Genomic DNA, 67,092 nt, shown 5'->3' on the forward strand with positions numbered 1-67,092 from the left:
TTTAAATTATCAATGTATCTTTAATATCTATTCTCAAATTTTGCAAAACCAATAAATTGTTTTACTGAAAATCTTACAAAATTAAAATACATGTATTCGTAGTGGCATCTGCCATAATAAATAGAGATATTTGCTGCGTAAAACTTGTGTGTTTACTTTATTTTTTATTTTTTGCTCGGAACTTATTCATAAAATGGTAGGCCTATTAATCATTTCCTTAAAAAAAAATAATTGTTTTTATGTTCAAACCTTCTCCGATCTTCAACTGTCACCTTCTTCTATATTGATCGTTTATTCAATTGTCAACTATATTCCTGATACAAACGTTTACTGTATTTATCCCCCCTCCCAAATAATGTTGAAAATAGTTAAATGAAATATCTTTACATCATTAAAATGTTCACCGCAGGAAACCATTTTACTTGTTCTATTTGTTGTAAGTTTTGATTTCTTATATATTTAAAATTGATGTTGGCGAAAGAAAAGGTGAATTTAAAAGAGCTGTAAAATTTAGCTATTAACCTGATCTCTTAACAATTTCTACCACATAACACTGTATCATAGCACGTGTCATTGGTAACCCGTGTCGTGCCATGTAAAGCAGATAGTTGACAATACTTGTCTCTTCCTCTTGTGTTAGTTGTCTAGCTGGCCCTCGCTGGTTAGACTTATAAACACCCCTCACATGATCATACAAAGTTGTCACTGATACACTGTACTCATGGCAGCCTGGTCGGACTTTCAGCCTATTCTGCCACACAGCTGACAGTGCATTTTGAAATGCTTCTTTTGTGTATTTTCTAGATTGCATTTTATAGCTAAAATTTTAAAATGGAATATATTGGGCACTAAAATAATAAACTAAATAGCAGTTTGCAATTCAAGCGGTACCTTACAATGCAAGTGGTGGTAATTGAGGGGAAGAGAAAAGGGCACTTGTCTACCACAGTTAAGTCCCTTGGATTAAAAAAATTGACGATAATCTCCCCCTTATCTATATTTTAAAGTTTTCTGCATTTTTCATTTTCCTACTGCAATAATTTACATTTAAAAGTAATAACTTTATTTATACTTCGATTACAAATGACATTTTTTTAAAATATTAAACAAGATTTTATTGAGTCGTCTGCTTGTGTATTCCCGGCAGATATTATTGGAGAACCATATTACGGGCCTCATGAGGCGGTTTTTCTGCGCATGCGCATAAAATCGGAAGCCCCTATGTTTACAACATTACTAGGCTGACGTCATACCCTTTGCGGCGTGCACGTCGCTCGGAAGGCATAGGTCACACCAGATGGGTGACCTAGTTAGGTCACTCAGCTGGTGTGACCTAGTCAACGGCGAGGGGTGTGGCCCTAAAGAGAGCTGCTGCTCCCAGAAGAGGTGCCTTTCCTCTATTGTCAACCATTGTTCTGGAAGCGAGGAACTGGGTCCTAGAGAAGATCTACGACGAAAGACGGCATGAAAAGATCTACGATCGACGACGTTGCAGGCGAATTAAGTCCTCCGTTGCAGGCTCTACGACCAGCAATCGTAACAGAGGCCGATAGTTTGGGACATATGGGTTAACCGGCGCCCATTATAAATAAAACTTAAAACACACACACACACACACACACGCACGCACGCACGCACGCACGCACGCACACACACACACACACACACACACACGTCATACCAATACTAGAACCACTCCATCACGTACCTTTATATAGCCATTTCACAAATTTTTGTTAAGGACGCTTTCGGGAGTTTCAAAATTAAAACTTTTCAGTAGAATTTTTTAAACTTGGCATGTTGTTAGAATATGAGGATAGAAACATTTTAAGTGAAACAAATTTGGAGGTCACCGTTCTCACTTCAGATTTATCTGCCCTTGAACCAGAACCTTTTGCTTATTTGAGGTAATTTCAAGGGCTTATACGTATGTTTATAAAATCCTGTTTTTACTTCTGGATTATGTTTTTCCTTTTATTGTTGATAACAATACATAATTACAGGTAATTCATATCTTATTTCTGTTACAAATTTGTCAGTTTGAATACAGGGACTTAAAGTTCTTTAAGAAAGGCCATTTTTTTAGGAAAAAGGTCACAGGTTTAGAAAAGAAGGGGGGGGGGAAGCCCATCCACCCTTTATTCTTTATTGAAATTTGCACATTGACTCAAACAGAAGTAAACTACATAACATAAACCAGAATTGGTATTGTTTACCTTCATTTCTGCCTTTGCTTTTAGCAAAAAAGACAATTCAGGGGGAGATAACTCAATAACGAGGTCGATGACCCCCATTTTTCCGCCTAAAATATTTCTTCTATTACCATATTCACACAGCATGCTAAGTTTTTTACGAAAATCTATATGTAACATTTTTTTCTGTATGAAACTTTAAAGATCCTATATGTTGTAATTAAGGATGTAACAACACTTATATACATGTATATATAATTTATTCTTCTAAAACAATTTTCAAACATCCAAGAATATGTTAAATACATAAAATATATGCATTCATTTCTTATTGAAAAATTTGGCTTAGACTTTATCGATAATGAATTTCTAATAACATCCCTTTATTTACATGAAATGTCAATTCGTTAATATCTTTACAAGTTATGCTTTTTGGAACTTACAATTTTGATAAGTCTTCATTTGAGAATCACATTTATGATATAAACCATAAAAAGTTGAGTTTAAGGATCCTTAAGTTAGAAGCAATGTGTAATTAAGCAATAACACACATGTAGTTGTAATAATGATTCCGTTGAATATACAGAAATGTGCAATAAAGAAACAGCGTATATCATACATGAATTTAAAGAAAAAAAGAGCAATTGATGTGTAATGAAGTCTCTTGTACAGTGAAACAATATCATGTATTCGCATCTTTTAAATTTAGATAAGCAGCAATGTGCAATAAAGCAGGAGTACACACGCAGCTTGAAATAAATATTCACATTACAGTAAGCAAATCAATGAATAAGAATGCAATCAACATACTTATATAAGAACATTCAAATATAAACAACATGTCATCAAGATGAATATTTAATTTTGTTCGGATATTCCCTTCCATACTTAACACGTTCAATCAATTATCTTAGTGACTCAAATATCTTTGGGTATTTATCTATAATATTTAACTAATATTATTCTTTCATTTTCAATAGACTAGTTTTTTCCCTTTACCACCGACACGTTGCAACAGTGACTAAAATTGTCATTTTCAAATCTAGATTCTTATTTTCACATAATATTATATTGTTTGCTACATAAAACTGAAATCTACCTTATTTTGAAGCATGTATGTAAACGAGATTATAATGAAAATTCATTCTGATATTTGTATATTTGTCCGGTTACATCACATGCATAATTTTTATTGGCTAGACGTGTTAAATCTTAAAAACTAGTTTCAATGTTTATTCAGACTCACGTCAAACTTGTCATCAACTATAACTTCCTTGCATAATGATTTGAATACATTTTAAGTTGTTCACGTGTGGTTAAATGCGTCATGAATGCGCCTTGCAAAGGTTGTAAGTTTTGAATCTGAAGCATTTCCAATTCATGAACAGGTGAATGATTCCACGTTACACAATTATCATGATTTAATTGAATTCTACTCTAGCCGTTTTAAGCGTCGTGGAAGGTAGGAGTCTATCAATAGGCAAATCAAACCCAGTTCGCAAATCGTTCTATTTGGCCGTGGTGAATGGCATCTTGAATTGTTTCTCTTTAGATTAGTTTTTATATATCTTACAATCTGATTTATAGGTTTGTAATAACCCTCATGACAAAACTAAATTAAACCAAGCCTGTGACATTTCGCCGTCCTGTTGGGCCGTCCAGCTTTTCTGTTATTATAACACGTGTTAAACATATACACATTATTATCTATTGTACCGAACGATGAGTTTAAGTAACAAGTTTTAGGAAGTGCGAAATCTTGCACTACAAAAAGTTTCTATGGTACAATGTTAGGCAAGTTTAACAAACGTTGCATTTTATCGTTTAAGGGAACAGAGTCTTCAAGTCCTCGGCAGTTTTGATGCACTTCGTTGCGGCTTCTATTATTTCTTGATCTGACATTGAAATTAAGAGATCGAAGAAACCGTGCGGATTTGTTTGTCGAATAGTTGGAACGACACCTTTCAACAGAATATGTAACATCTCAAAAGGTGAATTTGCAGCATGCAGCTCCTTCTCAACGTAGTCGCATTGATGCGGTGGTATCGCAAGGATTCCAGAAAGTAGCTGTCCAAGTACGTATAGCCATCTCTTTCTATCTGAGTGAGCTTCTTTTTCGTATATCAAAGGACACTCAAATACTGCTTTTCTGACATCTTGCATTACTTCATCCAGACGGCTAAGCAAACAAATTCTCTCACTTTTCGATATTTTATCCTCTAGCAAATTCCTTTCAGGCGTCATGTAATTGGGTAGAGCTTCTTCTTCTAAGCACGTTTTTAGTCTGCAAAGCATTTCTAACAGTAATTTGCAGAAAATTTCTTTTGTAAAATAGTCATTGCTTTTCTCCTCAATCACCCAGAATATTACATTTTTGATCATGTAGGAAGAAATGTTTTCACAGACAGGTTTGAGGTGGCGTTTTGTCAACAATTTCATCACCGCGTACAACTTGATTTGCACGTCGTTAAAAGAACGAACCAGTTCCCGTTCAGCTAAGGTGAAAGGACAATCTCCATTGCAGCCGGTCGATGTCTGTATTGGGAATTGCCAGCGGGAACCACAAAGACATTCAAACTTTTTGATAGCGTCGATTTAAATCCTTACTAGGCCAGCCAAACGATCTCTTTCTAGTACACCACAGCTCTATTGAAGGAAATGAACAAGGAAAAGCTGTCACGTAATCTATAGACAACTCAGTTTTTTTGGTCAAAGGTAGCGGAATATTAAAAGGCTTTGCCGGCCCAGAGGGAGTTTCCATCTGGAACTGTCGTCCTAACCATCCAGAGTTTTTCCCTAGATGCATTAAATGCTATTGCACCTACGAAATCGCGATTCATTTCTTAAGTATTGTTTTCCATAATGATGGGTAATGGCCTCTTTCAGAAATCCTAAGGCCATGGAATTTCCTTCCCTTTCCTGTAGTGAAACTTTTTCTAACCATGTATTATCCCGGTGGGGCATATTCTGTATCAAGTTTAAAGACTGCATCATATTTGTTGTATCTTCATCAAACGTTGTCTTTTTTCAAAACATTTTTTATTGCAAACGATCTACAAAATATTGCGTCGATATCTGATTCAAAGGCAACTGCAAGCCCTTCTCCCGCGACTCCCAGCAATAATAACATCTATATTTGTACGCCAATTTCTGTTTGTAATTATAGTCCCACTTTTTTCAGCATTATCGCTGATTTCCCACCGTTTCACTGTCAAATCTTTCGAAAATCCCAAGTTTTCCAATGCATTATATATACTCATATCATCAGAAATTGTTTCTTCTTTCACTTTTCCTTCCTTTGCAGCTGCCATTTTATTATATCACAATCTTTTAATGTCTGTCAGATATGGAATTGTTCTGCAACGTTAAAATTTATATATAAAATTTCTTTGCTTATGTTTCAATCGCATCCTTGCAAGCAGTATGAACTGTCTGAATGAAATCTCGTCGCCGTGAGCGCCGCTTTACTCGGCTGATATTTTTGATAAGACATATATACGGTGTCCTATTACGTCCACTTGTAATTTCGCTATCAGTGACATGCTTTTTTGTACGTTATTTCGTAATTTTGCATGCAGCGTGCGATGTTACTGTCAAGTTTCATTATAGAAAAGTTTATAAACAATTAGCAATCATAATTTAAATCGCCTTGGTACATACATGATACACATTGAACAGTGCAGCGAATATTTACTCAAAATTGACAGATTGATATCTTTAGTATTTATACATTTGAATTAAAAAGGAAAGAGTGCAGAATATTCGAATATATAGCCCTTTATGTCCCACCAGAACAGATATATGTTAAGATTCGCAGTAACCTGCTATGATATCTTTTAAAGTTAAAACAATATTTAAATCATGTATAGCAAGAATACTTATTGTAAATTTATTATATCACTATGGTGTGATATGTATATCAATAAGTACAATTACTCATACATGTATGTTAAATTTATTATTAGATTTTCAGATTTTAACCCCCAAAAAGTATAAATTTTAAGGTGTTTTATGTGAACTGGAATTTATTCCTTAAATAAGGTTTTGTATCTTGAGCAAGTATAACCTTTAAGCTGTTTCTCCTTGTATCATTTTGTATAACTACACACTTCTTTTACGGGTTTCGTTTAACAATTAGTTAGATCAATTATTCTTTTTGCCCACTAAGGGTGGCATATATTAATCGCACTGTCCGTTTGTCCGATAATCTTATCCGGGCTCCATCTCCAAAATCGCATGGTGGATTTCAGTTATACTTCACGGGATTGTATGTCTCCATGCCTAGTTTAGCATCTTGATTTTCCTCTTGATTTTTAGGGCACAGTTATGGTCCCTTAATGGTCAATTTTCGAGTAAAATACGCTTGTCCTTGTTTCATAACCAAATCCGTTGGGGGGGGGGGGGATAATAAAACTTCACAGGATTTTTTTGTCACCAAGCCTTGTTGTGCATATTCACTTGATTTTTTTGGCACAGTTATGGCCCCTTCATAGTCTATTTTCGAATAAAATAAGCTTGTCCGCACTTCAACACCAAAACCACTGGGTGTTTTCAGTGAAACTTCCCAGGATTGTTTGTCACCAAGACTAATTGTGCATACTCTCTTGATATTCTGCTTGAATTCATTAGCTCGGTTATGGTCCCCTAAAGGTCTCTTTAAAAAAAGCTTGTCCGCGCTACATCACCAAAACCGCTGAAAGATCACGGGATTGTATGCCTAGTTGTGCATACTCTTTTGGTATTCTGCTTGATTTTTTGGGCACAGTTATGGCCCCTTAATGGTCTCTTTAAAAATAAGCTTGTCCGCGCTACATCACCAAAACCGCTGGGGGATTTCAGCGAAAGATCACGGGATTGTTTGCCTAGTTGTGCATACTCTCTTGGTATTCTGCTTGATTTTTTGGGCACAGTTATGGCCCCTTAATGGTCTCTTTAAAAATAAGCTTGTCCACGCTACATCATCAAAACCGCTGGGGGATTTCAGTGAAAGATCACGGGATTGTATGCCTAGTTGAGCATACTCTCTTGATATTCTGCTTGATTCTTTTGGCACAGTTATGACCCCTTAATGTTCAATTTTCTAGTGAAATAAGCTTGTCCGCACTTTATCACCAAAATCGATGGGGGAACTTCAGTGAAACTTCACATGAGTTTTTTGTCACCATGCCTACTTGTACATAGTTTTTCGCTTGAATATTTTTAACACAATGTCAAAGCTGCCTTTCCGAGGCATAAGTCACTTTTCAGTGACAGCTTTTGTTTATCACAAGATGTACCGGATTTAAGAAAAGTGCAGGCAGTATGCAGTTTCATTTTCTTAATATTTGTATGCTATATTTGGATAGCTTATTTGTACACAAATCAAACAAGACCCAAAGAATTTTATTTTATTTCAATTTATGTCTCGCATCTAAATATAAACTCATCCACTAATCATTCAAACAAGTAAATTAACATTCACCAACAATAATAATATCTAATTTTAAATCTGGCATGTGTAAACCAATTACCATGACCATGTACAGATAAACGCACGGATGTCTTATAATTTCTCATTGAAAATCATTCAAGTAGGGTGTCTACTTTATGCAAGACCATGCAGAGAATATGATGTTTGCATATTCAAGACTTGATTGTGCATAATCAGACGCGCCCTAATAAGACACTGATATCACCGATTTGATACAAAATATGTGTCCGGCTAGTGTGATAGTGTTGTTATTTTTTATTATTTTCTTTAAATTCATACGCCATTTGAAATACGGGTAGTATTATAGTTCCCCCCTCTGGCGGGCGGTCGGGCGGGCGACGGGCGGCATCCAATTTTTGTCCGGAGCATATCTCCTGCACGCATGGAGGAATTATAATGAAACTTTATAGAAATGTTCACCACTATGGTCATTGAAAAACTCTTGTCCGGATCAAAACTTCTACATGCTTAGAGGGATTTCAATTTAACTTGACACAAATGTTTACCATTGTTAGACAGATTTTGTCCAGAGCATATCTCCAACACATATGTAGGGATTCTAATGAAACTTAATACAAATATTTACCACTATAAGAAGCAGTGTCATGCGCAAAACCAGGTCTCTAGGTCAAAGGTCAAGGTCATACATAGAGGTCATTGAAAAATGCTTCTACATGCATAAAGGGATTTCAATAATTCTTGGCACAAATGTTAACCATTTTAAGGCGGAGTGTCGGGTGCAAAATTTAGAACCCTGCAGCCCAGGTCAAGGTCAAACATAGGGGTCAAATTCAGATAAAAGATATGAAAATGTGTATCCGGACCATTAAGTAATCATTTATTGAGGGATTGAAACACAAATGTTCATTATCATAAATCATGTGTGAAACAGGTAATTTATGTTAATACAAGCAAGGTCAAGGTCACTTAATATGATAAAATATAGAAATTTTGTCCAGAGCATATCTTCTCAATGCATGGTGGGATTCAAATGAAACTTTATAGAAATGTTCACCAGTGTGAGAAGCAGTGTCACGTACACGAACCAGGGGGCCGTTTTATCAACGTGTCGTAGTCTACGACAATTTTTTGTCGGTGTCATACGTCTGCGACAATGTCGTACGACCGTTTTATGAAACGTGTCGCAGACGTTGTGTTTCTGCGACGTCGCAGCCTTTGTCGTAGACAAAATTTACGCGAGACACAGTCTAGCCAGTGCGCGCTTTGACGTCACATATGAAATCAAAGTACTAAAAGTATTGATGTAATTTACATGACTATTATCAAACGGATAAATTGACATGATTATTATAAAACGGATAAATATTTTAATGTCATTCAAAGAACATTTTAGTGAGAAATACAGCATATTATATTTTCTGCACTCGATTCACCCCTTAAAATATTATGTCACGCTACGGTTCCACCCTAAATGTCGGGTCTGTACTGAATGCTAAAGGCACATTATGTCTCAGAAGCGAGTTACCTTTTACCAGAGCGAACACGGGTTTTATAACGTTTAATTAACTGTCTCAAAGCATGCAGCCGCTTATGACTTGAAGCGGTGAATGTAAAATTACTAACCAAAAATGTCAACAAAGTTGTATTTGACTTTTAAACAAAATACTAATTTAAAATAACTATCACAACTTAATAAAAAAATTAACATACGCAAAAGACGGTACGACCGATCAGCCACTTTTAGAAATTAAAATAGAAAACTAAAAAATCAAAAGCATTTTTAAGAAACGCCAAAAAGTATGTTAATAGTACTTTAATAGTTAATTAAAAGCTAACTGTCAATTTTTAAATAGCACCGGACTTTCCAAGTATATCGTGTGGCGATAAATCGGAACGTCACGGCTATTATCTATAATAACCTCGGAGTTAATACGGATTGAAAGTAGTTATACCACGTAAGGAACACGCACATTTTTTCAAACTTTGCTGTTTCTCAACTGATTTTAACGAGATAAGGTGCAGAGTACCCGTGACTATACAAGCTACCCACAGTATATAAAAAATTAAAAAAAAAACACAAAAAAAACCTGAATTATTATTGTCGAAAGCATTCGAGTATAGCCATTTTTCATAGTATTTTCCGAGAAGTACGGTACACACTCGAATATAAGAACAAGCGACTAACTGTAACTAGTCCCTTGTCTTTCTCATTGTTTGAAACAAAAACATATAATATACATGTATATTATAGATATACCATTGCCAAGGCATCGAAATAATTAATTGCTGTTTTGGTTTTTTTGTTGTTGTTTATTTTGCTTTTTTAATTGAAACGGAACACGCTGTTTTGCATTCTGTTCCAATTTGTAATCTTAATGAAATATTTCACTTTAAAGTGTCATGTATATTTGTTTGTTAGTGTTTTTTTTCGGAATGATATTAATTATTTATAGGTATTTATACATATATTTCATGTAGTATTCTAAATAATCCCCTACTCCCGGCTTTGTAAATACAGTTCGGATACTATATTTTTTCAAGTCTTAAAAAGAATTGAAATACATAATTATTATATCATGCAGTTTGTGCAGACTTACATTTTTGTTTTGCCTATATTTCTAAAGAAAGTAGTGGTGAATGTGAAAGTATTAAAATTGTTATTGTAGCAAAATTTTGACTTTCATACAAATTACTAAATCATTAACACCGTACTCGATTGGCAAAAATTAACAGAAGCAAACGATAGTTAAGGTTAATGATAATGGAAATAAAAATAAAAAAAGTAAAAATATATATATAAATAAAAAGCTTTAAAAGATAAAAGCATTTCTATGGCTTTATGGGCCTTTATGAAAGAATTTTTGCGCGTTAGAAACAATTGTAGCTGCTTTTTTAAGAAACGCCAAAATTATGTTTAACGTATTAGCTATCATGATAAAACCAATGATTTGTACATATAAATTACTTAAATGACACCCAATGTTTCTAGTATAACGTGTGGCGCACACTTTTACCCATTTTACGAGGAATTCAATACACACAAGATTTCTAACTAGTTCTTTTCATTCTCGTTGTTTGAAATAAATATATATAATTAATCTTATAGATTTACTATTGCTAAAGAATCGAAATAATGAATTGCTGTTTTGACATATTTTCGTAAAGGTATATTAAGCGCACTGCTTTTTAATTGAAACGTAACACGCTGTTTTTTTTATGCCCTTATATAAGCGCTTGACATTAAAAGGAAACAAAAACAATTGAAATATGTTTTCTTTTTATTCTGAAAAAGTAAATTAATAATAATAATGTGCTGAGCATGTATACATGTAAACAGTGATCGCCAGTCTTGACGTCACAGAAACGTCGTACGACAGCCCCAACCCTGTCGTAGAGCTGCGACATTTTCTACGACGTCGTAGGCTACGACAAACGTTCATAAAACGGTTTTAACGTTCTGCGACATGTCTGCGACAAAAAACTAGCCTACGACATGTCGTAGAGCGTTGATAAAACGGCCCCCTGGGAACGCTCTACGACACGTCGTAGGCTAGTTTTTTGCGCAGACATGTCGCAGACCGGGCCGTTTTATTAACGATTGCCGAAGCGTACGACGTCGTAGAAAATGTCGCAACTCTACGACATTGGCAATAGTAAATCTATATTATACATGTTTATTATAGATTTTTGTTTCAAACAACGAGAGAGACATGGGACTAGTATGTCGTTTAAATTGTACTTATCTTCGAGTGTGTACCGTATTCCTCGGACTATACTACGAAAGCTGACTATACTCGATGCTTTCGACAATAATTCAGTTTTTTTTTTTTTTTAGTTTTTATATACCGTGAGTAGCTTGTACAATTACTGGTACTCTGAAGCTTATATCGTTAAAAAATCTCCACACCAATCGCAACTTTTCGGCCCTTTCCGTCAGTCTTCGGATAAGGACCTCGAAGGAAACGGTAATTTTGTCGCTTTGTGGGGCCACTCCCCTCGGCATTAGTCAGGACACCGGCAGCTGTTCCGCAGCACAAGTTCCGATTTTTTTTCGCCGTCCCCAGTCTTTAAATCTTCTGCCGATGCCCTGTGCCTTCTCAGCGACGTGCACGCTCCGAGGGGAAGTGAGAAGACCCGCTACGCCCTTTGCTACTACTGAAATAAAAAGATCTAAGACGCATGTTGGTAAGCAGGTCATTACTGAACAGGGGCCGTTTTTTCGCGTTAAATTAACGTGTGCATTATGTTTGTAATCATGTAAAACGTTAAACTTTTTCGTCATTTCGATAGATATACGTTTCCATTCATTATTTCAAACAAAGTACAACAGCAAAGGACTTAAGTTTACACGTAAATGTGCTTTTGTTGAGAAAGCAAAGCCCTAAAGGGGCATAATAACGACTGTTCGATGTTTTGATAGTCGAGATAATCTTGTTTCTTTCTGAACTGTTGTAACTGAAGAAAAGTATAATATTTTCGAAACTTTACGATTATACTTTACCAAAACCATTAAGATACGCTAAAGACGATTAAATGCTATGAATACATCCGCAAGATATCCACAAATAGCCTGAAAATGATGTTATATAAGGGTAGCCAACCAAATTCTTTTGCAAAATGACTTCCAAGAGGATTACCCCCATTTCATTGAAATTTTCTGCTGATTACAGGACTGACATGCACGTTTAATAAATGCAAATATTCAAGTCAAAAATTATCATAGAGACTCATGAATTATTTCATTTTCTTCAGAAAACAATGTAGTGTTATTTTCTTAATTAGTTTTCATACTTAGAAATGCCCCATTTTCATCTAATCACCTCATGTCAAATTGAATTATTCGGTTTTCCCTGCACTTTTTTCAGCCAATCGCTGGCCATGTTACAATGCGAAAGTATGACGTGGTGCTAGGCTATATCGTCAGACGAAGCGTAATTTCTCTGTAACTTTTTATCTCGGACATAAGATTCTTTGGTAATTTTTCTCTCAATACTGATTCAGAAATCATATAAGAGGAGATATTAGTGATTACTGCTTAATTATCTAGGAAAAGTTAGGTGGATCAGTCCCCGAGATATGACCAAACCATGTGTTGAATTAGGCGAAAAAACTAGAAAAGGAAACAAACCAAAAAAATGTATTTTTAGTAGCAATGCTTAAAAACATCACTCAACATAATGTCTTTTTTAAAAGAAAACACATTCGTTTTATGAGGTTTATTTTTCAAGTATGTAAAAATATGTGTATAAAATCTGATTACACATAGACAACTAAAAAAGTACTATGTAAAATATGTGCATAAAATCTGATTACATATATACAACTAAAAAAGACTATAATGTCACAGTGAAATGTCCAAGTACATATGTAGCACGTTTACAAAAACAGTTCTTTTTTTTAAAAAAGGACTTTAGGAAAAACTGTTACTGGTTGAAAAAATACAATAATAATTAAAAATAAAAAGCTTGATCAGTCTATATGTAGTTGCTATAGTTACCACTAAAACAAAAACAAAAAACTTTACTTGTAAATGGTCAAAGAGAATATTAACTATAGTACGGCCAAAATCATATAATTTATTGCCTAATAAGAATAGCACCACCCCTGTGATTGTCAACAAACATACCATATGTATTTGATAGCAGGATCCTAGATACTAAAATGCACGCATAAACAAGGCACTTATATAACTGTTTTAGGCGTAAAAATGTGCATATTCTTTCTTCCCTTCACGTGAACAGCAATGCTTAATCAAAAGGGAGTGGGGACCAATTTCGTATGAAACTCTGAGTATGAATTAATTTCCTTTGGATAAGAAATAACACTACCATTAAAAATAAGATAGTGCAAAACTGCCGTTTTTTGTTATCCCTTGTTGCGCATAAAGTCACCAATATCAAATATACATGTATTTGAAGTTAACGAAATATTGATTTTTTGCTTTTTAAAAATGCATTACATTGTATTAGATCTAAACAAATACTAATACTACAATATACTTGGAACTAAACTAATTCATAGTCAATGGGTATATGAACAGTTCTATAAAATGCACACACATTTTTTTTATTTAGAACACCTGTTTTTATTTGCAGACGAGAACTGGCACGTGCGCGTGATGTAATACGTCACTACTAACGGATCCAATAAGCGTTCTCCGTACTTTCCCAAGACCACGTGACCCTATAACGATAAGTGTGGCGCCCTCATCTTGCGCCATTTTGCAAAGAGCATCTCCTGGTTTTCCTCTGTCTGTTTTGAATTTTCCTGAAAGCTATAAGATACGAGAATAAAAAACATGCATGATTTAAGTTAGTGATACTTTTCTAAAAAAAGCTCTATCTACCGACAGAGTAAATAAGTATTTATAATGAAGTATTGTTTTACATATAATGACAAATAACCCTACAAATGAGTTGCAGTAAATATAACGTAAACTTATAACCATTTCCAGGAGACCTTAATTTTTTTTTAAATCATTCGACAAGCCTCGTTACCGCCCAATGGACGAGTCCCCTCTGGACTGATATTCCGATCCGAACCACAACATATGACAGGACATTATTATTACAACTTTTGATAGACATTTTAATGCATTTAAATCTCCGTTCTTAAGTTTTTCTTCTTAATTGTCTTGATACTTAAAAAGGACTTAATTATTTAAATCTTTTTTATCTGCACGTGGTTACATAGGGAGGTGGGTAGGGCATTACTCTTAAAGTTGATAACACCGGCCCTAACCTAAACTCGCCCACAATATTTTCGAAAAAAAAACAACAAAAAAACACACACAAAAAACCCAACAAAAAAACCAACAACAACACAAAAACAACAAAAAAGAACAACAACAAAAACAACAAAAAAAACAACATAGTGCTTATTAGCACAAGTTTCGATCGTGACTCGAACTTTTCACAATTTAAGTCATTCACCAGACGAACAAAACAGGAGTGAATGGAAATTTATGCTTAAGAGCCGAGTTAATATACTTATTAATGTTAAAACGAGGAAGGGGAATTCGATTATTTCTAGAACTACATTATATGCGATTAATCTAATGCGTAATTCTTGATTTGTATGTGTATATAGTACTGAATATCAAATTAATTGGATTCATTAAAAAATATACATATTAATGTATATTCCTTACTTCCAATTGTCTAACGTGTACAGATAAATTATGTCAGCGGGGTAAGTGAGACTAGTGTTTACAATTCGCCTATCACCGCACTGTGCCTTGGCCAATCGGTTGGTTTTATTAGTGCCGGGGCTTTCAGCGTTTTTTTTTAAATGACTCTTCGCAGAACGGAACTTAAACCAAGGTTTTGCTAATCTAAACAAAAGTCCCTGCTAATCCACGAAGCTGTGTGGATGGGGCGTTGTTATAACTGACTAGTATTTGAAATTCAATATTTGCAAATTTTTGATAAGATAAGTCGAGTGCAATAATACTTACATTGTGTTCAGTCATTTTCTGTTTGTACTTTTCTTCAACCTTATTGCATTTGTCCGATTCTTCCTTTAATAATTGCTCAATTACTCTCGGACCTTTAATGTAATATAATATCTGTAAACAGCTTTTGCTTGAAATTAATTATTTATCATAATTATTATGATTTATAAGTACGATAATAATTGGGGCGTCAGGAAGGTCCAATAATCAATTTTGTCAGGGAGTCCGGATTCATTTTGTTTGCCAGGTGATAATTTTAACACAAACTGAACTAAAATGAACACTTTTGGTGTCCGTTGTCCTAAAAGAAACTCAACTGAGGTCCAAAAGCCTAAGTTCTTAAAACAGACAGATGTACAAAAGACAGTAAAGAAATATATTCAGAAATAAATTGAAAATCGTATTTTTGTGCTGTAATGCAAAACTATGTTATTTTAATAAACAAAAGTTAAAGATGTGCCAAAACATCTTAAAACTATGGTAGCTGATTTGGTACGCTTTTGTGCGTCTAGTTGGCGCTAGCGACAACAAGACAAAGCGACAAACGGCGTTGCGGACTTTCGTCAAACGGCGCGTTATCGTGCGGCGTGTTGTCGCGATGTCACATTGTCGCCCGGTTCAAATCGAAAGATTTGCTTATAAGCCAAGCCATAGGGCGACATCGCGACAACGCGCCGCACGACAACGCGCCGTTTGTCGTGTTGTCGCTAGCGACATGACGACAAGACGAAAGTCCGACAACGCGCCGTTTGGCGCTTTGTCGTGTTGTCGCTAGCGCCAACTACATGCACAAAAGCGTACCAAATCAGCCACCATATAAAAACTTATATGTACATTGGTGATCATTACTTACTTGCAAACTCAAAATTGTAAAATTCTGGTATATAACCCAAGATCACATTGTCACCCTGTCTCCAAACATTTTGTACATAATCTGAAATCATAGAATAACTAGTGATCATTGATCATTTCAATATATAACAGCTTCTGAAAGTTATAATCATACAACAGCTAGTGACAGTTATAATAATACAACAGCTATTGACAGTTATAATCATGCAACAGCTACTGATAGTTATAATAATACAACAGCTATTGACAGTTATAATCATGCAACAGCTACTGATAGTTATAATAATACAACAGCTATTGACAGTTATAATCATGCAACAGCTACTGAAAGTTATATTCATACAACAGCTATTGACAGTTATAATCATGCAACAGCTACTGATAGTTATAATAATACAACAGCTATTGACAGTTATAATCATGCAACAGCAAGTGAAAGTTATAATCATACAAGAGCTAGTGAAGTTACAATAATACAACAGCTAGTGAAGGTACAATCATACTGGAGCTGGTGACAGTTATAATCATACAACAGCTACTGAAAGTTATAATCATACAACAGCTATTGACAGTTATAATAATACAACATCTATTGACAGTTATAATAATACAACAGCTATTGACAGTTATAATCATATAACAGCTAGTGAAAGTTTTAGTCTACGACAGCTAGTGAAAGTTATGATCATACAACAAAAAGTGAAATTTATAATCATACAAAAGATATTGAAATTTATAATCATACAAAAGATAGTGAAAGTTATTATCATACACAAGCTAGTGAAGTTATATTCATACAACAGCTATTGACAGTTATAATCATGCAACAGCTAGTGAAAGTTATAATCATACAAGAGCTAGTGAAGTTACAATCATACAACAGCTGATGGCAGTTAACCATACAACATCTAGTAAAAGTTATAATATACAACAACTGGTGTAAGTTATAATCATACAACAGCTGGTGAAAGTTATAATCATACAACTGCTAGTGAAAATTATAATCATACAGCAGCTATTGACAGTTATAATCATATAACAGCTAGTGAAAGTTATAGTCTACAACAGCTAGTGAAAGTTATAATCATACAACAAAAAGTGAAATCTATAATCATACAAAAGATAGTGAAATTTATAATCATACAAAAGATAGTGAAAGTTATTATCATACACAAGCTAGTGAAGTTATATTCATACAACAGCTGATGACAGTTAATCATACAACAGCTAGTGAAGGTACAATCATACTGGAGCTGGTGACAGTTATAATCATACAACAGCTACTGAAAGTTATAATCATACAACAGCTATTGACAGTTATAATCATACAACAGCTACTGAAAGTTATAATCATACAACAGCTACTGAAAGTTATAATCATACAACAGCTACTGAAAGTTATAATCATACAACAGCTACTGAAAGTTATAATCATACAACAGCTACTGAAAGTTATAATCATACAACAGCTAGTGAAAGTTATAATCATACAACAGCTAGTGAAAGTTATAATCTACAGCAGCTATTGGACGTTATAATCATACAACAGCTAGTGAAAGTTATAATCATACAGCAGTTAATGGCAGTTAGAATCATATAAGAGCTAGTGAAAGTTATGATCAAACAAGAGCTAGTGAAAGTTATTATCATACAAAAAGTTATTTTCAAAACCTCATTCATGAGACATTCTTAAAAAAGATATGCGGTGTTTTCGAAATGTTTTTTTTAAGACAGTCCATGTACATGTATATTAAATCAACGCACAGCTAGACAGTAAGGGACACATCTTTAAGGTCATGTTTCTTTTACTTATAGCTCAAAGTTGAAACTTTATCTTCATTTGCCAGTTTCTTTTGATTTGCTTTGATAGTATAATGTTGCAATTTAATGTGCAGATGTTGGACGAAAAGTCTAAATACGCGTGTTAGTAACACTTGTTTTGTTATCAAAAATTATTTAATTTCACATTCAGAACACTTTGCCAGTCACCTCATTCGCCGATCTGGAGGGTCGAGAAGCTACGATTGCATTTTTTCCGTAGAATAACTTAAGTAAGCACAGAACCCAATATAATTTGTTTTTTTAGTTTCTAGGGGTCGAAAACTATTTTAATTTCTTCTTTGTTTTTGTAGCTAGAGCCAATGCTTTGATTTTCATTTTCCGAACCACTTTCTTTTGAGAATTATTAATGAACATATCAACTGTAAGAAGTGTTTAGAAACAAAACATTCTTATTCGTTCCAAACACAATGACTGCTTTATTTAAGAAATAATATATCCCAAACTGATTTTATCGCTAAATAAAATCACTGTTTGGAGTTCGGATGCGAGAAATTGTATCACGAGGGCGTACAAAACGAGGTCCTAACCTCCAAAGCGAGGTCTTATTCTACAATGTGAAGTCCTAACTTACAAAGCGAGGACTTAACCTACAAAGTGTTGATTTATCCTACAATCGAGGTATTTATATACAAACCTACGAAGTGAAGTCTTTACCTACAATGTGATGTCTACGAAGTGAAGTCTTAACACAACAAAGTTAGATATTAACCAGCAAAGCGAGGTCTTGACCTGCAAAGCGAGGTATTAAACTACAAATTGTTATTGAAACCTCCCAACATATCACACATCTGGTACAAAAATGTAAGTATTCATAAAAAAAGTTATGAATATATACATGTATGTTAATCGTACTTGAAGAAATATTTGAAAAATCTCAAAATAATGGTACCTGTTTTTACTGATAATGCAGAATCTTTTTTTTCTTCTTTTTTTTTTTGAAAATTTTCTCTCTTTCTCTCTCATTTATATATTAGATAATATGTTAATATTTTATTGAGATTCATTTAAATTAATGAATTACAGGAATATGTATATATTAAATATAATCACTTTTAAAAAGACTTTTACATTTATAATGATGCGTTAAGTAAATCAAGTAATTGGTAGAAATGCATAACTTTTATTTTTCTAGGGTATCTTTAAGAAAATTATCAGATATTTCCACTTTAAACTAGATTTAAGAGCACACGCAAACACATTTAATATTGTAATATTATGCAGGTTCATTAAACTATCCAGGTAGAGTACTCAAGGAGAACTTATACATCTTCATCTTCATTTGCATGAACAATTTCTTTTACTTGACTTGGGCAATGAGTCATCTGCATGTTGAAACTGTCACCATATTACCTATACAGCAGTAACATGTTAGCCCTAACTACGAAAGACCGATGGTGACATTTCAACTTCTAGAATTCTCGGGTTCATCTTCACGAATTCTCATCTATCAATTTCATGAAATCAAGATTTATACTTCATGAATACACGATTTCGACTTCACGAATTCACGATTTCAATATCATGAATTCACATTTTAAACTTCAGGTTTTCGACTTCGTGAAATCACGATTTCAACTTCGTGAAGATCATATTTTGAATATGTGAAGTTGAAATCATGAAGTTCAAAATATGACTTCATGAAGTTGAATTCGTGAACTTGAAATCGTGATTTCGTGAAGTTGAAACCGTGAATTCATGAAGATGAAATCGGGAATAACAATCCTTTCTTCGTGAAATGTAGGTTGGTTGATGTATTTTCTTTCTGGACGCCTTACATATTTGTTTTGACCGAAAATGTGTACGTGCATACACATAATACTAAGTGTTATAAACAGTGTATGTATTAAAATGGATATATTAAGTTCACAGTCTGATTCACAATTGAATCGTCTCAAATGAATATGTTTACAAACCCATGGCATTGACGGGTATAAAAGCTTGTTTTTATGGCCTATTTTAAGTAGTAAAACTATTCAGCCATGCCCAGTTCAATTATTTTGCGCGACAAAAGTTTCTTTTATCAAGATTTCAATCCTGTATCATGGGTAATTGAAAATGAAGTAAATCTTATACTGTAGTAAACCTGTTTTATCCGCAAATAACAACCGGTTCATACAAGTAATTCATTAAAAGAAAGGTGGAAGACGGATGATCATGGGCATCTTGTTGTTAGCTGGTTGTTAACCAAATAGGGTCGCACATTATTAACAAAACGGAACTGCATGAGGGAACCTGAGAATGGCACCGTAATGCATTTTAATTAGACAACTGAACAGAAAGGTTTTTTTGAATTCATTTCTTTGAAAGTCGTTGCACAACAACCACGCCCAACGTTTCAAAACGATAAGTCCATGATACTTAATAGTTTGATCTTACTGAAAAAGGCGGGGTCTCTTATAAATGGACTCGTCCAGTATTGAACATGGAATAGTCCATTTATTGTAAATTCAGTTCATTCCTTAAATTACACAAAAATGTGTGTGCAAACTGCAAAACTTTATACACTAGCGTTGTGTCTTACACTGCATATTGACCATTTCTTTCTAATATCACATTAAATTACTAAGACGCGTGTTTTGGCAGTTACTTAACATGTATGAATCAATGAACTTTCATTAACATGCACGTTGCCCTGATAGGTGGATCGTGCATTCATAATATTTTCATAAACAAGTTTCGTTGGATCTTAAACAAACTCATACAAAACTGATATAAAAATAGTGCAACTTACATTCAAACGCTCTTTCTGCAAATTCACTTGCATCAATACACACCAAAACTGACCGGCTTCCTCCCGACATCCCGAATAACTTTTTTTGTCAATTAAACGAATAAAATACCACACAAATTACATGAAAAAATTGTTTATCTCTCTTTATTTATACTTTATTTTACGTTAAATATATCTACACCGTTTTATTGAAGGACGTACGTTTTAAGATCCTATTCAGTCGAATTCACACGGTAAATATGTTCTTTCTTAAGGTATTCATTACTAACTAGTGTAGCATAACATTTCGGTTTTATCATGACTCTCAAAGTCAATCTTAGTGTCCCTTGGTTGTTTTAGTCGATTTAATTGCTTTAAGTTAAAATTCAGACCTAAAGTTAAATGCTTTAGGCCATTTGTCCAGTTTCATTTACTTGTGTATCTTATATTTCGTTGGCTTAATTAGCAAGCTGGCAAGTTTAAACACCTGAAATAACCTTCAGTTTTGACCTACATAATGCATTACTGAATTTAGTAATTGTGTCAGTTACATGTAGGGCAAAAATGTATTTATGTATTTTTGCTGGATTGTAGTGTACGCACCTACTTTAATAATATATGTTTATTGAATAGTCTGGTCGTTGTCTTTCATCTAAATAATTTGTCAAATAATTGTATATTATTGTCAGAAAAAAGGTATGTGTCGACAAATGCATTTGAAATATGCATAATCGACCAAAAAATAGCATTTTTTACTGTTGACCATTGGATTAGCATATTATAATGTCAACCATTGTCTTAAAATTATATGATATTGACCATTGCATTAGCATTTTTACTGCAGACAATTTCATTTGCATACTTCAGTATATTATGCTGTCGACCATTCCAGTAGTATTTTACACAATCCCCTATACTATTCACGTTTTAGTGTCGGCCATGGCGTTCATTTTATTCTGAAGACAATGCTTTTGCATTATACAATATTGACCATTACTTTTGCATTATATACTGTCGAATACTGCATTTGCATTACATGATGTTGACCATTGCTCGCATTAGCAGTTTATACTGTCGGCCATGGCATAAGCATTATATACAGTTCACTATGTATGAGCATTTTATGCTGTTGACCATTGCATTAGATTATATACTATTCGACCATTGCATTAGATTATATACTGTCGACCAATGCATTATCATTATATACTGTCGACCATTGTACGAGCATTATATGATGTTGACCATTGTATTACATTATATACTGTTGACTATTTCATTAGATTATATACTATCGACCATTGCATTAGCATTATTTACTGTCAACCACTTTATGAGCATTACATGATGTTGACCATTGCATTTGCATTATATACTGTCGGCCATTGCATTAGCATTATATATTGTCGACGTTGCATTTGCATTATATACTGTCGAACATTGCATTTGCATCATGTACTGTTGACCATTGCATTAGATTATATACTATCGATCATTGCTTTAGCATTATAAATTTTCGACCATTGCATTAGCATTTTATACTGTCGGCCATTGCATTAGCATTATATACTGTCGACCGTTGCTTTAGAATTGCATGATGTTGACCAGTGAATAAGCATTATATGATGTTGGCCATTGCATTAGTATTATATACTGTCGACCATTTTATACTCGAACACTGTCTATTCGTATGCAAGCATTTTCTATTAAAACTGTAATGGTTCTGCACCCAGAAATAAAGAAACACAGATACAACTATACAAAACTTTTTAATGCAGTAAATATATTCTGAATATGATATTTATAAATCTCTACTACGTAACATTATATGAACAAATTCATGTTAAATAAAATGATATGAGCTACATGTTTATCTACAGATCATGAATAACGTCATGCGAGATATTGGGTTGACTTTTACATGAAGGAATAATGATGAATTTTAAATTTTATATAATTCTATTGTATATATTCTAGCACGAATTTGATTTTAAAAAGCTTTTCTGTTTTAGTGACGATTAGGCCGATCAAAAAAGATCTGTTCAGATCAGAAATGTAAAAATTGGGCGTGTTTTTGTCCTAATAATTTCTTTAACCCTCGTCAAAAAGGATTACGACACCAAATGCAAGTACATGTATAACAACCAAATTAATAATTTTTCACAAAATCGAGACGCTACTCTCCTTTGTGTTAAAAGAGTTAACAAAATAAGAAATGCTACATTTGTATTATAATTATAAAAGCGATGTATTTTTTTAACTTAATGTTTTATTTCCTGATGGTGCTTTGATTCAACATCAGTGTCTGCAGACGAGAACTGGCACGTGCGCGTGCTGAACGATGTAATCGCTTACGGAGCCGAGGAAAGTCCTACGAACTACACCGAGTCCGCGCGTGCCCACTACGATCAGTTCGGCTTTCTCGTGTTTTGCAATATCGCAGATGACTTCACCAGGTTTTCCATGTGCCGTTTTAAATCTTCCGTTACACTGTAAAAGATATGAGGCAAAATGTTTAAATCAATACTAAATTCTGACAACAGTCCATACATATATTTTAGATATCAAATTTCCATACATATATTTTAGATATCAAATTTACATACATATATTTTAGATATCATATTATTTAGAATGATTATTTAACCAAGTCCAAGCGGCCAAAATAAAATTCATTCAGAAACAAGTTCACAGCTTACCCCGTGGTTTTCCATTTCTTGTGTGTACTTTTTCTCTATCGCCTCGACATTTGCTTTTAATTCCCTTAAAGCCTTGTCAGCAGTAGTAGGGCCTGAAATATAACATAAATAAATTTTTGATGAGATATATCACAGGTGCTCGTCCAGTCTTGGTGCCCATATAAAAAAAAATGAAGTTTAAAAAAAAAAATGAAAAAAAAAAAAAATTAAAAAAAAAAAAAAAAAAAAAAAAAAATAAAAATAACTATTTTGGGTAAATTTGAAAAAAAAAAAATGGAATTTTTTTTCCTATATACCATTACTACGAATTTTTTTTTTTTTTTTTCAAATTTACCCAAAATAGTTATTTTGATGTTTTTTTTTTTTTCAAATTTTTTTTTTAAACTTCATTTTTTTTATATGGGCACCAAGACTGGACGAGCACCTGTGAGATATATTGCCTTAAAGTTTCAATTTTCGCATAACTATGTCGCTTGTACAGTGGGGATATCGCTTATTATAAATATATTGCTTATTGTAAATGGAGTCCATTAAAATATATATACATGTCTATATATCAGAAAGAAGTCACAGTGTTATATTTACATTTATTATTCTCACCCGTGCAATAGACTTATTACAAAAACAAATTTTTTAACAAGTTAATGCGGAAAAAAAAGAAAGCGTGTGATATTTTAAATATACATTTGTTTACATATTTTTTATACTCACTTCCAAGTGAAAGGTCAAGCGAATCAGGAACATGTAATAGAAACACGTAATCACCGTCCTTTTTCACATCGTCTACATAAACTGAAATATTATTACATCATAAAGGTGTTGATGTAGCAGCATTTGAAAAATTAAAAGAAAAAAATGATGATACAAAAACAACCACGACAAAAACACACATGGCTGGCATGGAGATGATGACACACATACTTATAACGACACGGAGATCAAACCAGACATACTGGGACGACACGAAGATAATGACAAACATAATTGAACGACAGAGAGATAATAACAAGGGAGACAATAACACATATACAGGTCCTGACTTAAACGACACACACATAATAACACACACATACTGGAACGATACGGAGATAATAACATATACATATTGGAACGACAGGGAGATGATAACACACACATACTAGAATGACAGGCCTGGAGATGATGACACGCACATACTGGAACGACACGCAGCTTATAACACATACATACTGGAACGTTACGGAGATAATAACACATACATACTGGAACGATAGGGAGATAATAACACATACATACTGGAACGACACGGAAATAATAACACTAACACATACTGGAATGATAGGGAGATAATGACACACACACACACATACTGGAACGACACGGAGATACTATCATATACATACTGGTAATAACACATACATACTTGAACGACATGCAGATAATAACATTTACATACTGAAACGACACGCAGATAATAACATTAACATACAAGAAAGACAGGGAGATAATAACAATTACATACGGGAACTTCACGGAGATAATCACACATATATACTGGAACGACACGCGGATAATAACACACACACATACTGGAACGACACGGAGATAATACCACATATATACTGGAACGACAGGGAGATAATAAGGTTTTGGGATAACAATATGGTTTTTTACTTGTGTCCATATTATTATCGTATGGTAAAATCCGCAATGCTCTGCTTATTTCTGTTCTAGTTGAATCATTCGTTCAGTTTAAATCTCAAAATAAAATAAAATATACTTCATTTATATATAAATAATAAATAAAGTGTAAGCTTATAATAGTGGATATAGAAAAACTAATGAACGCTGAGCCTTATATACATCTTAAACCTTTAAGAATTTAGAACGCTGTTAACTATACTATTGTACCATGACATATAATTAGAAAATTTTAAATGGAGTTTTATACATTGCGTGAGTAACAGGGGCTATTTATTTTATTATAGTGTAATTGTAAACATCTCGAATTACAAGCGCAAATGTGTCATTGCCATAATAGGTCATTTCTCGTACGTTATGACAGTAGTAACAATAACATGTTTATGGTAAAGTTAACATATTTTCACATGTATATTTAAGTTTATGATCATTTTACAGATATAAGCAGTTAACAGTTACTTATTTTTTCAAATAACCTGTTTATTGATAACTTAAGGTGATTATTAATAGCAAAAGGTGTTTACTTACCGGTATGTCAAGTTTAAGATGTTTATTGAAAGTTTAATATATGTCTTTAGATGTTTATTGATAGCTTTAGATGTTAACTGATAGCTTAAGTTTTTTTTAATTGATAGCAAGCTTAAAACGTTTATTGCTAACTTAATATGTTAATTGTTAGATTAAGATGTTTTTTAATAGCTTAAGATGTTTATTTACCGGTATGTCCTTAGATGCTTAATTGATAGCTAAAAATATTTATTGATAACTTAAGATGTTTATTGATAACTTAAAATGTTAATTGATTACTAAAGATGTTTATTGATAACTTAAGATGTTTATTGATTATAACTTAAAATGTTTATTGATTACTTAAGATGTTTATTGATAAATCAAGATGTTTATTGATAACTTAAGATGTTTATTGATAACTTAAGATGTTTATTGATAGATTAAGATGTTTATTGATAAATTAAGATGTTTATTGATAAACTAAGATGTTTATTGATAAATTAAGATGTTAATAAATAGCTTAAGATGTTTATTTACCGGTATTTCCTTAGATGTTTAATTGATAGCTAAAAATATTTATTGATAACTTAAGATGTTTATTGATAACTTAAAATGTTTATTGATTACTTAAGATGTTTATTGATAACTTAAGATGTTTATTGATTATAACTTAAAATGTTTATTGATTACTTAAGATGTTTATTGATAAATTAAGATGTTTATTGATAGATTGAGATGTTTATTGATAAATTAAGATGTTTATTGATAAACTTAGATGTTTATTGATAAATTAAGATGTTAATAAATAGCTTAAAATGTTTATTGATAGATTAAGATGTTTATTGATAGCTTAAGATGTTTATTGATTATAACTTAAAATGTTTATTGATTACTTAAAATGTTTATTGATAAATTAAGATGTTTATTGATAACTTAAGATGTTTATTGATAACTTAAGATGTTTATTGATAGATTAAGATGTTTATTGATAAATTAAGATGTTTATTGATAACTTAAGATGTTTATTGATAGATTAAAATGTTTATTGATAAATTAAGATGTTTATTGATAACTTAAGATGTTTATTGATAACTTAAGATGTTTATTGATAAATTAAGATGTTTATTGATAAATTAAGATGTTTATTGATAAATTAAGATGTTAATAAATAGCTTAAGATGTTAATTGATAGATTAAGATGTTTATTGATAGCTTGAGATGTTTATTGATAGCTGAAGATGATTATTATTAATAACTTCAAATGTTTATTGATAACGTAAGATGTTTATTGATAGCTTAAGACGTTTATTGATAACTTAATGTTTATTGATAACTTAAAGATGTTTATTGATAACTTAATATGTTTATTTATAAGTGTAGATGTTTTGAATAACTTATGATGTGTATTAATAGCTACTGACAGCGAAAAATGTAAATTGAAAACTAAAAAAGATGATTATTAACAACTTCCTATTTAGGTAAACTTCAGATTATTACACAGCTGTTTATGTTAAATTCAGATTATAACAAAGAAATTAATGGTAATCCTCAGATGATTTAACAAAATCAGATTTTTCCCCCAGATGTTAAGCTAGTATAATACACATCTATCAATTTTCTCTATGTTTTTTATACTTAAACCTTAAATAATTCCACACTAACTTTAAATGTTACGTTAAACTTAATTTAAATCTTTATACTTACATTTAAAAGCTTTTGAAGCAAATTCACTATCGTCTACCGCCACAACAACAACCCGTTTGCCTTCTGACGAAGCCATTTTACCAGTTCGCTTAAACTTATAACAAAATCTTCCTACTAACTATCAAATTCTATGCACTTTTCAAAATTCCTATGTTATTTAAACTGCCTACCCGTTCTAACGATCTAGATTTAAACTATCATTCGTTCGACTGATTGCATAGTTGACTGATTAATGATACAAGATCTAACCTTCCATGATATTCTATCAAGCGTGAAATCCCTGCCATTAGGAAAAAAAATACATATATATATAAATATGTTTGTATTTTTCTCTGTCCCGCTAAAAAAATACTGAATTTCATACTTAGATGTCACTTTTGGATAAGAAAATTATTACTTTTTAAATGCAATGTGAATACATAGTTTAGTATTTTATTTGTTAGTTTATGACGGTAATTAGGGATCGTTCTAGAAATTACTCTATAAGGGGAAGTAATTAATGTATTACCGATAACAAAAAACTACAGCATTTGTTTCCCTTAACTCTTGTCAATCCATTTAGCACTTTCCTTGATGTGGTCTCACGGTCACTTAGAACCCATACGGTAGTTGCACGGTCACAAGTTATATACCCTTATGTCCTTGACATGTGAATGTGATCGCACGGTCACTAGTTACCCTTATGCCCCTGATGCATGTATGTGGTCACATGGTCACTTGTTAACCTTATGTCCTTGATGCGTGTATGTGGTCGCAGGTCACTTTTTACCCATATGTCCTTGATGCGTGTATGTGGTCGCAGGTCACTTTTTACCCTTATGCCCTTGATGCGTGTATGTGGTCGCAGATCACTTTTTACCCTTATGTCCTTGATGCACATGGTCACTTGTTAACCTTATGCCCTTGATGCGTGTATGTGGTCACGCGGTCAATCCATACTGAAACTTTCTAATCTGGTCCACATTTCTCTACGGAAGCGTCAAGGTGCTAATCTTAATGTTCTATAAATTATTAACTCCTATCTATGAGCTATTTTAGTCTTATTAGACCTATGTTGTTTCTAATTAAGAGTTTAAAAAGCCTAATATGGGTTTTCAACTCCTTCTTAAGAGAAACTAAAATCAAAATAAAGTTTTTCTAACTCTTACTACGTACAAAGTTCTAGTTAGTCTGTTTCTGTATAAACTCCAAATCTCAATAACATGCTACATTAGGGTCGTCGAGTGGTGGCGTTGTCATTGTTTTTACCTACTTATTATTATACTTCTTGGCAGGGTTCCGGGGCTGAAAATGTTGTTTGGTTGTAGTCGATGCACTGCCATGTCCAGTTTTGATGATCGCTAAAACTTTTCAGAGAGACCGCGATTATGGGCAGGATTGGAAGAGAATAAATTTGTAGCGTTAATATAGTTATACCATTATAAGTTTTTGCGTTGTCTAGCCGACCTATTGTGACCATAGTTAGCGCCCGAAAACTGCCATTGTGATACATCACACAATCACTTCAAACCCATAGATAATCAAAAGTATGTTTTCAGACCTTTATTTCCTATCAACAAATCACTAATTTAATGTGTCACAGTAGCACGACATACTAAATCTATACATTGAATGGTGGCGTGGCCGAATAGTTTACGCATCGGACTAGTAATTTAATGATTACTGACCGCATGGGTTCAAACCCTGTGAGGGGCAAGCCGTTTTTTCTTTGGGCAAGAAACTGCATCCATTGCTTAGTATACTGGTTGGTTCCAGGAACGGATTCGAGAGTGTTTCAATAAGCTTATAGCTTCAAACATAATCGAACTAAAATATATTTGTATGAGTTAAAAAATGTATGCAGCTAGCTTCCACTCAGGTGCCCGCTCTTGCCTGAAATAATACCCACCAGTAAAGCTGAAAAAAGTCGTCATATGACCTTAACAGTGTCGTGACTTAATAACAAAGACACATACCAGCTAAATCTACCAGCAGACTCTGTCAAAAACTTTGCATCGTGGGTGGCAACATAATTGCAACATCATTCGAAAAACAGGCAATAGAGAAATTACATCATGATTGGGGAAAGACAACTGAATATTTAGTGCATGAAAGGACATTTGAATCATCGGTAGTTAAGGACGGCTGCAACCTGAAGTGAAGCAGGGTAGGTGGTAAAAGCCAACTATTAGTCCATATGACAAATCGTATTATTAGATGTTTTAAATGGAATTGAATTTTCGATTTTATAATACTAGTCATTGCAGACTAATTACTTATGTTATTTTTTTCCTTTTGGCCAAAAGGTAAAATAATTAATTTGAAAATTGGTCAACATCAAGGTCTTTTTCTAAATATATTAATGTTGCTTACAAATTGAATCAGAGTTTTGATAACAACCAACCTATTGGATCCAAAATTTATTGGCCTTTGTAACCAGTTAAGAGCCAGGGCAGACTGCATATAATGGGTATTTAAAAGACAAAACGGTTTCTGTTTCTTTTAATACTATCTTAGCATCTGCATTTTAAACAGCCCCTCCCCCGACAATACACCCCATCCCCCTACAAAAAAAATCTAAATGTGTAACGCATGGCACCATCGTAGAAAGAGAACAATAATAATTTGGCTTATTTAATTTCTTTTATTTGATAAAAGCCTTGTGCATGCTATAAAAATAGAATTTAATGGATAACTACTAACACTTGGACACTAAAATATATATCAATAACATCATCAATCAACATGTTCACGCCTTTTTCTGCTGGTGTTTAGAAACATCTTCTTGTCTGCATACTAGAACTGGCACGTGAGAATGATGAACAACGAAGTCGCTTACGGAGCCGAGCAAAGTTCTGCGGACTTTTCCGAGACCGCGCGTGCCAATTACGACAAGATCGGCTTTTTCTTCATGTGCCAGTTTGCATATAACTTCTCCAGGTTTTCCTGTACTTGTCCGAAATTTCCCCGAACACTGAAGAAGAATGAAAGACAAAAGTTCAATATATGACAATCTTCAGAGAAAAAATTATACGGTGACAAACCGGGTAACATCGATAAGTTTAATGAAGTTAGTGTATGTTTGCCTCGACCTAATATCTAGTGATATCATTATCGAAATTGAACGAAACAAATATTTGTGAATATTTCTTTCTGCATAGGGAGTATATGCTGACGAAAACACTTTAAAGCGACTCCACTGAGGTGTATGACATGACTGGACTGGATTTACTTTTTTGAGATTTATGTTCCATTTAATGTAGATCTAGACCAATAACTTGTGTGCGAAATTATAGATTATTCGCCCACTCCGTTTTTTCAGAAAAAAATATTCAATATTCGATTGTTTCAATAAGCTTATAGCTTCCAAAACAATCGGACTAAAATAAATTTGTATACAGAAAACTAAATATTCTAGCTGTGAATAGCTGTCTAAGATTAAAAAGCGTTGTGCAACACTTTCAATTAAATCGGGCTAAGAATAGGACAAATACGATTTTCAATTCATTTATTTCTACATTTCTTTATTATCTTGTGCATACCTTTCCTTTTTAAGTGTCCCAACTAACCTATGAAAGAATTTCAGAATTTATTATTTAAGTCTGGCCCTCAGTGGAGTTCCTTTAATCTATTTTTTTCTCTCGTTAAAAAGTAAAGAAACAGCCTAGAGAACTTCGCAAATATATTAACACACTTTTAAAGTGTAAATAAAACAAAATACTCTTTGATTACGTATTTGCATTAGACAAACAACATATTTTCATTTGCATAAATTGCATTTTTAAATAATTTATTAGATCAAAATGTATTGAAATTTCAAATATTACGCTTTTGAGTTACAATATTTGTTTTTATTTATCATATCAACTGATGAAGCTTATTAAAGCGTTTTTTTATAAATTGTGTTGGATTTTTTGGTCTATTTATGCTATACATTTTTCTGTCAAATCTAGAATTACATTTTTTTTTTTTATAAAACAAAAAAACAACTATATTCATTTGTAGTTTTTTAAAACAAATTTTGACTGGAAAGAAGCGATTTGTTGCTTACTCCATTTTCCTTCATCTTGTCTTCGTATTTTGCTTCAAGTGCAGTTACTTTCTCTTTCACTTCTTCTAATATCTTATCAGCCGTTGCGGGACCTAATTAAATTGAAAAAAAAATATCTTTCAATTATCCAAGCCTTTATTTTGAATAGAAGCACTAAAATACACAATTCTAGTCACAGCCAAAGTTCGGATGAAAACCATGGAACGTTATCTAGGGTGATCACAACTAAATATTGCGCATCTTTCGTTCTACTTGAACTATTTTAATACTTGTAGTTATGAGTACGGATAGCATCTTAAAATACTGCTTTTCCTAATAATTATTTAACTTCATCATTACACTTTAGTATACTACGGAAATATTTTTGTGTGAAAGAAATATGTTGTGTTATCAATTCTTATAAAAAATAGTTTAAATAGTGAATAAAGGGACAGTAAGAAGTTATTGATGAGCAACCTATTCCGTGAATGGTATCGACCTCCTTCCAAAGGTGTGTTGGGTTCGAAACTTTCTGGGTATGCAACAATGTTTCCTTAAATATTAAGTACCACTCGAAAGCGGATGAACTAACCTCCAAGCATTTAACAATATCAAGCCCAGACACATCTGTTTTTAAAAGATATATAAAACACCATGTATAAATTGTGCTTGTATTTATTACTTTATAAATTCTTGCTAAGTGTATGGTGTACCTAAACTGATATACATGTTGATCTTTATTAATGTATACTACAGTTAAACCTGTTTAAAAGCCCGCCTCTAAATAGAGAATCACCATGCAACTATAAAGACCCATGTTTATAAGAACCACGTTCGGTCTCTTCTTTGGATGACCTATGTCCGCAGGTTTGACTGTAGTTTGCTTGTTTGTGATCTTGTATACTTACTTGCAAATTGTAAGTCTAACATTTCCGGAACATGCACCAGGCAAACTTTATCGTTGTCTCTTTTTATACGGTCGACATAGTCTGAAAAAAGACATTTAAGAGGGTGAAGAATTCATGAAATAAATTTGCAGAAATCGTACAATATAATAAGCTCGCCCGGAAAGTATTTATTTTTACTGGCCTTTAGAATACGTAAAAATACTATCATCTTTATCCCACTTTCGGGAGAAATTTTGTTTTGTAAAGCTTTGTTAAATTGTTTTCGGCATACTTTAAGAAAGTACCTTGTTTTTTTTTTTTCATTATCCAAAACTGGTGAAATACGTTAATTTTGTTTTAATAACGTAAACTGCATGTTAAATTTTTTAAATTTTTCTTGCTAGCAAAAGAAAACAATTTTGTTCACATTTATAGCAAGCATAAAAAAAATGTTTTATTAAAATTTGGTATTTTATTTAAAACACAAAGGGGCATAAAAAATTTGTTTTATTTTTGGATATTAAATTTTCCGGCCGTTTCCGTCAAACATCGAAAAAGCTCGGCGAGGTATTTCGAACGACAAGAAGGGGTTCTTTAAAATAAATTGTAAAAATTTTTTTTATTGGAGCGATTGTTTTGAAGTTAAAAAATGTAACAAGGGGGATCGCTTGAAAATTAAACATCAAAAGCCGCAAAAAAAATAGATTTTTCAAAATTTTTTATTAAAGAAATGAACCCCAAAGGAAAAGGTTAAAATAAACCCCTGAATGAAATCTTTCCGTATTTTTTTTTTCTTCCCCCGGATTTTAAGGTTAGGTTCACTTTATTTGCTTCTTTCCAATAACGGAATTTATGAAATAAATTTAAAATGTAAAAAGATAAGATTTAAAAAAATTTTTTTTTCTGGGAAAAATACTCCAGCGCAGGCTAATTTCCACAACGATATTTCAAGTATAGTTCAAGATTTATAAACATATTTTTCCTTAACTAAACTTTAAAATACATTTTCATGCAGATTTTACCTTTAAAGTGACAAATCTGCGTCAAACTTTCCTTTGTCCGTAGTAGAAGCAATTTCTCAAGAAATGTTCTTTACTAACAAAAAACAAAACTACTTCAAAATATCCGTGCTTAATTTCATTTCAGTATTTAATTACCTATTCATAAGACCTATGGAAATTTAAGAGAATGCATTGTAATGAAAGACTGCCTGAACCAAACAACCGGTTTTAGTCATTTGAAAGGGTGGTCTATTAAGGCAAGTTACAAATATCATCACGTGATATATGAAGGAAAAATAACTTACATTGAAAGGCGTCTGCTGCATGATTACTGTCATCCACCGCTACAACAACAACTCGTTTATTTTCCGACTTGGAAGCCATAGTTTTAAAGCCGACTATTTAAACATCCGTTTGGCTAGTAAACTGAACTGTAAATAATTTTCCTTTTCGAGGTTTAACTTACAAAAGGAAGTGTTTTTTAAAACTTATAAATCACAGAATACTGTCCTGAGTTATGCACGATATTTGTCTATCAGGTGTAATCTTTACAACCTATATGCACGGTTTAAAGCAACTAATTGCATAGCCAGCAACATTTGCGATTAAAAAGTACTCTTCCGTGACGAAACAATCATTTTTTTCTCCTTCTATTAAAGCACTGATACAGTACCATTTGAATTAAATTTCTGAATTTTAATCATAGATGCAAACTTCAAAACATTTAAACTGAGAGCAATATATTATTCAGCATTTTTTTTGGTGCAAAAGGGGAGATAATTAAGTGAAATAAATTACACATAATGGATTGTTTCCCTTTATTTTAATTTTGTAGGCGTTAATATAAATAAAACATCATTCTATAGATAACTTTTACTCGATGGATGAAAGACTTAAATGCATTAAATATTACAGCAAAATGAAACGCATCCTAAAGCACATGAACACATATCTGATTTTTGTAAAGTTAAAGGCCTTTTAAGTCTGATTTATATAAGGTTAAGCCTTTTTCTGTTGTTTTTCTTTCTGTTGTTTTTCTTTATCATCGTGTTTCCCTTTGGTTTCTTGTCTGCAGACCAGAACTGGCATGTCAGCATGGTGGACGACAAAGTCGCTCACGGAGCCGAGGAAAGTTCTACGGATTTTGCCGAGCCCGCGCGTGCCAATTACGATCAAATCGGCTTTTTCTTCTTTTGCAAGCTGGCATATTACCTCACCCGGTTTTCCTTGACCTGTTCGAAACTTTCCGTGTAACTGTGAATAAAAATAAATTAAATAAAACGACACTTAAAAGTTTCCATAGAAAAGTTTGTTAGTAACATTGCCTTTGAAAGACATAATAATAATAATAATAATAATAATAATACATAATAATAATAATAATAATAATAATAATAATAATAATAATAATAATAATAATAATAATAATAATAATAACTAGAACTCCGCGAGTCGGATGTGTCGCCTTGTGAACAATATAATTTAAGAGAAGTGACAAAGACCAAAATGAAATTTGAAAATCAACAAAGGGCAATAACTAAAAAATTAGAAATGCAGATCAGCAGTTTCTGTGCACTGCACTTCTTATCAATAAAATCTATCATCCTATTAAGTTTCAAGTCTAAAGCTTTTAAAATTTATGAGAAATGGCCTGGACAAAAAATAAAGTATGAACATTAACAAAGGGCAATAACTCAAAAAATAAGAAATGCAGAGTACCAGTTCTTGGGCACTGCACTTCTTCTTAATGAGATCTATCATCCTAATGAAGTTTCATGTCCATAGCTTTTATACTTTAGGAAAAAGGCCTGGACAAAATAAAGTATGAAAATAAACAAAGGGCAATAACTCAAAAAATAAGAAATGCAGAGTACCAGTTCTTGGGCACTGCACTTCTTCTTAATGAGATCTATCATCCTATGAAGTTTCATGTCCATAGCTTTTATACTTTAGGAGAAAAGGCCTGGACAAAAATAAAGTATGCAAATTAACAAAGGGCAATAACTCAAAAAATAAGAAATGCAGAGTACCAGTTTTTGTGCACTGCACTTCTTCTTAATGAGATCTATCATCCTATGAAGTTTCAAGTCCATAGCTTTTATAATTTAGGAGAAATGGCCTGGACAAAAATAAAGTATGAAAATTAACAAAGGGCAATAACTCAAAAAATAAGAAATGCAGAGTAACGGTTCTTGTGCACTGCACTTCGGGTCATTTTGAGAAGCATGCATACTAAGTTTGAAGTCAATCCGACAACGACGCCGACGACGACACCGACAACGACGACGCCGACGACGACAACGACAACGACGCCGACAAAAGTAACCCCTTTATGTCGCCTTTTTCAAGGCGACACAATAATAATAATAATAATAATAATAATAATAATAAAAATAATAATAATAATAATAATAATGACAATGACAATAATGATAACAACAACAACAACAACAATAACAATAATAATGATAATGATAATAATAATAATAATGATAATAATAATTCATAATAATAATAATACATGTAATAATGATAATAATAATAAAAATAATAATAATAATGAGAAGAAGAAGAAGAAGAAGAAGAAGAAGAAGAAGAAGAAGAAGAAAAAGAAAAAGAAGAAAAACAAGAAAGAAGAATAGTAATTATAACTGATGATTATGATAATAAAAAAAACTTTTTCCTTTTTAAGTGATTGACAATGATATAACACATAGTGACAACGTGACCTTGACCTTTAACGCGATGTCTTAAAATCAACATACCTAATTCATCTATTAGTGGTAACATGACCAACTTACAAATTGAATCTTAGAACTTAAAGGTCAAAGTATTCTTTTATTATTGGTCAGACAAGCTCTCGGTCAGTGGTCAAAGTCACGGTAATCTTCACTTTAACCTACTGAACAAAAATCATTACGGTCATTAACTAGTTACGACCAACCTCCTCACCAACTCTTAGTATTCATAAGTTTTTTTAAAAAAAAATCACAATTAATGAAAGCACTATTCGTCGTTAAAACAGAGATCACCCAAATTTAAAATGTGCGATTTCCAGAATATAGCTCCTTTTTATGGTGCGACGGAACGACTTACATAACGGTATTTGTGGTAACTAGTTAACTAAGTTCTATGAACTGGTTTTATTGTTCCCATGGCTAAGTTAATTGTTCCCACGATAAAGTAAGTTGGTTCCACGACAAAGTTAGATGTTCTTTGTTCTCACGACAATGTATGTTGTTCCCACGACAAAGTTCATTGTTCCCACGACAAAATTAATTGTTTCCACGCCAAAATAACTTGTTGCTATAACAATGTAAGTTGTTCTTTGTTCCCACGACAAAGAATGTTGTTCTCTGTTCCCACGACAATGTAAGTTGTTTTTTGTTCCAACGACAAACTAAGTTGTCTTTGTTCCAATGACAAAGTAAGTTGTTCTTTGTTTCCGAGACAAGATAGTTGTTCTCTGTTCCCACGAAAATGTTAGTTGTTCTTTGTTCCCATGACAAAGTAAGTTTTTTTTTTGGTCCCACGACAATGTAAGTTGTTCTTTGTTCCCACGACAATGCAAGTTGCTCTTTATTCCCATGACAAGTTAAGTTGTTATTTGTTCCCATGACAATGTAAGTTGTTCTTTGTTCCCACGACAATGTAAGTTGTTATTTGTTCCCACGACAAAGTAAGTTGTTCTTTGTTCCATTGACAATGTAAGTTGCTCTTTGTTCCCACGACAAATTAAGTTGTTCTTTGTTTCCGAGACAAGATAGTTGTTCTCTGTTCCCACGAAAATGAAAGTTGTTCTTTGTTCCCACGACAAAGTAAGTTGTTCTTTGTTCCCGAGATAATGTAAGTTGTTCTTTGTTCCCACGACAAAATTAGTTGTTCTTTGTTCCCATGGCAAAAAAAGTTGTTCTCTGTTCCCACGACAATGTAAGTTGTTCTTTGTTCCAACGACAAAGTAAGTTGTTCTTTGTCCCTACGACAATGTAAGTTGTTCTTTGTTCCAACGACAAAGTAAGTTGTTTTTTGTTCCCACGACAATGTAAGTTGTTCTTTGTTCCCATGACAAAGTAAGATATTCTTTGTTCCCACGACAATGTAAGTTTTTTGTTCCCACCACAATGTTAGTTGTTCTTTGTTCCCATGACAATGTAAGTTGTACTTTGTTCTCACCACAATGTAAGTTGCTCTTTGTTCCCACGACAAAGTAAGTTGTTCTTTGTTTCCGAGACAAGATAGTTGTTCTCTGTTCCCACGACAATGCAAGTTGTTCTTTGTTCTCATGACAAAGTAAGTTGTTCTTTGTTCCCACGACAATGTAAGTTTTTTGTTCCCACCACAATGTAAGTTGTTCTTTGTCCCTACGAAAATGTAAGTTGTTCTTTGTTCCCACGTCAAAGTAAGTTCTTCCCTGTTCCCACGACAATGTAAGTTGTTCTTTGTTCCCACGACAATGTAAGTTGTTCTTTGTTCCCACAACAATGTAAGTTGTTCTTTGTTCCCACGACAAAGAAAGTTGCTCTCTGTTCCCACGACAATGTAAGTTGTTCTTTGTTCCAACGACAAAGTTAATTGTTTCCACATCAAAATAAGTTGTTCCCACAAAATGTAAGTTGTTCTTTGTTCACACGACAAAGAGAGTTGTTCTTTGTTCCCACGACAAAGAAAGTTGTTCTTTGTTCAAACGACAAAGAAAGTTGTTCTTTGTTCCCACGACAATGTCAGTTGTTCTTTGTTCCCACATCAAAGTAAGTTGTCTCTGTTCCCACGACAAAAAAATGGTTCTCTGTTCACGCCACAATGTAAGTTGTTCTTTGTTCCCACGACAAAGAAAGTTGTTCTTTGTTCAAACGACAAAGAAAGTTGTTCTTTGTTCCCACGACAATGTCAGTTGTTCTTTGTTCCCACATCAAAGTAAGTTGTCTCTGTTCCCACGACAAAAAAATGGTTCTCTGTTCACGCCACAATGTAAGTTGTTCTTTGTTCCCACAACAAAGTAAGTTGTTCTTTGTTCCCACGTCAATGTAAGTTCTTCCTTGTTCCCACAACAATGTAAGTTGTTCTTTGTTCCCACGACAAAGAAAGTTGTTCTCTGTTCCCACGTCAAAGTAAGTTCTTCCTTGTTCCCACAACAATGTAAGTTGTTCTTTGTTCCCATGACAAAAAAAAATTGTTCTCTGTTCACGCGTCAATGTAAGCTATTCTTTGTTCCCACAACAAAGTAAGTTGTTCTTTGTTCCCACTTTAAAGTAAGTTCTTCCTTGTTCCCACAACAATGTAAGTTGTTCTTTGTTTCCATGACAAAGAAAGTTGTACTCTGTTCCCTCGAAAAAGAAAGTTGTTATGTGTTCTTACGACAATGTAAGTTTTCTTTGTTCCCGCGACAAAAAAGTTGTTCTCTGTTCCCTCGAAAAAGTAAGTTGTTCTTTGTTCCCACGACAAAGTAAGTTGTTCTTTGTTCCGATGACAATGTAGGTTGTTCTTTGTTCCCATGACAATGTAAGTTGTTCTTTGTTCCCACGACAATGTATTTTGTTCCCACGACAAAGTTAATTGTTTCCACGACAAAATAAAGTGTTCCCACAACAATGTAAGTTGTTCTTTGTTCCCACGACAAAGAAAGTTGTTTTTTGTTTCCACGACAAAGTAAGTTGTTCTCTGTTCCCAGGACAAAGTAAGTTGTTCTTTGTTCCCAGGACAAAGTAAGTTCTTCTTTGTTCTCAGGACAAAGTAAATTGTTCTCTGTTCCCACGACAATGTAGGTTGTTCTTTGTTCCCACGACAATGTAGGTTGTTCTTTGTTCCCATGACAATGTAAAATGTTCTTTGTTCCCACGACAAAGTAAGTTGTTCTTTGTTCCCATGACAATGTAAGTTGTTCTTTGTTTCCACGACAAAGAAAGTTGTTCTCTGTTCCCTCGAAAAAGAAAGTTGTTATGTGTTCTTACGACAATGTAAGTTTTCTTTGTTCCCGCGACAAAAAGTTGTTCTCTGTTCCCTCGAAAAAGAAAGTTGTTCTTTGTTCCCACGACAAAGTAAGTTGTTCTTTGTTCCGATGACAATGTAGGTTGTTCTTTGTTCCCATGACAATGTAAGTTGTTCTTTGTTCCCACAACAATGTATTTTGTTCCCACGACAAAGTTAATTGTTTCCACGACAAAATAAAGTGTTCCCACAACAATGTAAGTTGTTCTTTGTTCCCACGACAAAGAAAGTTGTTTTTTGTTTCCACGACAAAATAAGTTGTTCTCTGTTCCCAGGACAAAGTAAGTTGTTCTTTGTTCCCAGGACAAAGTAAGTTCTTCTTTGTTCTCAGGACAAAGTAAATTGTTCTCTGTTCCCACGACAATGTAGGTTGTTCTTTGTTCCCACGACAATGTAAAATGTTCTTTGTTCCCACGACAAAGTAAGTTGTTCTTTGTTCCCATGACAATGTAGGTTGTTCTTTGTTCCAATGACAAAGTACGTTTTTCTTTGTTCCCATATGTTGTTCTTTGTTCCCATGACAATATAGGTTGTTCTTTGTTCCCATGACAATATAGGTTGTTCTTTGTTTCCATGACAATGTAAGTTGTTCTTTGTTTCCACAACAATGTAAGTTGTTCTTTGTTCCCATGACAATGTAGAGTGTTCTCTGTTTCCACGACACACATGAGCTATATGGTTTTAAAGTGCATGTTAGCTTTGTCTAGTTTTAAAGTGCATATTAACTATGTCTAGTTTCAAAGTGCAAGGAATATTCAGCTTTTAACCAGAGATACATTACCTTGTTTTCTTGTATTTTTTTCGCACTTTTGTCTTCTATTATTTTCAGTTTCTTTTTTAAATCTTTCACTATAGAATCAACCGTGGCTGGACCTAAAATGTTAAAACACAAGATAAATAATCTCAACACGAATATATGTTGTCATTTCTACAGTAGTGTACCTTTATGTTTGAGATATTGAAAATAAACACGTTATCCAAAATACATATGAACAAATGGAATTAGCCCAAATAATGGAATAATCCAATAATCCAAACTTGGATTCTGCATCAAATAAAACAGATACAATCCCCGATAGTTTGTCCAAACTCTTTGTTTTTCTTTTATTTATATCTTGATTTTTGGGGACCGCAACATCATATTACACACCTAGTCATTGATGCAATATTATATTTATGTATATCTTAAAACATAGTCAAGTCCTTGGAGGAGGGGGGAGGGGTGAGCCCCTACCCTCGCTTTGGATCCGGTATATTGGATAATGGGCACAACACAAAAAAAGAAAAAAAAATGATACAAAGTTTATGGATTACGTGAAAGAGTATAGAGTAAACAATCAAATCCAAGCTATGTTTGAAATGTGAACAATTACGGGCATTCAAGTACAAAGAATTATCGTTGGAAAATCAAAGTACAGTGCACACATAACATACAGTTAGTCAATAAATCCTGGTGCCATATGTGTTGGATTGTGAACAGAAATTTTGTTAGCATTACAGTTATTTACAGATATAAACAGAAAATTTGTAGGCACTACAGATATAAACAATATTTATTTCAAGTGTTTTTACTTACTTGCTAACGTCAGATCGTAACTTTCAGGTACATTGACCAGACACACTGAATCGTTTTCTTTCCGCACGTGCTGAAGGTAATCTAAAAAGTAGAATATTACATAAATTAGGCAATATTATATAACTAGACAAACACCGATGCTGCATCGCCTCTGTGGTCGAGGGGTTAGAGTCGATGACTTCTAATCCAGTTACCTCTCTGGCGTGGGTTCGATCCCCGGGAGATGCTTTGGTAGTTTAGCGCGGAGGAAGGTTGTCTAGTACTGGTGTAACTCTCCAGGAACGATGGTTAGGAAACTACCCGCCTATATGACTGAAATACTGTTGAAAAAGGCGTAAAGTGAAAAAAACAAACAAACCGATGCTGCAGGTCCGTGCTCTTAACTATTTTGACTTAGTAGTTTATATCACGTGATTTCAAGGGATCAAGTACAGAAGTGCGAAAAACGGTGATGGTTCTTATTGCCCACCATATATAGCTGGGATTCTTTTTTCTCTACATTTCGACCGAAGATGTCACCGAACTGTGAAGTGGCTTTGTAGGACATCATGGGAATTTTAGTCATTAATGTTTCCCTTGTTTGTCGAGCTACTTGATGTGTATTTCAGGAAAATAAAATAATCATGAGTCACTGCGTTTAATGAACTTTAGTTGAGCAAATCAATACCATACAGCAAGCATCAAAGCATGCTTGTATTATTATGAAGCATGTTGTATGAAGAATAGTGATATTTTGAAATAAAACCCGCCATATCTAAACATTATTAATTATGATATAAATCGTGACGGAAGTACTTAGCATATGAATGTGTTATACATTGCAACCTTGTGCAATTTGTATTTTTGCTCACATTATATAACGAGTTGTTATATACATACATATTGTACAGTTTAATAAAGATTAAACGCTATATATAAATCAATTTGAACTTTGAACTTGTTTATCAATGCATCGGAAATGCCACTCGGTTTTGAACATAATATTGTAAAAGGTCAGATGAGGCTATTTCCGTACATGGAGACTTCAGAAGTTACATAACTTAAGTTCGTATAAGACACTTAAGTGGAGCGTAGACTTCGTTGATGACTTCCTAGATGAAATATTTCAAATAGGATTCGAACAATTTTATCCGCGAGGAGAAAATACGTTTTGAACAGTATTTATTAGTCAAATCAATCAAATTAAGATATAATAAACACGAAATAAAAGTAAATCCTATCAAACATCTGACTGTTTATAAACAATGTGCGTAATATTAAATAGCGTTTTCCTCATCACTTAAGTATTTTTTTTCAATATGATTATCCCTCAGAATAATATTATCTCAACGTGTGTAATGAGATATAAATATTTAAAGAAATGAAAATACTCACAGTCAAAAGCATAGTCCGAATGATCACTACCATCCGTAGCTATAACAACAATACGTTTTTCTTCCGGCGTAGCCATAATACTAAAATTCTTGAAAAGATGTTAGCGGAAGTTGATGTAATGAACAGTTAAATTCCAATATATGTATGTGTGTGTAATATCATCGACACTCTATCTGTAAGAAATCAAGAAAAAGCGGTAACGCAGACGAACGTTAACTTAAATGCATTCTCGCATAAAACGCAAACCCCTCCCTTAGTATAATCAATAAACCGCAACAAGAATAAAGTTGGACGTTTAAAGGCACAGCATGACTGATATTTATCTTTGCGAATTTTATGAAAATAATGCAAGAGTGAGTCATCGACAAAACAACAGGTGCGCTATTAATACGAGGCTTAATTTTTCCAGAATCGTGAGAAATTAAAACAGGCCGTAATAATTTATTTATTGCTGCTTTTATCAAAAGAATTAGACTTTACATTTTACAAAATGATCAATAATAGCGGTGTACTTTCTTTATTAAATTTTAATTAAAGCTTAAGATATTTAATTTTTTTTGAAGTCACGTCGAAGTATCGACGTTGTAAATGTCAATATGCATGTAATAACTTTTGATGGTTGACATCCGGTGTAATTCCATAAATAGTTTCAGAGCATTCTATTGATAGTTCCAGGGCATGAACCGACAAGATCGTAACATAAAAGAACCACTGGATAGCTTCATCATTAAACCTTGACGGGTTTCGAATCTACACAAATGGAGGAGCCACGAAGAGGTCTTGAATGTATTCAAGTACCATAACAAGAACACGAGTAAATCGTCATGTGCCTTTAACAATTTTTCATTTGAAATGTATAAATACCTGCCATTACAATATGAAAGGAAGTTAATTGAATGAGCGCCCACCTTCTTTAATTTATCTTATCATTCTCGCAGGGGGAGCTACTGAATTATTAATGATTAATTCAAATTTCACACGAGTTGTATCCCTGTAAATCGATATACTAATATAGAATTGTTGCGATGTGTTTACTTTATATATTCCTGTAAGTTTGTACTTAATATAAGGCATATTTTGTCACAAAATATTTGAAGGAAATAGTGTCATTTTAACCAGATTTGAAATGCACAAAAAAAGAGGAAACCCATTGAATTTCCATAATGATGAATATTGAATAATATTGCGTTAATTTCTCCACGAAATATAGCCCTATTATTTCGTAAACATGCAGACTAGCAAGTACAAATCACATTGTTAATGTCATTAGGGAATAGAATAGATTTAGTTTAGCGCTAACTTCTTACCAGTACTGATGATGATGTTGCATAGCATCTAACAACAAGAGATGTTCGTAAGACAGTTCGCCCGACTAGTCTTAGTGTTTGACAGTAGAGAAAGGCGCTTAACTCTGTAAAAAGGCAACTCAGACTAATGGGATATGTTCCATACATGAAAAGTAATCACAGTTTCAAACCATTTCCTTCAGTAGTTTTGGTGATACCAAATTGCATGCAAAATCTTAACCGGTGTGACAGCGACGCCGACACCGGGGCGATAATACTAGCTCAATATACTCTTCTAATAGCCAAGTTATAGCAATATAAAACTTTTTTTATAGACAAATCATTTTTTGCAAATTTTACATTAATATAGCTTCCTGTTTTCATCAAGGGAGATAACTAGTAAATATATTTGGGTCAAATATAAGACGCAGTTCAAGAGGGGCTTTAAATGTATTTCTCTTTCATAGAAAGTAATTATGTATACAACAGTTACTGTATACTCAAAATATTTTGAATCTTGTTAACAAGAAGAAATGAAGACATTTCAGTTGCAGATGTCAAAAAAGAGAAAATAAAGAAAAAAATAATACAAGACGATGCGATATTAATTTATTATATTTATTATATATTATAAATGTTTACAGACATAAAGTACACTCTGATTATTGGCCAATCTCTACAACTACAACACTTGTTAATATATGTATACTTAAAAATAATAGGTTACCATGGAAACAACAAATATTATATCTTTTCCCAAATCTTCTGAATTAGTTTTTAAAGTGTAAAGTCTCCAGAACAAATAATAAACAAATTATGAGTAATTAAAGTGTCCTTTAACAAACCAAAATGTTGATATTATTTTTTTTTGTTCTTTTGTTTTATAAGTGCGCTATTATGATGTAATGCTGAATAAATAATCCTGAGTTGAAGCAAATATTGCAAAAACGTTTTCATTAAACACAGTCGACCAAACTGAACATCAAACAAACTTTTTTCTGGCATACTTTCAAACTTAAAAATAGAGAAGAAATTGAAATCATTTGTTTTTTTACATTGTTTATATATGAAAATTAAATGACTTCAGAGAAACAAAAAAATGACCAAAAATGCCAAATCAAGGCTAATGCTAGGAAGAACGCACAGTGTCTCATAACATAATCTATTACATAGATGTTTGATACAAAAGTACAAAAACAATGCATGACAGTGTCTTTTCATACGCTGTGTTTTATCCGTTCTCTTCTTTATTTTAAACTTGAAAAAATCTTCACTGTTTTGGATCAACCTATTTTCATTTTTTTTTCAGTCTCAGTGTCTGCAGACGAGAACCGGCACGTGGCAATGATGGATGACGTAATCACTGACAGAGCCAAGGAATGTTCTACGGATTTTGCCGAGTCCGCGCGTACCAACAATAACCAAGGAAGCTTTCTCCTCCTCGGCAAATTTACATAGAACTTCACCAGGTTTTCCTTGTCCAGTACGGAATTTGCCCGACAACTGAAATAAAATAAAAGATTCTTTGGCAACATTGTCACAGTATATAATATGCTTCCAGATGTTCCACCCGACCTCGGAGCAAGAAAATGAAGCGCTTAAAAAGATTGAGAGATTTCCACTACAGTACACACCAATTACACACAAAAAAAGCCAAATTTTCTCTTAAATAAGACAAGTCAGCTTGCTAATTAACGGACAGGATCATTCTTAAATGAAACTCCGGAAACTTTCCTGAAAATCCAATATCATCTTTTGTCGCGACAATCGTTAATAATTACATCCGCTGCCTATGGTGGGCGGTAAGCGCCTTTTAACTCCTCGTGAACGCAAGAATCAAGCTTCGTTATTATGACAAGAATATCATTCATGAGCCAGAAAAAAGGAAATAACAAACAAAATGTACCTTAATTTGCGAAAACGAGACATAATAGCGAATATCAGTCCCCATATAAATTCTTGCAACCAGGACAATGACAAAAAATATCGCCTTCAGTTGATTATAACACAATTAATGTGAGATTTGCTTTACGACAAAGACTGCTATCAAATGTAGCAATAAATAGCATTTGAATTGTATCTGAGACAATTACACGAGATCTTAATGGTGATGATGCACTTAACTGCGGTCGTATATTACATTTTAGCCATTCTTCGCTAATAGTTTCCACAAACACTGCCCTGTATATATGTCCATGTTGAAACATAGCATATTAATTTATTTATTTCTAATAACACGAATTACTCACCTTAAGGCCTTGCATCTTTTGCTTATATTTACTCTCTAAAGCTTTTACTTTTTCTGAAAGTTCTTTTAAGAGTTGGTCAACAACTGCAGGGCCTGAAATCATGAAGAAAAAAAAACATCATTGCAACTTTTAGGTGGGCATATGTTTAACGTGAAGGTCGTATGGCGGTATATTTAAATTTTGACTTTCACGAGAAAAGAAATACTTTAGATGTCCCACCATACTTTATTTCAGGCATGAGTTGGCACTCAAAGGGAACCATCAGCCTTTGGTAAGCTAGCTGAATTGGTTCCTCCTCGCAACAATCTGTAGCGGGACTCTAACCCACAGCAGTGAGGTTTGATTCCATATAATTTATAGAGCTTACTCATTAATATATAGATTACCAAAGACGAATTAATGGTAAACAAAATGGATAATTTATTCGATAGTATGATTGAAAACGTACATGTATATTACTGAATTGATAACGATTCGCCTCACCGACGATTCGCCCTAATTCGCTCCAATATAGTCATGATTCGCCCTAATTTAGTGATGATTCGCCTCAGTTAAATGACGATTCGCCCCCACTTTGTAATAATAATCATTATTCATATTAGACATGTCCTCGTTTTTATGTATATCCTAGTATTATATGCAAATTCGGTGATAAATTCATCGGTTGTCAGAGTTTAAACACTATTGAGAATACAAGGTCAGGCTATTTGATGTTTGACCGTATTATGATAACAGTTATGGTTAAAGGTTAGGTATACTAGTATTAGCTTCGGAAGAATTCGGATAGTAAGTCAACAAATATCTTCCCTCTTTATGAAAATCTTGTAAAAACTGTATTAAATATGATTTATATTTGTACTGCATTGTTCTGTTACCGTTAAGGGAGTAACTATTTTGTATGACATATTTGCACACTATAGTATTCACACGATTATTGCGTTTGCCTTGAGGTTTTCTTCTTCATTTTACTTGCGAATGAATGGCGAATGACTGGCCAGGCCGGTCTATCCAAAAGATATTAAAGGGCAGGATAGACGGACATATACGTTTTCCTAAAGATCTTCCACAACTCAGCTTGTTATATTGTTAAACATTAAGCCTCTCTTAAAGGAGAATCATTTTTCGAAGCAGGCTGAGTTCTATCCATTGATACATTTTTTCTGCATGGTATGAAATAAATGTATAGACTAAATGGTGTCTAACTTAGACATAGCAAATACTATATAGGACCGTTCGTATATGTATTTCAGGTCAGGTGACCTCTCACCATATACATCATTATTTCTTGTCGAAAATAAAATCAGACTTTAAATATTCAAAACTTTCAAATTTAATCCGTTTAATTGGGCAAAAATTTTTAAAAAATTTAAAATTCCCGTTTAATTTTAAGGGCGATTTCTTTTTAAATTTTCAGCCAAAGACATTTAAGGGGGTTTTCCAGAATTTTAAACCATTTGAGTTTTAAGGGAAGGGTAGCGAAAAATAAAATTTAAAAAATTTTTCATTTTTGATAAAATATGGTAAATGGGTCTTACGAATAAGACTGGAGAAGAATGGGCGCATTTTTAAAGTACAGTTTTCCAATTTGCATATCAAAGGGGTAAAAGCTGTTATTTAAAATAAAAAGAAAAACCCTTTTTATTTTTATAAAAAGGTTTTAAATTTTTTTTGTTTTTGTTTATAATTCTAGTTTTTCAAGGGGAAAAAAGTTTATAAAATGGGTTTAAGTTTGGGGTTTGTAAACATTGCTTTAAATTAATAAACTCGAAACTCAAGCTGACATTGAAACATTTGGCAGTAATTTGGTCGCTTATGTAAAAGAACATTATACTTTGTTTTATGGAATAAACATCACGTGACAGTTTTATCAAATACGTAACGAAATTTTATTATGCGTCACTGTTTTAACTGTTTTAATATGGTATACTTAAATATTTTAAAACATGGCTACATCATGGCTGACCAGTTGTTTGGCTCATCCCTTTAAAATTGTGGGCACTTTCAATTCAAGACACGTACAACCATTGTCCGGTTTTTCCATTGCACAGTGTTTAGAACATTGGTTAAAATAAACCATATTGGACATTTTGTGTTTGTATTTATTCTTATATCATTAAATCAAGACATATAATTATGGAAAGTATGGGGATAAACAAAAGTCTTCAGCATGTCTGTACTTTATCCCATCATTATTGCAGGAGATCAAGAGCTTAGGTTTGCATTTATTCTTGCTAGTCACCGTCGTATATATATATGAATTTAAATGATTTCATATGTCATGTGATATGCTTTATCTTATGTCACTACATCAAAATGTTATTTTCTCCCTATTCAATTTCATTTATAAAGTATCTAGCGAGAAACCAAACTTAAGAAATTACAATATCCTTGGAGTATTTGGCTGAATCAAATTTCTTGAGAACCACTCTAAAACCGGAAATTAAGCGTTCTTCTTGTTGAACATGTAAAACGTCGAGGACATTTGACTCCTTGGTCAATATCTTCGTATGATATTAAAATAGTTTGTCGCAGGAGATTTTTTTATGTCTTTCTTATACAAAATTTGTCATCAGCGTATTGATTCGGCTTCAAGTTATCCAAAAATCGGAACCGTAAGCCTTTTTAAATAGTCGGAAAAATTTTTTTGGAAAAAGGGTTTGCTACAGAAGCAATTTAGACAAAAAAATAAAAGGGTTCAAATTTGGTATTAAGGGTTGATAAAAACCAAAGATGAAACAATATAAAAACTTCTTTTTTTCCCATTTTTTAGGACTTATTTAAATTCAAATATTAAAACCAGAAACGTACTCCCAAAAAGTTTCCCTTTAGCCCAAATTTTTGAAGCCCCTTTAATAACAAAATTGGCTTAATAAAACCTGTCTGAGCACCCTTTGTTAAAAAAAATTTAATTTTAAAATGATTTTTAAAAACCCAACCCAAAATTTTATTAAAGATAATTTTTCCCAGTAATCAGGGAAAATTTAAATTTTTCAAATATAACCCTGCAAAGTTACCTATTCGTTTTTGAGTAAACCCAAAAAAAAAAAGGGATTATGCCCTTTTTTCACAATTAAATTTGTGTCTTGTAAATAATAATCCCTTTAATTTCAAAAAAATCAATGGGGGAAGGTATAATAAAATTGATTACCAGTTTTTAAAAAAGCTTTTGGCCCTTTCAATCCAAGGAAATTTTTGGTTTCCAGCCCCCTTAGGCACAAATTTTAATGCTATTGGGTGATTAGTGGGTTTATTCAAAACTTTACTTCAAACTTAAAATTTCCCCTTTTAAACAAAATAACATATTCAAAAAAATTAGTTATTTGCTAAATGTATTTCAAAATGTCCCTTAAAATTTTTGCGGGCCCTTTAACCGGCCCATGTTTAGGGGTAGGGATATAAAAATTAAAAAATGGTTTTTACTTACAGCCCGGACAGGGGAATTTTGATCTCTGGACAATGTCCCCGGTTTTTTAAAATCGTTTTCCCCCCCTCACTTTTACCAATTTAAAATGAAAAACAAATTTAAAAAAAGCTGTTTCAGGGTTTGGGCAGGGCAAGTTAAAACCCAAAAATAAATAAATTTTTCTGCCCTTTAAAGTTAACCGACTAAAATAAAAAAATTTTTCTTTTGCAAAGGCCCGTGAAAAAAAGCCATGTTTTTACCCGTAAAAAAAAAAAAAGGGTATTTTACCTGCCTGAATGGCTAAAAAAAGCCAAAAATAAGTTTAAATTCCCGGCCCAAATTCAAGCAGATACGTAGAAAGCCAAGGTTCTTACAGGGAGCAATCGGGACATCTTTGGGAATAACTTATAATAACCGGAAAATTTTACGGGAAAAGGGGGGGGAAGATGCAATTACCCGGCAGAAGTTATTGGGGACCATTTTTTAAAATTGGGGTTTTAAAAAAACCCTTTTTCCGGGAGTTGAATTTGATTTTAAAAAAATTCTAACAAACGGAAACTGGCGAAATATGCCGAATCATCACGAGCATTCGGAATACCTCACCAAATATCCTTGGTCTTTTATAGAATGTGACAGAAAGGTTCGTAAATAAATTTGTCATTGGCGCTTTTGATGAATCTGTTATTTTGAAATATAATTTCTAAAAAAAATCTGCCAGAGGGATTTGTCAAGCGCAAAGTTCATCACTCTTTCGGAACACCTCGACAATCATCCATAATCATAGACCTTTATCCGAAAATTGACGGAAAAGGCCGTAAAGTTGCGATTGTTACTCGATAAGATTAAGACATTGCGGTGCCGAAACAAGCAATTTCCGCTTTTTCCAAACTTCTATTTTAAATATAATAATCTATTCAAACAAAATAAATTGACATCATAAGTAACATATCTCGAAAACACGATCAGAAAATTCTTTCCTTTATTCCGACAGATTATACTGATAATGATGTTTAACCAGACAGTAATCGTTCCTGGAAACAATCAAGAACTTATCAATCGTGAAAGGTCTATTTATTTGATACATAACCAATTACTGTGTGACTTATAACATATAAATGTCTATATAAGGCTCATTCAGTCCATCTTATCATTTCCGCGTCTCAAGTTTACTTTTCGCGATTTGAACGATAAGCGTAATTTGCGTTTCGGGTTTCGGTTCACGTTTTTATTTCGTACTTTGATACCATTTAAAGAGTGATTTCTTCTCAGAAAAATAAGAAAATGATCAATTAACAGTGATTTCAAAAGCTTAATGAATATTCATAAAAACAGTTTGAAATATGTGGATTGCAAATCTTTAAAAACAAGAACATCTCCATTATTTCATCAAAAAATATATGTTGTTATCCGCTTTATTTTCATTTTGCCAGGGAAAAAATCTTATCGATACAGGTTGGATAATGGTGAAAAATCGTTTATCATAATTAAAGAGCTGTTGTGCCTCTTACTACATTACGCGTACGCATACAGAAACAAATTGCCGTGTTTAAATATTGTTAGTTTTACAATTACAGCTGTTCAACATGTCTGGTAAGACATGAAACAGATCGATTCAACAGGTTCGATTTTCTAGACATTACATAATTTATTTCCGGAATAAAAACAGTTGCTCATTTGCCAATACAATCTACGGTGTACCGTAGGGTCCATGTCCATTTGATAATGAAACAACAAATTGTCTTATAAAGCAATTTTGTTATACTTCGTATGTGATTTAGCATGCTTTAATTGCCATATATTTACCAATGGTCATTACATCTGTACTAACGTTAGCCTCGCGTGCGTCTAAAAATAAACGACTTTAAGTCTCTGTAAAGTATACCACTTTGTTATTTATACGGACAACCCTCGTTTTTAATTTCTTTTTTTACTAAGTTCGGTATATAAAAATAAATATCAGATTATCCAAGGGTGAACCAACATGTTGCTAACCCCCCGGAGAACAATGTCACGCCTTGGATAACATTTAAATTTCATATGGTTTAACATTATTTTTATACTGTCATCCTGAGATAAATATAATAATGACATTAATATCCTTTAACAAATGCCTTTGTGGAGTGGTTAAATTTGAGATCTCCCGATTTTTTTTTTAAATCGGAACATCTCGACTTTAATTGAGAATAACCTCGAACTTAATACCTAATGTTCGAGGTTCTTATTCGAAGTTTGACGGAAAGGCCCGAGAAGATGCGATTGGAGTATTAGATTCATCGACATGGTCACGAGTGATTTCTGTACCAATTTGCATGGTAGAATAAAAACGGATTATTCCGCAAACGAATAATGAAATTAATAAACAAAACCTAACAAATCAATTAAATGTCACTTATGAAATTCTGTACATTATGTTTTACTTTATTCCATTACTGTACAAAATGTTAACAATTTTAACTCAAACAGCCACATAAGCTTGTTAAACTGGAATGATTTGTTGATACATAATCTATTTATGTTTGATTGTGTAGGAAGCTTATAGCTTATAGACACTCTCTCGAAACAACCAGTACTGAGCAATGATTGTCAAGTTTCTTGCTTGATGAAACAACCACAGGCACGAGTATCGGACCTGGGAAGAAAAAATATGACCAGATTGATAAAAAAACCTGTGTTCATCTTAAAAGTGTCAAATTTAAAAAAAAAATGTAGATAATGACCCCCATTAAAAATATACTATAAGTTAAGAGAAGGCCGGAAACTCCAAATTTGAGCCTACGAGCAAGGGATTCAGTTCCCGGGCCGATGTGAAAACAATTGGCCAGACAATTAAAAAAAACTTTTATAACTATTTCACGTTTGTATCAAGCTTCAAAATGAGACCGACCCAAAGACTCTAGCCCTTCCCGTTCATGAAATATCTATCAGGAAACGAGCGAATTCGTGCTAAAAATCCTTGGTAGACAGAATTGCGACACAACAATTCGGTACGTAAACATAGACTAATACATGTATGTCAGTTGAGTACGGGTCAAAATCACTTGAATTTACTAAATAATATTACTAAATACATTAAGTTGGACCACTCACAACTGTCATTAGCATCTGATACACACTAGATTCGAGTTTCACACATTTACACGGTCTTTCAATCGCTTTCTACGCCATTAGGCATCCTTGTGTGAAACGTTGCGGTTTTCGTTGCTTTGGCCAATCAGAAGACTTGTTACAAAATATCGAACAGCTGATTGACAATGGCGTAGAAAGGAATCTAAAGACCGTGGAAAGGTTTGAAACTCGAATCTCGTGTGTATCAGATGCTACTGACAGTTGTGAGTGGTCCAACTTAATGTATTTAGTAATATTATTTAGTAAATTCAAGTGATTTTGACCCGTACTCAGCTGACATACATGTATTAGTCTATGTTTACGTACCGAATTGTTGTGCCGCAATTCTGTCTACCAAGGTTTTTTTAGCACGAATTCGCTCGTTTCCTGATAGATATTTCATGAACGGGAAGGGCTAGAGACTTGGGGTCGGTCTCATTTTGAAGCTTAATACAAACGTGAAATAGTGATAAAAGTTTTTTTTAATTGTCTGGCAAATTGTTTTCACATCGGCCCGGGAACTGAATCCCTTGCTCGTAGGCTCAAATTTGGAGTTTCCGGCCTTCTCTTAACTTATAGTATATTTTAAAGGGGGTCATTATTTACATTTTTTTAAAAAAAATTTGACACTTTTAAGATGAACACAGTTTTTTTATCAATCTGGTCATATTTTTTCTTCCCAGGTCCGATACTCGTGCCTGTGGAAACAACTGCAGCATGCTTGTTCATGACGGCGTTTGAACCCGCGCGGCTGGCGATCAATAGATTACTAGTCCGATGCAATAGCCATGCAGTCACTTACTGAAAGAATTGAATTCATGCTTCGCATATATGACCTTTCTTGTTCACCATACTTTACAAAAGCACTCGCGGGAGCTGATCAATATCAAACAGATGTTTGCATATCAACTCCTTATATCAAACATGAAATTATATTGTCAAGTTTTAAGGTCTCTCCACATATTACAGCTTAGCGATCAACAGAAAATTACAATTTATATTTCAAATACAGTGAAACTTCGATTTTCAAAATAGAAAAACAATAAAAGAAGTCTTGAATAAATACATCGAAATAAATATATGTGCTGAATATTGTTCTTGAAGTTTCAATGTGTTACGTACTTCCAAAACAACAATATGCTGAATTCTTTACCATTTACATAAATGGTGTTTAAAAGGAGTAAATATGTCATATTCAAAACATTCTTAAGTTTTCATATTGCCTATGTCAACTTTACTTTATGAATTAATAACACATACGGAAAAATATCTTAATATTATACAACTTCGAAATATTTTATTTTAAAAAACAAATTATAATTGTGTGCCAACAGTTTCGATCTTGCTTTTGTCCTGCTTTTTGTAACAAGCAATACGCAATGGTGCGTAATTATAGATTATTTTAATAAATTATTGATTCTTTTAATAAAAAAATCAAAATTACGCTCCATAAAAGCGACATTGTTGTGACGACTGCTCCCATTCCGTTTGGAAAATCTAAAATTGCAAATTATCAAACTTCTACAATAAAAGAAACCTTCAGTAAATTAACTGACCAGAGCAGACCATTAAACGGCAGGGTTCGGCCGCTAACTATAGCCACAGTAGTTCGACTTGACTACACGAAAACGTACTATCAATGGTTAGACTATAGTTACTTGACGAATTTACTTTACTCGAACCCCATATGCCTCTCTGGTTTCAATGTTTTGGCGATCACCGGAAATGGACAAGTGCGCAGTGCATCGACTACAGCCAAACAATAGTAACTGTTAGCGTCTGAAGACTTCCATTAACTAATGGCATAAGAAAGGTCTGTATACAACTAAAACACACGTTCGAGGATCAATAGGCCATAAAATTTAAACACAAATGATTGAAAAGAAGAAAATGATACACCAAAGGTCGAAACAATTAACATTTTCATTTAACTGCCCCGTTTCTCTGTTATTCTTTCTTTTTATTGTCATTTTATTATGACTAGATAGACTAAGCAACTTGCTACCTTCAAATAAAATGAATCAAATTAAGTAACAGTCTGCTAAAACACTCCGGTGCACAATAATATTATATGCATATACAAAATAGCCACGGACAGCTTTATTTCTTTAGCAACCGGGGGTTAATTTATCCAACTAAAGCATAGATATTGTATTTGAATTTTAAAAATACCTTTTGGAGAAAATAAAGTAAAAATATAAAGAAATAAAATCGAGTCGATGACCGGGCATCTATGCGTAATCTTTATTGAACATATCCACCCATTCTCCAGGAAGATCAAAAAGAAAATATTTACACACAGCGTAGAAGTGGAGATTTGGTATGGTATAAATAAACATGTTACATGTATACACATAGGGCAATAATAATCAAGAACTGAACTTTATGTTTTCTTCAAAATATTTGCAATTATTGCAGTGTAAGATGACGTCTTAATATAACAACAGTTATTGTTTAAGAATTAATGGTATACATGATATATTCCCAGCATTCTGTAATACACACATTAAATGTCCCGCGGAATGACTGAATTTCACTTCAGCGTTTGCGAATTAACTATTTAGCGATTTCAGCGCATTTGGCGTTCCATAACTCAGACTTGGCTAATTAAAGACCATAGTTTTTCATTTATATTTGCTCACAGACCTCGCGAAATTAGCTTCTTCAGAAATGCATTTTCAAGTTAAATAAACGATTTGCTTTTACTGTTTATTAATAACGTTTAAAGTGATGTTCCATAAACATCGAAGTCCCAAGTAGCGTTTATTTCATTGAAATGGTAGGCCTAAAATTAACAAATTGCTTCACTGAAGTTTAATGTTTCATACCATACAAGTATTAAATTTTATTGGAAATATCAAAATCATCTCTCGTTAAAACAGAAGCAGTAGATTAAAGTCATTTACTAAAGCATGTTGTGAAAATGCGGGTTATAAAAATAAAATAATTCCGGCTGCAAAACTGAAGACAGGTTAGTGGTATTTAAGGAGTAAAAGTATACAAATAGGAAGTACGGAGTTTATTTTTCAGTCTCGCGTTGAATATAATAGGCTATAAGATTCGCATAAAAAATTCCTTTCAGGTTTTACTTTTCAAAATGATACACAAACTACTTTTATATGGACCATATAAGCAAAGCATTATTCGAAATGATAAACCTGTTTAGTTTAAAATGATATATTAGAAGCCGCATTTTATATGTAATCATCCGAAAAGTAAACATTTAGGTATGCGTCACGTAAACTTTTGAATTTGAGTGCAAACATGGTAATTTTGTCAGAAACTTTTTGAAGTTTTCACATAAATTCAAATGGAGGCTGCACAAACAAGCAAAACAAAATATATGTTAAGGTTCACACGCCCCACCATTACTTGGAGTGTACGCATGCCCGTGAAGGTTGTTTTACATATACGTTTACCAGGTCTTAATAATCTAACATTTATCTTAATTAGCCTTGAAATTTATCAACACACGGATAAAAAGCTATTGCAAAGTTAAATCGTATTTATATAAATAGGTTTTTAGTTTTAAGTAAATTTTCACAATTGTTTACATTTCTTATTGATCATATCTCACATCGGGCAGGCGATTGTCATGTTAGTAAAGATAATGCACCTGTCCTTGGACCAAGTGCAACATTGTCGCAAATTACGCCCGTCACTAAAGCTTTTGTCAGGGATGTGGGCATTATAGATATGCATATAGACGATATGCTCTGGGTAATATCCGGACAATATCTGGAAATCTTATCATCGCTAGTGACCTTGACCTTGCAAATATTAACCTAAATTACATGGATCACACTTGTAGTCATGAAAGATATCACTTGTGTTGCAATCCATCAATCAATGATGACTAAATGGTCCCGTTACACAAACTTACCTCCCTTTGTGACCTTGACTTTGCTAGAAGGGACCTGGATTTTGTGCGCAATACTTAGCTTCACAATGGTAGCCATGATAATGACCATTAATGTGTTTCAATCCCTTAATAAATGATGACTAAATGGTACGAATACACATTTTTATATTTTTATGAGAACTTTAGACCCCTATGTGTGACATTGACTTTGGCCACAAGGACCTAAATTTTGCACGCGACAATCCACCTCACCATGATAAACATTTGTGCCAAGTTATATTGAAATCCCTCTATGCATTTAGAAGTTTTGCTCCGGACAAGCGTTTTTCAATGACCTCAAAGTGCGACCTTGACCTAATACCTCGAGACCTGGATTATGTGCATGACACTGCCTCTCATAGTGGTGAATATTTCTATGAAGTTTCATTAGTATCCCTCCATATGTGTAGGAGATAAGCTCTGGACAAAATATCTAAATTTTATCACCTTAAGTGACCTTGACCTTTCATTTGTTAACCTAAATTTCATGTTTCACACCCGTAGTCATGATAATGACCATTGTAGTCATGAAAATGACCATTTATGTTTCAATCCCTCAATAAATGATGACTTTATGGTCCAAATACACATTTTCATATTTCTATCTGAACTTTGACCCCTATATGTGACCTTGACCTTGGCTACAGGGACCTAAATTTTGCATGCGACACTCCGCCTCACAATGGTGAACATTTGTGCCAAGTTATATTGAAATCCCTCGATGCAGGTAGAAGTTTTGCTCCGTACAAGCCTTTTTCAATGACCTCTAAGTGTAACCTTGACCTTTGACCTGGAGACCTGGTTCATGCGCATGACACTGCTTCTCATAGTGGTGAACATTTTCATTAATTTTCATTAGAATCCTTCCATATGTGTAGGAGATATGCACTGGGCAAAATCTCTAAATTTTATTACCTTAAGTGATCTTGACCTTTCATTTGTTAACCTAAATTTCATGTTTCACACCCGTAGTCATGATAATGATCATTTATGTTGTAATCCCTGAATAAATGATGACTTAATGGTCCAAATACACATTTTCATATTTTTATCTGACACCTATAGATGTGTGTCCTTGATCTTGGCCGCAGGGACCTAAATTTTGCATGCGACACTCCGCCTCACAATGGTGAACATTTGTGCCAAGTAATATTGAAATGCCTCTATGCATGTAGAAGTTTTGCTCTGGACAAGCCTTTTTTCAATGACCTCTAAGTGTAACCTTGAACTTTGACCTAGAGACCTGGTTAATGTGCGCGACACTCCTTCTCTTAGTGGTGAACTTTCATTAAAATTCCTCAATGCGAGTAGGAGAAAAATTGGACGCCGCCCGCCCAGCCGCCCGCCAGGGGACCCGTTTTTCAAACGGGCGTATTAAAAGCATGTAAACTGTAAAACATTCATGAAAACTCGGTGTCACTTTTCGAACGACACTAAGAGCAAGAAGAGCGCTTTACGAAGTTAATTCAAAAATTCATATCTTTAGCTAAAACTCTATGGAAATTGCACGGAGAAAAATTATTGTTGCCACCATTATATGCTTAAAAATAAACCTGTTTAGGGCCTGACTGGTGTTATTGCCGGGGCGATAGCGAAAGGTACTTTTTGTGCCTTAACGGACGGACGGACGTTAATTAAACATTTGGCTACAGACAGTTAAGCAGGCCATTTCCTTCATATTTCGGATAAGGACAATCCATCATGCATTGTAATTGACGAATTGTTCGAATGCTATAGAATTGTTCGGATGCGAGATATCGTAGATGGATGCGATACCTTATTAGTGCATCGAAACGTGTGTTATTAATGGTATACCCCAGATACATCTCTAGATTGCACCTCCACATCAAAGATTATTTTAATATATTCATCGACATCTTCATATTCAAATAACTAAACGAAAGTTGCGTCAATAACTTGAAGAGTGAATTGTTTTTTTTCTTTGTTTTTACGAAAACAGATGCTATATTGTTTTTGAAAATAATAAATATTTACATTATTATGTCTCTGAAATATTATACACAATGCACGTGCGTTAACTCATATATTTCAAATAACAAGGTACATGATACTACATGTAAAAGCCAGGTCACGTTGTTGTTTGCATTAGTAAAGAGATAAAAATTAACAACATCTGTTATATACAAATGAGATAATTATTATCTCGCTACTCTAAACCTGTCGTTGATATTAAAATTATGTATAGTGGAGATTACGTAATTAAATAGCTAGGAAATTCAATACTCTGACATTAAAACAGGATTGTTGCATAAGTCACTTGTTATTTAGTTAAATTCACGCCATACTTTGCAAGATTGTATTGCATTATTTACATGAACATTTCACAAAAATTCAAATTAGATTCGTTTACATTTTTCCGATCTTTATAAGAACGAGTGTATCGATTTTCAGTAAATAGACAGATGTATTTAAAATCAAGCTTATTTAATGTTTAAAGTTAAGAAAAGTAAAGTCAAAACTGGTCACATGACCGACGAGTTTATTTTGTAATAAAAGATTTAAATCTATATTTAGTCTTCCGCTTAACCACCCATAACCTTTCAATGACCCGATCTGGAAAAAACCCGCCATTATCATCGCTCCATTGACTCTTTTAAACGAAAGGAAAGTAACTCATAACCTGGAGTTTTTACCTGTTTGTTACAAAGTCACAACAAACTGAAGATCCACATACATATGTATTGTAAAATGTATATAATTCGTCGGTTAATAGGTCAACGTGACATTTTAAATAGCTTGAATCTAAAGTAGAATAATTTGCTTTAATAAACAAATGTTAAGTAGAATAATTTGTTCGAATTAACAAGTGTTCCAGGTGCAACTTTTGAAAAATGAATGTTAAGTAGAATAACTTGTTCGAGTTATAATACTTTGATAAATAAATGGTAAAGTTGAATTCGTTGTTCGAGTTAAAATGCTTAAATTAACCAACGTTAAGTAGCATAATTTGTTCGAATTACAATGTTTTAACAACCCAAAGTTAAAAAAAAATTTGTTCGAGTTATAATGCTTCAGTTAACTGATGTTCGAGTTATAATGTTTTGATAAACCAATATTTAGTAGAATAATTCGTTCGAGTTATAAACGCTTAACTAAACTAATGATAAGTAGACTTAATTATTCGAACTATTGTGTTTTATAAATAAACAAATGTCCGAGTTAAAGTGCCTTTTTTCTATTAATTTTATGTAGAATAATTCGTTCGAGTTAAAGTGCTTTATAAATAAACGAATATTCGAGTCATAGTGCTTTTAGAAATAAATTTGAAGTAGAATAGTCAAGTAAAATTATTTGTTAGGATATATAGAGGAAAATTACTCTTACAACCTATGGAAAATCTTAAATCATATGAAATATGTGACCTCTAGGAATGGAAATATTTCGCATACTTTTTAGTACTACTAGTTTCTTGGCAACGAATATATCTATACGCCACGTGCGTTTACTACAGTATGAACAAATTGACTGCAAATAGTGCGTTATCAACAGATCGATGGTTCACTATACATGAGAAAACAATATATGTGTTAATAGTAATTAAATATATACATGTACTCACACTCAAGAGCTTTTTCTGCGAATGGACTATCATCTATTCCAATCACAACAACACGTTTTCCTTCTGATGCCATTTTGACTTCTGCTGCGTAAACTACCAAAATACAAAAAAGCAGACGACTTCTTCAAACGAGGCAAATATTGGCTGTAGAACGTCAAAATCAATTAAGTCAAGCCAGCCTCCCCTTAAATCCGTTCTTTATTTCTCCACCGATGAAAGCTTTTCTCCCTCGATGAAAAATTGTTGAGAGTAAAATTGCCGCACAGATAGTACAAGTTATAAAGTTTAACGCTGTATTGACACGAATGGAAAACTTATAAATGACTGACTGATCATCAAAACCACGTCAGTCGTAAACAACGCGAATATTGAGATAACCTGAAGCGGAAGGTTTTTAGGTCAAGTCTGCCTAAGTATTTACTAATCCCAGGCTATCCAATGTCATTAACCTGGTCATTGGGGGACATTCATAATCAATATTCTGTAATTATACTATAAAATCAGAAGCCCTTAGATGCATGTTTTTTTTACACTATTGTTATTAAAACCACACCGATAGTACAGATAATAATGTGATTTTACACTACTATCTCCATAAAACGAGTTTATATCTGTGTTGATCTTTAAATTATCTGGACTGTGAAATAGTTTTGTTGACAGTTGTGCATAAAAGATTATTCACTTATCAGCAGGAGATTTGTTTTAATTGTAGTATGATCTACTAACTTTATATTCTAAATGAAAACAAGAGCACCGCAAAGGCAGGGTAATTTACGCGCCCGACTCTAAATTTGTACGAGTAATCTAAAATAGGAGAACCAATCAAGAAACTTGTCTGAAAAAAAAATCTTAATTATCCTTATGATACTAATTAAATGACCTCCAGGGTGGGGGCATATAAGTCTAAATAAACATGTGACCCCCGGCGATGGGCCATAACTGAACAAGGGGCATGTTATTTTAATTAATTTTGTAGGTCAACAAAACAATATCTAATCTTTAGACATTGGAGTTTTACACAATGAAACTTAAATGAGGCGCGTCATGACAAAACCAACGTAATGGGTTTGCGACCAGCATGGATCCAGACCAGCCTGCGCATGCGCGCAGTCTGATCAGGATCCATGTTGTTCGCTTACAAACCCTATAACAAGTAGAGAAACTGATAGCGAACAGCATGGATCCTGATCAGACTGCGCGGATGCGCAGGCTGGTCTGGATCCATGCTGGTCGCAAACCCATTATGTTGGTATTGTTATGGCGCGGCTTAAATTTATTTCCTATATAATTATATATATAACACAAGTAGTCAGCGGGAGGGGCTTATTACACATTTTCATATATTTACACATTTTCATATATTGTAATAGTTTTGATTTATTTCTATCACAAAATTTAGAAATTTATACAAATGGCTAAGTGTGACATTCACCTTGACCCGAGGAAGGTGAATCCTGCGCTCTGCACATCGACTCATTATGGTTAACATTTCTGCCATTTTTTTCAATGTCCTTCCGCTGGTTCAAAAGGACACGAAATGCTAACAGACGGAGGGACGGACGATCAGATGCATAACAATATAAGCCGACTTTTTGCGGGCGTATAAAAAATGTGATATGATGTATGAAAATCTAAATTAAATGAATACATGTAATGATATTGTTATGCTGAACCTTAATGGGGAATATTTTTTATTCTTTTTACATATAACTTGAACCTAAGACAAAACGAACCTCTAACAATCCAGAGCAAAAAAAAAGATGGAGGTGCATGACCCGAAATAGCTCTAGCTTTGAAAGATTAAGACCAAGTTAAGCTCCTTTTTGTCACTGAAAGGTGAGAGTAGTTTGTGCTTCGACTGCTTACTTAGTACAGTAGTGGTCACGTTTTTGAAAGTGCATATCATTATTAAATGAGCGTCAATTTGGTACGTAGCTGGTAGTTGGATATTCGTAGTTTCGTAGAAATTACCAACTACATTCTGGTAGGTAGTTGGGGATTCACGCGCATAACCAACTGAGTCCAATGGTCGACGTAAAGTGCGGGGTAATACCATTTGGTAGAACGCATCCATCTTGGTATAAATCCGTTACTTTCTGTTTTGAGGGGAAAATTACGAAAAGTTGGAATAACCAACTACCTTCTGGATTCACGCGAATAACCAACTGAGTCCCCTGGTCGACGTAGAGTGCGGGGTGATACCATTTGGTGGAATTCATCTCTTTTGTCATATATCTGTTTTTGTTGGTTTTTTATGCATATTTTGACATTTTTTTTGGTAATTAACGTGGATTTGCAATATATAAATTACTTTCTTTGTTAACTTGAAAATATTTTACCTTTATTTTATAATTTTCATTAAAATTAGCATGAGCCTGGGTGTTTGCTGCTTTAACATACTTTTACACCTAATTTCCACCAACAGTAATATTTTTAACCAGTGATACTATATAAAATAGACTTGTCTTAAACTATCATTTATCATTGATTTCAGCTTACTTCTTGTCAATATTAGAACTGCGAGTCTATTTAACGAAACATGTTTTTTTCTGGTATGTTTTTTTATTTGTTTGGGTCGTCAGACCAAACAATTAATGGTAGCGAAATTGCAGAGCCTAATGCTGTTAATTGCAAATGCCTAAAGAAGTCCACTTTTTTGAAGCGGTTACTTCCCTTTATATGTACACTAACGCCGAAAAATTCAGGGAAGATCAATGCGTAAAGATTGTCAAATGACAGGCGCATTAATTTTCAAGCAAAGTAGTTCCCGAATGGTCGAAGATTTCTAATATTGTTTCATTATTTATAGATATACATGCTTACAGTAAGCTACATGATTATTTACATCTGTGTTTAGCGTCGAAATAATAAGAGTTACAAACCATAATTTAGAATAATATGGTTTTTTTCAGGCCGTTAACATATCCGAAGGGTTTGCACGCTCGCTTGTGAATCGAGAGGTCTGGAGTTCAAATCCCAGTTGAGGCAACTCATTTTTAAATATTTTTTTAAGTCAAATAAACATTGAATTGAATAAGTGTTGCTATTAGTCTTATAGCCAATTTACAACAGTTAAAACACTGGAAAGCATTGGTAGCACTATACAAAAACAAATTGGTTTATAATCTCACAACCTTCACCTTTCTGACATTTTGAGACCCAAACAAATTCAGCGCCTTCTGTGCTTTGATTTAATTCCTGTCAACAGTATTACTTATTTTCTTTTCACTACTCGTTTGTATTAAGACTTTTATCATAACCCCTCGAGCAAGGACACGAATGTCAGCTATTGTAAAACACTTAGGATTAACTATTTAGGTGTGAAAATTCAATTGCATTACTCAATTTCTTGTTTACTAATGTGATAATGTATATAGGGACTACAAAAAAGTTATAAATCAGAGCGGGCGCTGTGGTCCAGTGGTAACACTGTCTGACTACAAGTCTAGGGGTTGCGAGTTCGATCCCCCGCTACTCCACTAAAATACTAACAATCTTTCTACTTCACTACAATACTAACAATCTTTCGTATGACAAAAATAATAAAAATTGTAATTAATTAATAAAAACTAATCACACACTGAACTGAAACACAAGACACTACTGACACACGTGACACTGCTAAAACACTAACATGACACACAGGACACTACTAAAACACAGTGCACTACACGCACGACACTACGGACATACGTGACAATACTAAAACACTTACATGACAGACAGAACACAGGTCACTACACGACACTACTGTCACACGTGACACTAAAACACTGACCTGACACACATGACACTACTAAACTACTAAAACACAGCTCACTACATGCACGACACTACGGACATACGTGACACTTCTCAAACACTAACATGACACACAGGACCACTACTAAAACACAGAACACAGGTCACTACATGTACGACACTACGGCCACACGTGACACTAACCTGACACACAGGACTACTACTAAAACACAGGTCAATACACGCACGACACTACGCACACACATGACACTACTAAAACACTGACATACAGGACACTTCTCAAACACTGACACACAGGACATTACTAAAACACTAACACACACAGGGTTCAATTCAAACACTGACATGACACGCAGGACAATACTCAACTCAAACCCTGACGTGACACACGGAACACAATTTACTCCCATGACACTTCTCAAACACTGGCACACATATCACTACTAAAACACTGATATATCACACACACACTGACACACAAGGACGAAACTCACAAACTGACACACATGCTATAACTCAAACACGTGACACAGGAAACTACTCACACAGGGCAGAACTCCCACATTGACATACAGGACACTAATAACACACTACTCAAACACTGACCTAACAAACAGGGGACATACAGAACAAAACTCACACACTAACACACAGGCCACTACTCAAGTCCTGACAAACAGGACACTATTAAAACATTCATCTAATATAATTATTAATTATAGAGCACTGACACACAGGACTACACTAACTGAAGCAGCGAACATGTCTCACATAGAACACAAGAACACAGAACTGACTTACAACACACTTCTTACACAACACTTCTTACACACAGATGCACAAATCACTAATAAAACATTAACCTTTATACCCAAGGCGAGCATGACTCACAGGACACTACACACACACGGATCACTACCAAAACACTGGCGAGCATTATCGTCCATTAGAATGAACTGATCGCCAACTGCTCCAGCATACAACTGAACCTGGTTGTCTAAAATGTAGTCAATCTATCGCTGACCTGTCAATGTACATCTATTTAGCACAGCCAGGTCGGTTCGTCCAGACCAGCTGATGCCTCCCCACTTGACCCATCTCCGTGGCGGTCATTCTCAGCAATAAACTTATGGTGCTTGGCAAAAGTTGAGACGTATATCACAAGATCTGTTCTTCAACGAGAAACACCTTGTGTCCTTATGTCAACCAGGGGACTCGCATATACACAACAACCTACTAGAAGGCAATTGGTAAATCGGTCTTTGAATGTTTTCCGCTCAAAAATGAAAGTATTTTTCCGAAATTCACGCAAATAACCAACCAAAAGTCCCCTGGTAGCATTTGGTAGAGTTCATCCATCTTGTCATATAAAGATGTTAAGTTCGAATTACCAACTACATGAACTACCTGCCTATAGAAAGTTGGAGAATAATTATTGCATTAAACGACTAGGCCTCCTTCTTTATTCTGTGATAAAAACAGTGTTTATTCTAGGATTCGAAAAACAGGGTGGATTTTTATCAAAAAGTGAGAATTTATTACATTTGTTGATCTTTTTCCTTCTTTGTCTATGTAAAATTTTTCCCCTTCCTCTCAAAAAATAGGGGTGAATTCTCAAAAATATGGGCATAGACACTGTAAAAATGTATGATATGTTCAAACATTGCAAGCTGGTGACAGTAGATTAAATTGCTAAGGACCAGCTGTCTAATATTTGAGAATTACCAATTACCAACTACAACCTAGTATGAAGTTGGTTATACTAACTACCTACCAAAGTGACACTCATCATTATTAATATTATTAATTTTCATATAGAATCTGATACAGGCCTTTTTAGAGAAGTTAGTGAGTTTTTTTCTCGCGAGAACAGAAAGAAGAATACTAGAATAAGAAAAATAAAGTATGTACTGTATCTATATAATAAAAACGTTTGAATGAACATTTTTAAAAAAGCTATTTAAATTTCACTTCAGGTACTTGAACTAAGTAGGCCTATAGTGTGCTCCTCTTAGTTCACGGTACTTATCGCTTTGAAACCAGAAAGAAAACAACAAATGAAACTTATGGTACAAAAATTGTCATTAGCCATAACATATAGGTATTTTCTTCTGTGGGGCACAAGGAAACAATATATTCGGTCGAAGTCAATTTTAATGGACCAAACGTCATTGTGTACATCGGTCTTACTGTCGATATTTGAGACCGGTGCGTATACAATGACCAAACGTAGACAACAGTATGTCATCATTTAAATCGCGGTAATGGTGTTACATTCCAGATTTTTCATGTTTCAGTTAAAATTTCTAGATGTTATTTTGCTTGATTTTAAATATTAATATTATTCTTACTTTGTAACTCAAACTTTATTTTTTCAACAAACAAGAATATTTAGAAAATAAAGATTGTTTCAGACATACGCACAAATTTAATTATTATATACTTACAAATGAAATATTGAGAAATATTGATGAAATAAAATGCATATTTTAATTTTCCATATTTTCACTGTAAAAATTTATTTTTCACTGCAGTGAAACATATTTTCCGTATTTTCACTGGTGTCTTGCCGGACTACTTTCTTTTAAATTCTGCCTGTACGCAAAATTTAAAAGAAAATCTTTCAAATTTTAATGTCAAAAAAGAGAAAAATGTATATAATAAACAGAAAATTCAAGTTTTTTCTATAAATACATGATTTATTTTCATCTTGTGGCATGAAAATTACCATATTTATTTTCATACCACTCGATGAAAATAAATCATGTATTTATAGAAAAAACTTGAATATCCTCTATCTATTGTTGCTTTTTATAGGTATGTTTTCAAGAAGCACTTAAAAAGCCTTTAACCTCTAAATTAGAGTCCTTTCTATCATTTTAGGCGCATGATGAGTTTTCGCAATATGTGCCTAATTCTGCCCCAATAAATTAAAAAGATAACAATAATTTAACATACCTGTACATGTAATGTAAATTAATTGCCACGATTGTTGATGTTATGTCGTCATTTGATGACGTCACAATTCTCATGCGCGTGTTGTGGCTATGTGTAATCAGCTGTCAGAGTAAAAGTGCTTTTTTCATGATTTTTCTCTAAATTATCAATTTTTTTTGTGAAAGCCAAATTCTGCTTTCTCTACGGCAAGTCTCTGTTGTTATTTTTCATAGACAACAATGGTAGCCGAAGTAGATCTTCTCTTCATTTGACAAAGAACGGGAGAAAGCACGTGTCTAAAATGTACATGAAGTTCTTGAGGAGGCCTTTTTTACAAAGCTGGATTTACAACATGTCACCATTTTAGTTGCAATTGATGTTGCAAAACAACAAATAACATTTACGGAGTAGAATTTGAACTTACCTTTATGCGGAATAGAATACCGATGAAATTCAAAAAGATCTTATTGATCAAATCTATTTAAAGATGTTTTTTAAAAGTCAATTCACAAAAGAAAGGTTCCTTAATTTGTTGCAAGTTTCTTCCCGGTTCCGTATTTTCTAACATATTTCTCTCTTTAAAAACTTCTGAATCCACCTCGGCAATATGCATATAAAGTATGTAAATGAAACACATCATAATTTAGTATGTTCCAAATTCATAATTCAAGAACGGCCCATCAGTTTCAGTTCAACTTAACATCAATGTTAAACTGACTTGGGCGACAACAAGGGATATTTCTGCTTAAAAAAACAATTTTGATTGCAGAAACATCCCGAAATGTCGCCTAGCCAGTGTTATATCTCCGTAACAAACGATTTCATATAGAATCTACTATAATTGTTTTATCGCAATGTCATAATGTTTTCTTTTTGTTTTTTTGTTTTTTGTTACAGAAATCAGGGAAATAGATAAATCAAACCTCCGATGTAACACGTTAGTGCCATAAGATGAAACGCGGCG

General features: G+C 33.5%; 5 protein-coding genes across 5 annotated transcripts; all 5 read right to left on the reverse strand.

Moving 5' to 3' along the window:
- Positions 1-12,824: 12,824 nt before the first annotated feature.
- LOC132730873 (universal stress protein Sll1388-like) lies at positions 12,825-20,750 on the reverse strand. Its single transcript, XM_060716947.1, has 4 exons — positions 20,502-20,750; positions 15,930-16,010; positions 15,080-15,171; positions 12,825-13,897 (listed from the first exon to the last, which is right to left on the reverse strand). The coding sequence occupies exons 1-4, from the start codon at positions 20,569-20,571 to the stop codon at positions 13,709-13,711; spliced, it is 432 nt and encodes a 143-aa protein (XP_060572930.1). The 5' UTR covers positions 20,572-20,750; the 3' UTR covers positions 12,825-13,708.
- A 1,480-nt stretch (positions 20,751-22,230) lies between these two features.
- Positions 22,231-27,231, reverse strand: LOC132730869 (universal stress protein in QAH/OAS sulfhydrylase 3'region-like). The gene is made up of 4 exons (XM_060716942.1): positions 27,074-27,231; positions 23,891-23,971; positions 23,180-23,271; positions 22,231-22,970 (listed from the first exon to the last, which is right to left on the reverse strand). Exons 1-4 carry the CDS (start codon positions 27,147-27,149, stop codon positions 22,779-22,781), a joined length of 441 nt encoding a protein of 146 aa, XP_060572925.1. The 5' UTR covers positions 27,150-27,231; the 3' UTR covers positions 22,231-22,778.
- A 2,445-nt stretch (positions 27,232-29,676) lies between these two features.
- Positions 29,677-33,594, reverse strand: LOC132730871 (universal stress protein in QAH/OAS sulfhydrylase 3'region-like). Its single transcript, XM_060716945.1, has 4 exons — positions 33,276-33,594; positions 31,991-32,071; positions 31,104-31,195; positions 29,677-30,026 (listed from the first exon to the last, which is right to left on the reverse strand). Exons 1-4 carry the CDS (start codon positions 33,352-33,354, stop codon positions 29,802-29,804), a joined length of 477 nt encoding a protein of 158 aa, XP_060572928.1. The 5' UTR covers positions 33,355-33,594; the 3' UTR covers positions 29,677-29,801.
- Positions 33,595-33,847: 253 nt separating this feature from the next.
- On the reverse strand, positions 33,848-42,204 carry LOC132730870 (universal stress protein in QAH/OAS sulfhydrylase 3'region-like). The gene is made up of 4 exons (XM_060716943.1): positions 41,906-42,204; positions 40,532-40,612; positions 39,737-39,828; positions 33,848-34,224 (listed from the first exon to the last, which is right to left on the reverse strand). The coding sequence occupies exons 1-4, from the start codon at positions 41,979-41,981 to the stop codon at positions 33,970-33,972; spliced, it is 504 nt and encodes a 167-aa protein (XP_060572926.1). The 5' UTR covers positions 41,982-42,204; the 3' UTR covers positions 33,848-33,969.
- A 1,591-nt stretch (positions 42,205-43,795) lies between these two features.
- On the reverse strand, positions 43,796-45,585 carry LOC132730872 (universal stress protein Slr1101-like). Its single transcript, XM_060716946.1, has 2 exons — positions 45,441-45,585; positions 43,796-44,694 (listed from the first exon to the last, which is right to left on the reverse strand). Exons 1-2 carry the CDS (start codon positions 45,540-45,542, stop codon positions 44,503-44,505), a joined length of 294 nt encoding a protein of 97 aa, XP_060572929.1. The 5' UTR covers positions 45,543-45,585; the 3' UTR covers positions 43,796-44,502.
- Positions 45,586-67,092: the final 21,507 nt, after the last annotated feature.

Source organism: Ruditapes philippinarum, unplaced genomic scaffold (assembly GCF_026571515.1).
Source record: "Ruditapes philippinarum isolate M1 unplaced genomic scaffold, ASM2657151v2 ctg4193_1_1_1_1, whole genome shotgun sequence".
Lineage (NCBI taxonomy): Eukaryota > Metazoa > Mollusca > Bivalvia > Venerida > Veneridae > Ruditapes > Ruditapes philippinarum.

Bases quoted from the DNA above. Each gene is read 5' to 3' on its own strand.
- LOC132730871 (XM_060716945.1), bottom strand. From the start codon at position 33,354: ATGGCTTCCAAGTCGGAAAATAAACGAGTTGTTGTTGTAGCGGTGGAT. The intron at 31,196-31,990 runs GTAAGTATACAA...CAATTTAATTAG, and splicing joins GTTAGACTTACAATTTGCAA to GTCCCGCAACGGCTGATAAG. The intron at 30,027-31,103 runs GTAAGCAACAAA...ATTCTTCTTCAG, and splicing joins ACAAGATGAAGGAAAATGGA to TGTTCGGGGAAATTTCGGAC.
- LOC132730870 (XM_060716943.1), bottom strand. From the start codon at position 41,981: ATGGCTACGCCGGAAGAAAAACGTATTGTTGTTATAGCTACGGATGGT. The intron at 39,829-40,531 runs GTAAGTAAAAAC...TTAACATTTTAG, and splicing joins TTACGATCTGACGTTAGCAA to GTCCAGCCACGGTTGATTCT. The intron at 34,225-39,736 runs GTAATGTATCTC...TTTTATTCACAG, and splicing joins AAAAAATACAAGAAAACAAG to TTACACGGAAAGTTTCGAAC.
- LOC132730869 (XM_060716942.1), bottom strand. From the start codon at position 27,149: ATGGCTTCGTCAGAAGGCAAACGGGTTGTTGTTGTGGCGGTAGACGAT. The intron at 23,972-27,073 runs GTAAGTATAAAG...ATAATATTTCAG, and splicing joins TGCTTCAAAAGCTTTTAAAT to TTTATGTAGACGATGTGAAA. The intron at 23,272-23,890 runs GTGAGTATAAAA...GTTATATTTCAG, and splicing joins GCTTGACCTTTCACTTGGAA to GCCCTACTACTGCTGACAAG.
- LOC132730873 (XM_060716947.1), bottom strand. From the start codon at position 20,571: ATGTCGGGAGGAAGCCGGTCAGTTTTGGTGTGTATTGATGCAAGTGAA. The intron at 16,011-20,501 runs GTAAGTTGCACT...CTATGATTTCAG, and splicing joins TGCAGAAAGAGCGTTTGAAT to ATTATGTACAAAATGTTTGG. The intron at 13,898-15,079 runs GTAAGTATTATT...CGTATCTTATAG, and splicing joins AGAAAATGACTGAACACAAT to CTTTCAGGAAAATTCAAAAC.
- LOC132730872 (XM_060716946.1), bottom strand. From the start codon at position 45,542: ATGATTTCAGGCCCTGCAGTTGTTGACCAACTCTTAAAAGAACTTTCA. The intron at 44,695-45,440 runs GTGAGTAATTCG...ATTTTATTTCAG, and splicing joins AAAAGATGCAAGGCCTTAAG to TTGTCGGGCAAATTCCGTAC.